This window comes from Pollachius pollachius (genome assembly GCF_949987615.1).
Source record: "Pollachius pollachius genome assembly, chromosome: 3".
Lineage (NCBI taxonomy): Eukaryota > Metazoa > Chordata > Actinopteri > Gadiformes > Gadidae > Pollachius > Pollachius pollachius.
This window is the reverse complement of record NC_136936.1, coordinates 47295199-47366283: the sequence shown is the minus strand read 5'-3', so window position 1 is coordinate 47366283 and position 71085 is coordinate 47295199. Positions and strand designations below refer to the sequence as shown.

General features: G+C 45.1%; 4 protein-coding genes across 10 annotated transcripts in view; 1 reads left to right on the top strand and 3 right to left on the bottom strand.

The window, feature by feature from the left end:
- LOC307072408 (granzyme B-like) overlaps positions 1 to 2867 on the bottom strand; it is a 3879-nt gene extending 1012 nt beyond the window's left edge. The window contains exons 1-4 of one of the 2 annotated variants that reach the window (XM_079731696.1): positions 2720 to 2867; positions 691 to 838; positions 446 to 593; positions 1 to 68 (exon numbers count right to left, since the gene is read on the bottom strand). The exon at positions 1 to 68 is cut by the window's left edge and continues 193 nt beyond it. In XM_079731696.1, the coding sequence (XP_079587822.1) occupies positions 1 to 68; positions 446 to 593; positions 691 to 838; positions 2720 to 2765 (410 nt within the window). In that variant the 5' untranslated portion in view covers positions 2766 to 2867. The remainder of the gene's footprint in view (positions 69 to 445; positions 594 to 690; positions 839 to 2719) is intronic. The other variant, XM_079731697.1, reaches the window with a different exon arrangement.
- Positions 2868 to 11292: 8425 nt separating this feature from the next.
- Positions 11293 to 13597, bottom strand: LOC307072496 (granzyme B-like). 3 transcript variants are annotated; one of them, XM_079731804.1, is made up of 5 exons: positions 13457 to 13597; positions 13058 to 13205; positions 12813 to 12960; positions 12050 to 12310; positions 11293 to 11885 (listed from the first exon to the last, which is right to left on the bottom strand). In XM_079731804.1, exons 1-5 carry the CDS (start codon positions 13590 to 13592, stop codon positions 11727 to 11729), a joined length of 852 nt encoding a protein of 283 aa, XP_079587930.1. In that variant the 5' UTR covers positions 13593 to 13597; the 3' UTR covers positions 11293 to 11726. The 3 variants fall into 3 exon arrangements, with proteins under 3 accessions (XP_079587930.1, XP_079587932.1, XP_079587931.1); XM_079731806.1 differs by having other exon boundaries at positions 12050 to 12226; XM_079731805.1 differs by having other exon boundaries at positions 12813 to 12954.
- A 3443-nt stretch (positions 13598 to 17040) lies between these two features.
- nxph2a (neurexophilin 2a) lies at positions 17041 to 29658 on the top strand. Its single transcript, XM_079733696.1, has 3 exons — positions 17041 to 17365; positions 17513 to 17647; positions 28861 to 29658. The coding sequence occupies exons 2-3, from the start codon at positions 17603 to 17605 to the stop codon at positions 29605 to 29607; spliced, it is 792 nt and encodes a 263-aa protein (XP_079589822.1). The 5' UTR covers positions 17041 to 17365; positions 17513 to 17602; the 3' UTR covers positions 29608 to 29658.
- A 4290-nt stretch (positions 29659 to 33948) lies between these two features.
- Positions 33949 to 47385, bottom strand: spopla (speckle type BTB/POZ protein like a). Of its 4 annotated transcripts, none has more exons than XM_079733970.1 (12): positions 47233 to 47363; positions 45945 to 46026; positions 44626 to 44771; positions 42117 to 42238; positions 41757 to 41908; positions 41497 to 41624; positions 39163 to 39340; positions 37729 to 37784; positions 37376 to 37498; positions 36695 to 36837; positions 36474 to 36527; positions 33949 to 35607 (listed from the first exon to the last, which is right to left on the bottom strand). In XM_079733970.1, the coding sequence occupies exons 3-12, from the start codon at positions 44701 to 44703 to the stop codon at positions 35463 to 35465; spliced, it is 1179 nt and encodes a 392-aa protein (XP_079590096.1). In that variant the 5' UTR covers positions 44704 to 44771; positions 45945 to 46026; positions 47233 to 47363; the 3' UTR covers positions 33949 to 35462. The 4 variants fall into 4 exon arrangements, with proteins under 4 accessions (XP_079590096.1, XP_079590095.1, XP_079590097.1 ...); XM_079733969.1 differs by having other exon boundaries at positions 44626 to 44753; XM_079733971.1 differs by lacking the exon at positions 47233 to 47363 and adding an exon at positions 46978 to 47079 and having other exon boundaries at positions 44626 to 44753.
- Between the last annotated feature and the right edge of the window lie 23700 nt (positions 47386 to 71085).

The following is a 71085-nucleotide window of genomic DNA, read 5'->3' as shown; positions in this document are numbered from 1 at the left end:
ATTTTTTTATCTTTTTTGGGTAGTCCGATTGGTTTAACATACTTGTCAAGTATGCCGTTCGTCTTTAACTGTAGAAATAGAGAGGCTGCATAAGCACTTTGGTCCAAAGTGCGAAGTCATAGTCTTTTTGGTTGAAGATATGTGCTTAATATAGCTGCATGTCATGATTTATGAGGGAAAACAACAATTATTCTCGGTAAAAAACAATGTTTTGAATGGGAAATGAAAAGCTCAAACTTGAATGGCCAAATTCAGGTTGGAAATATTCACTGTATAAACAACTTAGTCTGCATGCATGTATGTACAGGATGTGCGTAAATATATTTAAAAAATGCATGATCAAGCATCCATCATGGCACAAAGGCCACCTCAGAAGTGACCTCCAACCCCATATGCATATCAGGCCTAAAAGTTTAAAAACCCTGTTCGATATAACACAAGATACCTTGAGAAGCATGACGTCGAAGTCATGAAATCCATCCTTGTAATTTGGATGCACATGGTACTTATCCACTTGGATCCTTTGTTGACTTTTCTCCTCCTTTTTAATGTCGTGGGCTCCGAGCACAGCAGTCAGACCCAATCTGCTGTTGCTTCATAGGGAACGTAGTTAGTGCTTACTTATTTGAGGAAAACATTCACAACATTTAGTATGTTTTATAATATATTGACTCAATATATTATGCTCACTAGCAATGTGCTGAGGTGAGCACAAAGTCCTTCCGGACAAGTGCTCCCCCACAGTGATGTTGTCCTTCCTGCTGCTGCAACGATACCATGTATGGTCTGGAGTGCGGCTTGGACTCAGTACCTTCCACTATGCCACTGTCAGAAGCACCTTTTACAACAAAGACATTACGGTTATTAGGAGAGTACTGGTAGCATCAGATAGCATCAATGACCCTAAGGGAGAAGCCGGTATTAATAAAAGAGGTTGGCTGTACAAGAAAGAGATAATCGTGTTTCAATATCTTGCCTTTGTCCTTGAAATGTGTTTCAAGTACGATAAATCAGAGGCTGAAGCACATAGAAGAAAATATTTGGTTATATTATATGCCACACAAGACTTTATGGGGCCCTAAGCAGAATTTTTATTCGGGGCCCCCGTCCGCTGATTTACCGATGAATATTCCAAGTGTTACAGTACCTAGTGGCCTATATATATTAGGGGTGTAACAGTACACTGAAGTCACGGTTCGGTACAACGAAGGGAAAAGAAAAACAAAAATGCAGAAGGCAATTCTTTTTGATTGTGCATGTCTTAGGTTGTACCACCTAGTGTCATACAGTCTCTCCCCTGAGTTAGCTGCAACAGCCTGAACTGTGTAATCTAAGATGTAAACAGTAAACAATAAGTACCCACATCATCTCCAGACTCCATCCGTAACTTGTAAACAAATTAAGACAATCAGTTATAAAGCTGAAAATGCAGCATGTCTTATTTATGGATGTGCTAAGTAGCGCATTTCCACCGGAGGGTGCGGGTCGACCGCCGACACTACCCTTCGCCGTCTACCCACTGCACTGTCTGTCAACTGATGGCGGAAGGTGTGGCTGACGGATGGGGGAGTAGTCTTTGCAGAGGCATACGTCAGCCAAGCCCAAGCATACGCTATCTGACTGGATGACGGATCCGTCGCTGCCTGAAAAGTTGAACATTTCTCAACTTTCTTGACGGAGCCGACGGATCCAACGGAACGGATGGATCCACAATGCATTGCGTCTCCGCCCCATTCAAAGTCAATGGGATCCTTCCGTCCGTTGACGGATCTCATTGACTTTGCATGGGGCGATCCCGAAATGCATTGTGGGTCTGTCCGTTCCATCGGCTCCGTCTCTTGCGTTCAGAAGTTGAGAAAATTGTAACTTTTCAGGCTGCAATGGATCCGTCAGTCCATCAGATCTTGGCTCCGTCGGCAAATACCACTCCCCCATCCATCTCATGTCCACCGAAGACTTACAAAAACTTGTACATGGCTTTATCACTAGTAAGCTTGATTACTGCAATGGTCTCCTTACAGGTCTCCAAAACTCTAAGGAAACTTCAGCTTGTTCAGAATGCTGCTGCTAGAGTTCTAACAAAGACCAACAAATTTGAACATATTACACCAATTCTTAAATCGCTACATTGGCTTCCTGTAGGTCAGAGAATTGATTTTATAATCATGTTGCTAACCTATAAATCCCTAAAAACTATTTAACTGATATGATTCAACTACATAAGCCTTCTAGACCACTAAGATCTTCAGAGACCAATCTGTTAATTATCCCCAGAGTAAACACGAAACATGGAAAAGCAGGATTTAGTTACTATGCAACAAATAGCTGGAATAAACTCCCTGAGGATTTAAGACTCGCCCCAACTCTGACGACTTTTAAAACAAGACTGAAGACTTTTATGTTTCACTTAGCTTTCTGCTAAATCTTAAATACATTGCACCTTCTAAAAAATGCTTTAAAATGCCTTTTTAACTTTGCCTTTATTTTCTATTTTTCTTTCTAAAATGCTTTTTTAGCTTTGCCTTTATTTTCTATTTTACTCATTTTTTGCACATGTTTTCTTTTCTATTATTTAATTTTATTGTATGACAATGTTTATATGTGAAGCACTTTGAGTCTGCCTTGTGTATGAAAAGTGTTATATAAATAAAGTTGCCTTGCCTTGCCTATAATCGATTACACACAAAATAGAGAAGTTAACAAAAAGCTGAAATCCTACCTGAGAGGCAGCCCAAGCAAAGTAGTAGCAGAATTCTGAACACCATGGCAGTGATGTAGTATAACACTTAATTTGTGTGTGTGTGTGTGTGTGTTCTTCTATTCTTTGAGTCTGCCGATCAACGCTCGTCCTCAAGATGAAAACACATCATGCATATCACTCTGGAAACCTTTGAGGGCGCATTGTCTCAGCTTGACCAATATCACACCTCACGCCTATGCTGCAGCATGTTCGTTTGGAGACTCATACGAGAAAGAATATCACACCTTAACTTGCAACTTCGTTCAAGCAGTGCCGGCACAAGACTTTATGGGGTCCTAAGCAGAATTAGTATTGGGGGCTCCCCACCGCTGATTTACAGAAGAATATTACAAGTGGTACAGTACCTAGTGGCCTAGTGAATGTGGTGTACTGAAGAGTAATCCAAAAACAAACCAGCAGACAATGCATTTAATGTTAACAAGTTAACAATTTGCCACATGCAATGTAAAATACTTAGAGACACAAAACCAATGACCAGTGGTGGGCCGTCAGGGCCAGCAGGGCCTGCTCTGCTGGCCCTGTCAAAATCTAAATAATATATATATATATTTTTTTTTTAAATTACATTAATTTGTGTCTGAACGCATCTTAATTCCATATTTTTTTTCAGTACTTGCAACATAAGTCCAGAAGGAAAACCGTTTTTTTTTGTAACGCATCACAGCTAGGTTACATGGATCGGCGGGGCCAGTACTATAGGTATTGCTACCCTTTCACTGAAGCTGCCACCTCCCATTGGATAATAAATTTGGCTGACGTGTGTAATCAGCCAATCAAATGTTGATGTGTAGTAATAGAACGACCCCAGGGCCCAGCAATATGCTGGCGCTGGCCCCCGGTGATGTCATCAGCGAATTTTGAATCGTTGGCGGTACAGAGTTGATATTGAACTACTATGGCCACCGCCTTCACAGCACCTAGCGATCCTGTTTCTGATCTCCTTCGTTTGCCTTTTTCAAGGCGATCGTTTGGACAGATCGACAGACAGATTTAATTTCAAGAGGAAGACCAACACCGAAGCCTGATGGACTGACCCAGGCCGGTAAAGGTTTTGTGCGGCACTATACAGAGTGCAACTACAGCCGCTATGAATGGCTAACGGCTAGCACCGTTCAGAACAACCTATTCTACTCACCGTGTTTGCTGTTCAACATCAGTGAGGGGACATGGAACAGCGCCGGATTTAGCACTATTGACAGCTTCACCAAGGCAGCTTTAAAATATCAGGCCATGGGTGATGGGTGAGTTTTTCTTTGCACTGTGTAGGAGCGATAATGTTTTTGTGGTACTTTAGTTCATAACGCATTTTTTTTAATGGTTTGAAACACAAATATATTGCTGGAATTTGGGCAGTAGGCTTAATGGTATTGCACTGTGTGGATGCCGCTTAATAAGCATATTAAATTAACCCATTCACTACTACTCCTGTGGGCTTAATATTCTGGCTGGAATAGCTGTTGTAAAATATGTGGCATAAAGGCCTACTTGTATGTTTCATTTTTGTTAATGAACTGGTTGCTGTTGCTGTTGCTGAAGATCAACTGTCTTGTTGTGGATGTTATGCAGTAGCGCATATTGAGGCTGTGTTGGCTGTATTGGCACCTAATATGAAATTTGTGCGCATGTCTGAGTGTTTTGGGGTTGGCCGTTGGTGGAGTTCGTTACTGAAGGCCCTGACTTAAACCCCACGGTACGCTACTGCCAATGACAATACCAAACGGTTATGTTTCACGATATTGAATCATTCCAATATGTTATCCTTCCGGGCGGCAGGACGAACGTCAAGACAGAATTTGCAGATGAATCCCTTGAATCAGGAGTAGCGCTACGTCAATCAGTTGGTATAACAATTTAGTGATGTCACTTTCACAGCCTCTTCCTTTTCCCGGTTCACTTCTTTAGGTTATTCATTCGACCTACTTGCTAGCAATTTCTCCTTTTGGAGAAGATATAAGTATATTGCGTGTTGGATTACTGGATTTCAAGTGAGTATTCGAGCATAAGCGAGTATTGTCGCTTGAACTCGCTGATTATCATAACTGCTGATAGGAAATTCAAGTAGGAGGATCTGGAAACAGATTAGTTTGTAAAGACATGTAATAAATTAAAATAGGAGAATACCTACGCTTCTGAGCAGGTTGATCATTTTTAACAATACACGCAAAAACTGGAACTGGAACTAGTTGCAGTCATTAATAATTAGTTATTGAGCAGTTAATTACTTTAAGCCAGAATTGGCCAATGGCAGTTACATGTTCCAATAGCCCACGAACAAACAAGGCTTAAACAACCAAACCAGCCCCTGAATCAATAGCAATATTTAGGGTTAAGTGGTGGATTACTTAGGTTTATATCATTAACGCACACAATAAAATAATACCCCATACCTGTAAAATAGAGTATTGTCGCTCTAACTCTGCTTCCACTGAAACCCTTCTGCTGATTACGGGCAAGCTGATTGGCTCCTTGCTGGCCGGCCTTAATTTAAGTTTAGTTTGTTTTCCAAAAAGGTCTTGGATCCTGTAGGGTTTTTCATTCTGAAATATTATAATGTCAACACGTTTGAAACACTTTACACGCTTAAGAAATGAGCTGTGCAAACTAATGTCGCATTTCTACAACTGCAGTTCATATTGTTGAACACATGACGACGTCATCACTGAAGTAATATGTTTTCTGCCACGGCTTCGTCCACAATAGATATTAATACTGTGGTGCAGCACAATGCTTGGCCTTTAAAGCAGCCCATGGTTGAAAACTGTAAATTGGGGCTGTGCTGTACGATAGATTGCATGGAATACGTATACTTTACAATATTTTAATAGTCTGGTTGATCATAATTAATATCCTATTGTCAACTTTGGAATTGAGGGTCAATTATGATAATAATGTGGGCAACCAACAATTTCTTTGGATTTGGATTCTGCATTGAATGTCATAATTTTAATACGTTGTTTTAGTTTTACTTTTAGAATGTTATAAAGTTAACATAACCCAGTCGTAACCCCTGACATTAGAAGCTATGGCCACAACAATAAAACAGCTTATATTGACTCTGCTTTGTATCACTACTGTGTTGTAGTCTTATTGAAGTTATGGAATATTAATATTATACTGACTACCTAATTTCATTAATGCACCATGGCACTTCTGGTTGGATGCTAAACTGCCCTTTTCTAGTTGACCTACCTGTGCAATGACAATACAGTTAAAACTGTTCTAATATAGAACATGAATTGTTGGCTCTCTGTGTTTGAAATTAAGTGATATTGTTTAAATAAAACAGCTTAATGTTCCATGTAGTGCAAATTGTGCATTATCCTCGACTTCCATACAGTACAAGTGAAGTCAATTAAATGTGTCAAGAATTATGACACATTATCATAATGAAACATTTGAAGGGTTAAAGTCTGTTGATGCCCTTCTTAAACAAACTTCAAAGCCCCGACACCATGACGCTGAGGGGGGTCTGGGGGAAGTCGATTCTGAATGGGAGAAGTTTTGGCGCGCAGACGTTGGCGTGTCCAAAGGCGCAGAAGCAGATAAATGCGCATTCAAGAAAATCCCAGTGTCGAACTGGAGCGCCGGGGAGCAGCGCTTTAGCCTCGTCGCTGGGATTTCGAGGCATTTGTGCGCAGCATCGAGCAGCCTACTATGAAATCAGTGCAAAGTCATCTTTGTTGTGTGGCATTCCCCCGGATTGAATAAAAAGAGAAAACACGGCAGATATCATTTTAATCTTGCAAGACAACGACTAACGCCATTGAGCAAGGGGCAATTTGTGTAGGGAAGTCAATTTTTCTTCCTCAGGGGAAACTATCTAAAATTAAGGATTGAAAAGCGGATCCTTCCACAAAAGTGAATGGAAAGGGACGAGATCAACGCCTGGGCTTGAGTGAGCTGTACCACATGAGAGAGTAAGATAAAGTTATTGGCCAGAAATGCCTGCTTCCCTTTTTAAAATAACATCACATTTTTTGTGCTCCTCCTTAAGTAAAGTTTCAGTTTCTGATGAATGTGTACGTGAAAATTGTAGTCCATTTTGGAGGGAAGTAATTCTGCCTTATGCCTGTCGAGTTCTTTTTTTTAAATTGTCCAAGTTCACAGCTGGTTTGTCATACAAGGATAGTTCATTCAGCTGGAGTGTTCAGAAGTTTTGCAAGTTGATAACCTTCCAATACAATCATCCCTGTCCCAAAACAATCAGCCATCAGGTCCCTCAATGACTATCGGCCAGTGGCACCGGTGGTGATGAAATGCTTCGAATGTCTGGTACTGGGACACTTGAAGAACAGCATCCCCCCCTTCTTAGACAACCACCAATTTGCCAATGGGGCAGACAGGTTGACGGAGGACGCAGTGTCACTAGCCCTTCACTCCACCCTGACACACCTTGACCAGCGTGACAGTTATGTGCGGATGCTATTCATAGCTTCGCCTTCAATACCATCCCTCCCCATAAACTTGCCACCAAGCTGGACCACCTGGGCCTCAGCAAACACCTGAGCAGCTGGGTCCTGGACTTCCCAACCGGCCGACCACAGACTGTGCGAATGGGGGGACAGGTCTCCTCCAGCATCACCCTGAACATCGGTGCACCACAGGGTTGTGTGTTGAGCCCCTTCCTCTTCTCCCTCTACACTCACGACTGCAAACCCACCCACGAGGCCAACACCACATTAAAGTTTGAAGACGACACTATGGTGGTAGGCAGGACCTCGACCAACAACAAGGCTGCCTACAGGACAGAGGTAGAGAACCTGGTGAGCTGGAGCCAAGAGAACAACCTGATCCTCAACGAGGCAAAAACAAGGGAGATGATCCTGGACTTCAGGAGGAAGACGAAGCCCTTCGTCCATCACCCCATCACCATCGACGGCGAGACAGTTGAGGTTGTGCAGAACATCAGGTACCTCGGGGTCAACTCTGGGTTTACTTGGACCGTCAACATCACCGCGACGACCAAGAAAGGATTTCAAAGACTTCACTTCCTGAGTTGCTTGAAGAGGGCACGTCTCCCACAAAAGCTGCTGGTGAGCTTCTACAGGTCAGCCATCGAGTCAGTTCCCACATACTGCATCACCGTATGGTACTCTGGCTGCAGCGCAGACAACAGGAAAGCTCTCCAGCGCATCATTAAGACTGCTGAGAGGATCACCGGCACCCAGCTCCCCAGACTGGAGGACATCTACCAGACCCGCTGTCCTCGGAGGGTCAAGGGCATCCTTAGAGACAGCACAAACCCTGGACACTGCCTCTTCACCCTCCTGCCCTCGGGAAGACGTTACAGGACACTGAGCGCCCGCACAACAAGACTGCAAAACAGCTTCTATCATAGAGCTGTGACACTACTGAACACACTCTACTGCCACACTGATACTCTCCATATCATACACACATGATTACACTATTGCACTTCGACACTTCTGGACTTTTGAAAACATTTTATTTATATATATATTTTTATTTATATATATATATATATATATTGCCGTTCTCGTTCATATTGTTGATATTGTTGTTTTTTATATTTTCTCATATTTATATTTATATAACTGTGCAACTGGAGGACTGCTCCAACAAAATTTCATTGTCTTGTGCAATGACAATAAAGTTTATTCTATTCTATTCTACAAAACATAAAAAGAAAAAGAGAAAACAAACATGCAGTGTTAGTATTAGCCTACTGCCTTAATGATCAACAATTTCATTTCATTTCAGGTTTTGTTGCCAGATTTTGTTCCTAACTGAACAAAATTAAACAAAAAACACTAAACCTGGGGTACCTTATGCCGTATGTCTCCAAGTCTCTCCAAGACCTATGGATGCCATCATCTAATGGTCAGTGTACAACTTCAGCAGTCCATCAACTCAGTAACGTACCGCATATGCATGTTTGGCCTTGGAAGTACCCCCCAATGACGATGGGGAACGTTTGAGGTACGGTCAAACTAGTAAGTCAAAAGATATGTGAGAATCCTTCCTCAAGTGTGAGTCCTTAACCATTGGCTGATTATTAATGATTCTTTTGAAATCCATAGAGAAGCCATTTTGAGTTATCAAGTCATGCTACAAATGAATTGATTTAGTATTATGGATTTAATATGTTAAGTATTACTTTCCATCCCATAGTTAGTATCGTACCATACCATGGTTTCCATACCATAATTGCCACCTAATCCACATAAATTCTCAGCAGTATTTTTGTGATCCTCCAAATTGCCCTCAGTAAATACCAAATATATTTTACTTACATTTCTACTAGTGCTGTCAGTTTAACGCGTTATTAACGGTGTTAACGCAAACCAATTTTAACGGCGTTAAGTTTTTTATCGCGCAATTAACGCTCACCTGCTGACTAGCAACAACAAGTCACGTTAGAAAAACTACAACACCATACCAGATCTAACTACACCGGAAACAAAACAATGAGCACGCCGCACAAACTTGTTGGGGTAAGCAAGGATACGGAGTGGAAGAAAAACCCATCGCAGTTCAAGGTCCAGTTAGGCTGTACCACTTCGGGAGGGGCCGCTCAGTTACTCCCCTCTAGACAAAATCGACTTGGTTGCGACGTTGACAGTTTGTGAGTGTTGCGTCTGTTGTGTTGAGTGATTGAGAGGTTGCGGGCGCACAGCTCAGGCTGCCGGACGGCGCTGCAAGGAACCTTAAATAGGAAAATAAATGCAATATTGTTATCCCGCAGTAATCAGCCTGACAGCCCCGAAACGTTAACGGCCCACCGGGAATTCTCCCGACTCTCCCGATTACCACTCCGCCACCATGTGTGTGTGTGTGTGTGTGTGTGTGTGTGTGTTTAGGCGTTATTCGATAGCGTGGTAATGTGTATAGGCCTACGTACGGTAGGAATATTCATACTGGTTTAAATAACAAATGTTATAGTATTTCCCATCTTTGCTGAGCAAGAGTTTTGTTCAAAAGTTCAGTGATTGAAACAAACAAAAGCCCGGGCTATTGAAGTTTTACGGTAGGCCTACCACTGTCATACTCCTACCCGATTTCAACCCGGTCAAGTGGACCGGGTTGAATTCACTGTGGGTCTCTCTCCTTACTGTCCTTCTCAACACTCTCTGATCTCACTAAAAGGATAGCAGCACAAAATCAAGGGATATTTAGAATAGAAAAAAATCTGCGATTAATTAGTTTACTATGACATTAATGCGATTAATCGTGATTAAATATTTTAATCGCTTGACAGCACTAATTTCTACCAATAGAAATGGAATAGAATTGATCACGGAATCACGATACTTAATTCAGTCCTATATTTACACACTTGAAGCTTTCTCTACAAATGAGTGGCAACTCTATGGAATAGTTTAGAAGAATGAAAGAAGAAACAGGCCCCCAACCCCTGTGGGTCCACCCTCCAAGTGTATGTATAACGAGTGGATTTCAAAAGCAGATTGTGGTTTTGGAGTGACTTTCAAAAGCCGAATGTGAAAGAAAGGTGTCGAGGTCACAGTGGAAAAACAAGAAGAAAGCTAAAAATGTTTTCTATACTCTCCTTCCATCAATGTGTTTGGGTATGGGGTGCGGGTGGAGGGAACAGAGAAGGAAGTTGGAAAGGAAAACGAGTCATCATCTACTCTCATTACATGAACATTATAAGAGGTTTTTCATCAGTAAACAGAAAAAGCTGGATTCAATTACATTAATGTATGTTCCTAACTAGGACGGTTGCTAACTACATAGGCATCATCCATCCCTTTTGTGAGGAAGTATACACAAAAGTCTCTGTAGGGTCTGAATGTTTCCCCCAAAACTCAATTCACATCCAACTCTTGCTGGTTTGTCTTTTTTTGTGCTTTAAAAAACGGAAGTATGACACAAAATCTTTGACAATGTTTAAAGAGGTTTTGCGTGAGTTCATGTGAGGGTGTACTCTTTCTTCTGACAACTTGCCAGGTCCTGCTTTAGCACAAAGACACACACACACACACACATCCCCACACACACACACACCCACACACACACACAGACACACACACAATGACAATACAGTTTAATCTATTCTAATATAGAAAATGAATTATAGGCTGTGTTTGAAATTAAGTGTTACTGTTACGTAAAACAGCTTAATGTTCTAGGTGGTGTAAATTGTGCACTCTCCTTAATTTGTATACAGTACGAGTGAGGTCAATTAAATGTGTCAAGACTTATGACTATTTGTGTAGAGAAGTTGATTTCCTCTTGACATCCTTCTACACATCATATTACATCAAATGATACATTATGGACTTATCTCCTTTATATTAAGATGATTAAACTCTCTCCTTGTTTTATTGGCAGATGGCGGGTTTTACTCACCAGAAACCGTAAAAGCTTGCACTATGACTGACACGGTTTCGTTTAGCAGTGAAAGTTGAAAAGTTTAGGTTGTAGTCCACCACAACACTGGTTTCCAAACTCCATTTCTTGTAAATATGAAACTGCAACTATCACCATGGTGTGCAGAGGCAATCATTATTTCCAGTTGTTGCAGTGGGTTAAATGAATTAATGAGTCAATGAGTGATAAAAAAAGATTGTCTTATTTGATTATGTTTTTATGACAATTGTAGAATGACTCAATTTGTATTGTTTTTATTTGGCCTCATATACTATAATCTATGCACCTTCTGAAAGAGTTTCCACACAGAGATCACAAAAGCCTCAGAGACCCCATGAAGTAGCCAGGTGAGGCCATACATAGTCACAGTAGCTTGTTACCCATGTAGGCCAATCAGTAGCCTTGTGGCCATTTTAGAATGACAAGTTCGACTTCGGGTATAAAGTAGCTGTTACTCATACAAACATGGATACTTGGGGTCGTCAAATCCACACAATTCAGTAAAAGTGGTCAAATTAAAAGCAAGTCAATGAACAATTCAATGTATACACTATAATAATTACAGAAAAAAAAGAAACGTTGGGATATTTCTCAAAAGGTTTAGGTGGGTGACCTAGTCCCTTTTTTTCATCACCTCCTTAATCCACTGCACAAAGGATGGGATCTTCATGAAGACATGTGGACGCTTGGGGTTGTCACACTTATCCTTTTCAGTGTAAGCAGCTATGCCCTGAGCATCTCTGCCGCATATCAATGGACCCCCGGAATCACCCTGGGTGGAAATGTCCATGTCAATATCTTCACCTCACATCATCACAGAAATTACAACCTGCTGGTCATCCTTCCCAATAAGTGTTTCTTGAACTAAATAAAAGTATATTAATTTTTTTTATCCATATACAGTTTAACATTGAGGATTATTGTGGTCGATATTACCTGACAGATTCCCCCCTTCTTGCCTGAAGAATGGGTGCATATCATTTGGCTGGTGTTGAAGGAATGACGCCAAATATTCTTGCACTCATCGGCGAATTGCGTCTTCACTGCGGACTCCCTCAGGACATCCGAGGCAGCTGTACTGGGGAAACGCATGCCCCAGCCAGCTACTGAGCACTTGATGTTGAAAAGTATTTTTTTATCTTTTTTGGGTAGTCCAATGGGTTTAACATACTTGTTAAGTATTCCGTTCGTCTTTAACTGTAGAAATAGAGAGGCTGCATAAGCACTTTGGTCCATAATTCAGGGTCCCCTCACCTGGTGCACACTGTCACTACCATTTCATGTGTTACCTCCTCCTTATTTGTCTAACTGAAATGGTTTGATTGCTGCCATCGGTATCTCTACTGAATACTGCAGAATAATGCAACAGAAAGTTGTACTTTTTGGTTGAAGATATGTGCTTAATATAGCTGCATGTCATGATTTATGAGGGAAAACAACAATTATTCTCGGTAAAAAACAATGTTTTGAATGGGAAATGAAAAGCTCAAACTTGAATGGCCAATTCAGGTCGGAAATATTCACTGTATAAACAACCTAGTCTGCATGCTTGTATGTACAGGATGTGCGTAAATATATTTAAAAAATGCATGATCAAGCATGCATCATGGCACATAGGCCACCTCAGAAGTGACCTCCAACCCCATATGCATATCAGGCCTAAAAGTTTAAAAACCCTGTTCGATATAACACAAGATACCTTGAGAAGCATGACGTCGAAGTCTTGAAATCCATCCTTGTAATTTGGATGCACGTGGTACTTATCCACTTGGATCCTTTGTTGACTTTTCTCCTCCTTTTTAATGTCGTGGGCTCCGAGCACAGCAGTCAGACCCAATCTGCTGTTGCTTCATAGGGAACGTAGTTAGTGCTTACTTATTTGAGTAAAACATTCACAACATTTAGTATATTTTATAATATATTGACTCAATATATTATGCTCACTAGCAATGTGCTGAGGTGAGCACAAAGTCCTTCCGGACAAGTGCTCCCCCACAGTGATGTTGTCCTTCCAGCTGCTGCAACGATACCATGTATGGTCTGGAGTGCGGCTTGGACTCAGTACCTTCCACTATGCCACTGTCAGAAGCACCTTTTACAACAAAGACATTAAGGTTATTAGGAGAGTGCTGGTAGCATCAGATAGCATCAATGACCCTAAGAGAGCAGCCAGTATTAATAAAAGAGGTTGGCTGTACAAGAGAGAGATAATCGTGTTTCAATATCCTGTCTTTGTCCTTGAAATGTGTTTCAAGTGCAACTTGAAACACAATGTAATATAATGTATAAACTATAATCGATTACACACAAAATAGGAAAGGTAACAAAAAGCTGAAATCCTACCTGAGAGGCAGCCCAGGCAAAGTAGTAGCAGATTTTTGATCAGCATGGCAGTTTTGTAGCATAACTCTTCTTGTTCTTCTATTCTTTGACTCTGCCAACCAACGCTCAGCCTCAAAATGAAACCACACCATGCCATGCATATCACTCTGGAAACATTTGAGGGCACATTTTTTCATTTTGCCCAATATCAAACCTCACACCTAAGCTGTAGCATGTTTTTTTGGAGACTTTCACGAGAACGGATATCACACCTTCACTTGCAACTTCTTTCAAGCAGTGCCGGCACAAGACTTTATGGGCCCCTAAGAAGAATTTGCATTGGGGGCCCCCCACCGCTGATTTACAGATGAATATTGCAAGTGGTACAGTACCTAGTGACCTAGTGAATGTGGTGTACTGAAGAGTAATCCAAAAACAAACCAGCAAAGAATGCATTTAATGTTAATAAGTTAACAATTTGCATCATGCAATGTAAAATGCTCCGAGACACAAAACCAATGACAATACCAAGGGCTGCACGGTATCAGACCTCTGTAGGCCTACTTTTTTGGTAACCAAATGGTTATGTTTCACAATATTTAATTATTAGGTGAGTGCTGCATGCAGCACTCAACTATTGTTCTTCATAAGTTTTATTCTTTGTTTCTTTCTTTCTTTCTTTCGTTCTTTCTTTCGTTCTTTCTTTCTTATCTTTTTTTTTAACATGGGAGTCAATGGGAGGACGGCAGAGCCGTCCTCTGGTACTTCAACTGTTTAAGACGTAACTAAATCAATTTTCAACCGTTTATCTTCGTTCAAACCATTTAACAAATCTAGAGACTTGTATCTTCAATAATATCTAAACTGAATTTCAATATCATTTAAACTATCTTCAGAATCACAGTTTTAGTTTCAAACCATCATATTCTACAGTTGGTCCCATTGAAGCTGTCTGCCCATTCTGACACTTAAATTACTTAAGACATCGTAACTCAGTCAAATTTCAACCGTTTACCTTCGTTCAAACCATTTAACAAATCTACACACTTATATCTTCAATAATGTCCAAACGGAATTTCGATATCATTTAAACTTTATTCAGAATCACAGTTTTAGTTTCACATCGGCCTCGTTTTCAGTTGGTCTCATTGATTTACGTTGACGCTGGAGCGTGATGACGTTCAGCAGTGTTGCCAGATTGGGCGGTTCCCCCCCCCAGGTTGGGCTACTTTTGAAGGATGTTCAGGCAGTGTTGCCAGATTGGGCAATTTTTCCAACTCTATTGAGCTAGTTTTAATCACGCACCGGCTCGCTATTCTCTTAAAGACACACACGCACACACGCACACGCACACACACGCACACACACAAAGTGCAGGGCAATACATTTGACGTTTCAGATGATTCAGTTCAAATCATTTTACATTTCTACATTTTTAGCAATGCTTTGCGCTTTTCATTCAGCTGTCACTTAATTTGTTTCCAACCATTGACTTTTTCTTAAATGGTGTGCATGTTTACATTGTTTACTCCATTTAGACTTTTGAACTTTTGTTCAAATCCCTTCACTTGATTTAAGCCATTTAACGGTTCTTTATGGCTTAATCTATGTGGCTTTATTAAAATTATTTTCAACCTCACTTTGTACTACAGCACTCGCCGCATTTTCTGCAGGAAATGCATTTTCTAGTTCCAATATGTTATCCTTCCGGGCGGCAGGACGAACTTCAAGACAGAATTTGCAAATGAATCCCTTGAATCAGGAGTAGCGCTACGTTCCTTTTCCCGGTTCACTTCGCTAGGTCATTCATTTGACCTACTTGCTAGCAATTTCTCCTTTTGGAGAAGATATGAGTATATTACGTGTTGGATTACTGGATTATAAGTGAGTATTCGAGCATAAGCAAGTATTGTCGCTTGAACTCGCTGATTATCATAACTGCTGATAGGAAATTCAATTAGGAGGATCTGGAAACAGGTTAGTTGGTAAAGACGTGTAATAAATTAAAATAGGAGAATACCTACGCTTATGAGCAGGTTGATACATTTTTAATAATACACTCAAAAACTGAAACTGGAACTAGTTGCAGTCATTACTAATTACTTATTGAGCAGTTAATTACTTAAAGCCAGAATTGGCCATTGGCAGTTACATGTTCCAATAGCCTACGGACAAACAAACAAGGCTTAAACGACCAAACCAGCCCCTGAATCAATAGCAATATTTAGGGTTAAGTGGTGGATTACTTAGGTTTATATTATTAACGCACACAATAAAATAATGCCCCATACGTGTAAAAGAGAGTATTGTCGCTTTAACTCGGCTTCCACTGAAACCCTTCCGCTGAATACGGGCAAGCTGGCTCCATGCTGGCCAATACGGAAACTAACGATTAACGTGAAACATAATAATAACACACACGTAGGTAGCATTGAGATCGCAGGGGACTTAATATAAATTTAGTTTAAGGTATTTTAATCGCCACAAGTTCCTGTAGGGTTTTTAATTTTGAAATATTATAATGTCAACACGTTTGAACACTTAACACGTTTAAGAAATGTGCTGTGCAAACTATTGTCGCATTTCTACAACTGCAGTTCATATTGTTGAACACATGATGACGCCATCGCTGAAGTAATATGTTTTCCGCCACGGCTTCGTCCACAATAGATATTAATAGTGTGGTGCAGCACAATGCTTGACCTTTGAAGCAGCCCATGGTTGAATACTGTAAATTGGGGCTGTGCTTTACGATAGATTGCATGAAATACGTATACTTTACAATATTTAATTAGTCTGGTTGATCATAATTAATATCCCATTGTCAACTTTGGAATTAAGGGTAAATTATGATAATTATGTGGGCAACCAACAATTTCTTTGGATTTGGATTCTGCATTGAATTTTCTCATAATTTTAAAACGTTGTTTTAGTTTTACTTTTAGAATGTTATAAAGTTAACATAACCCAGCCCTAACCCCTGACATTAGAAGCTATGGCCACAACAATAAAACAGCTTATATTGACTCTGCTTTGTATCATTACTGTGTTGTAGTCTTATTGAAGTTATGGTACAGTATAATATTAATATTATACTGACTACCTAATTTCATTAATGCACCATGGCACTTCTGGTTGGATGCTAAATTGCCTTTTCTAGTTGACCTACCTGTGCAATGACAATACAGTTAAAACTGTTCTAATATAGAACATGAATTATTGGCTGTGTTTGAAATTAAGTGATATTGTTTGAATAAAACAGCTTAATGTTCCATGTGGTGCAAATTGTGCATTATCCTCGACGTACATACAATACAAATGAAGTCAATTAAATGTGTCAAGAATTATGACACATTATCATAATGAAACATTTGAAGGGTTAAAGTCTGTTGACGCCCTTCTTAAACAAACTTCAAATCCCCGACACCATGACGCTGAGGGGGGTCTGGGGGAAGTTGATTCTGAAAGGGAGAAGTTTTGGCGCGCAGACGTTGGCGTGTCCAAAGGCGCAGAAGCAGATAAATGCGCATTCAAGAAAATCCCAGTGTCGAACTGGAGCGCCGGGGAGCAGCGCTTTAGCCTCGTCGCTGGGATTTCGAGGCATTTGTGAGCAGCATCGAGCAGCCTACTATGAAATCAGTGCAAAGTCATCTTTGTTGTGTGGCATTCCTCCGGATTGAATAAAAAGAGAGAACACGGCAGATATCATTTTAATCCACTTCGGATTGAGTCTGGCGCGTAACTAAGGAGCCCTGACAAGACAACGACTAACGCCATTGAGCAAGGGGCAATTTGTGTAGAGAAGTCGATTTTTCTTCCTCAGGGGAAACTATCTAAATTTAAGGATTGAAAAGCGGATCCTTCCGCGAAAGTGAATGGAAAGGGACGAGAACAACGCCTGGGCTTGAGTAAGCTGTACCACATGAGAGGGTAAGATAAAGTTATTGGCCAGAAATGCCTGCTTCCCCTTTTAAAATAACATCACATTTTTTGTGCTCCTCCTTAAGTAAAGTTTCAGTTTCAGTTTGGGATGAATGTGTACATGAATTGATTTTACCTTTCCCGTGATGATCACAGCGATGCTTCAGCACGTGGGTCTGGTTTCCCCCAAAGCTTGCAGTGGATTTAAGCGCCGCTCATCTTGAACCGGTCAAGAAGTTATCGAGGATGAGAGTACTGCAAACCATCTTCTTTCTTTGTCTCCTGCACCAGGTGAGGCGTCGCGTCATTTGTAACAAATGTTTAAATGGCTAAGGGCAAAACAGTGCAATAACAACAACAACAGAGGGTTTATCAATGACATTCTTTTGCCTCCGGGAACTCTTAATACCACTATTTGTCCTGCAAAACGGTCAGCATTACATTTTGCTCTGGCATGTGTCAGGCAGGTAGTCCAAATGTCAGGAGAAAAAAAGAAGAAATAAATGAAAGTACAAGAATCAATTGGATGGGCAGGGTAACAAAATACCATGGTTTAATGCTTTGCCGTCTGCGTAACGACCAATAGTGTTACTAAAGACTTGATAAAATGCAGAAATTGTTATGAACTTTCATAATTCATGATTGAAGGATTTGAAAAATATTTTGTTAATTTTGGCATCTGAAATTTTATTGTTATCTAGTAAATCTAGTTGACTTAGTTATTTTGAAAGGGTTTTCCACCGGAGCATCTTAGTGGGAGGTGCATTATATCACTCTAGTTCTAGTTAATTATATTTATATCACAGTAAATATATTTATTATTACCCACTTTCCATACAATTCCTTACTGTGATGTTATTTTATGCCTTATAATCTCTAAATGTGTTAAATTACATTAAATTTCATCCCATACATAATTTTGATATTTGCTATTTGATATTTCTAGTAAAGCTTCCTGCGTTCTCTCAAGTGATTTTTAATAACGGATATCGATGCAGACAGAATAATGTGTAAGAGCAGCATTTATATTTTCTGTCCTTATGGACTGTGCACCCTTCCCATTTAAGAAATCAGACAAATTGCATTGTTTCATCCCCTTGATTCTAAACCCATACAACGTTTTCTACTGTCATTGCTGTTTTACCATGTCTTCATTATAATATTTTAGTTCTCAAATGTCAACTGTAAATAAAGAATTGGAGCTTGAATCTGAAGAACTTGTTGCCACAGATTGCTGGGACACCTTTCTCCACGGCCCTACGGCCCGTTGCAATACGGCTGAATGATCAGTCTGTGTTAATCCTTGGAAAATCATTTTGTATTTACAGGGGATTGTTATTCCTCAACAATCTCCTCCACAACCTCATAAGACATAAGCCTTCCCTGTCCTAATGCTGTTTTGATCGCATAAATATGGCTCCAAAGATCACGGTATTGAGGGTTTAAGGGGGGAAACGGACCGAATGGTTCTGCATGTCACATTATCGTACTCTTCCTTGATTAGAGGCGGTCTAGCCTCTAAGAGGAGTTCTTCAACCGGCCCGCGATTGAGGAAGTTGAGTCACATCTGTAGCGTTTTTTCCAAAGATTCCCCTCATTTCAAAGTTGTATCTCGAACTGAACAGATGTGGTGGAATGCCGTCTGGGCCTCCGGAAGCTTCCGTAATGGGCCCTCTGCCCGGGGGAGCTAGACCAGAGGGAGAGGCAGCACATGGGAGAGGGAGAGAGGGGAGAGACAGGGAGAGAGGGGAGAGAGAGGGAGAGAGGGAGGGAGGGAGAGAGGAGAGAGAGAGAGAGGGAGGGAGGGAGGGGAGAGAGAGACTTTCTCTCCTGGCACCCTCTCGCCCCAGTAGTCCCCCTCCCAGCAGGGCTCAGTGCTGTCTGACTGGGGACACATTGGGACCCTTGTCAATATTCTGCCTATCTCTTACACACCGTGGTAGACTCCAATGCCTGAAAACATTGTTTTCATCAACTATAGTTGATGAAAATACTTGAATTTTTCGGTCTTTTGAGCGAACCTTCCTGGGGTCGGAGTTCTGAGGTCATGCGTGGTCACGACCGTTTGAGCGGGGACTCGTTTGAAGCTGGCGTCGTCGAGCCACGCTGATTGATTCGGGGACGCTCACACATAAAACACACATTAGACGGGAGGCCCATCGCCCCGGCCCGCGTGCCTGCATGCTCGCGCCACGCGTGAATCAAACGAGCTAAAGTGTTGCCCAGCCGTCTACAGTGCCCCCAAGGGACCGCTAAGAGGGTCAGGGGGGGCCCACAGAGGATCCATTCTCCCCCCCATGGCATCTGCCGCAGCCATCGTGTGTGGAGTGACAGGAGTGATCACTCTGTCTCTCTCTCTCTCTCTCTCTCTCTCATGTCGGTCCCCTGGCGTTCTCATCACTCAGCGGGACGCCTGGAACATGGGGGGGGCTTCAAATGAACGTTATTGACGAGAGCGAGAGGCGGGACTTCCGAACATGCTTCGGAAGTTTCCGTTACATGGGTTTGGACGGTGAGAGGGAGAGAGACTTCCAGGGGGGGGGGGGGGGGGGGTATACGTTTCACTGACACGTTTCGGATGTCGCTTTGCTTTGTCAAATTGGGTGTCGCTTAGACAAAGTTTCATTCGTCCAAAATATCCATGTTTCTCCCCCTTGTTGTGGTTCATCCCATTCGTGTTCCTACTCTTCCCGGCCCGGGGACCTCTGTGCTAACTGCCGTACACGGCTCATAGGAAGCCGGAGGAACAATTGAGTTGCGGTAGAGGAGGAGGAAGCTCCATCCACGACCCCCTCTCAACGCCACACAACAACACACAACCCCTCATGTGGCCTGGGGTTTATCTCAGAGAACAGGATTCAGCATGTGATGCGCCTCTACCTACCTACCTCCTACCTCTGAGTCATGGTTAGCATCCCACCAGGAGAGGGGGGACGTGGGTATTGGGGGAGGGTTCAGGCGGCAGAGTTCAAAGCCTTTTCCGCCGTAGCCGTTATACTGGGCGTGACGCATCGAAGTGACAACGTAGCGGCCCCGGCTAAGCCTAACTCTTCCTGTCTGCGAGCGTCTCCCATGGCACACTGCGCCCGCTGAAGTTCATCCCCGCAACGCAGACGCGAGCACTGATTTAGGGGATTACAAGTCATTGCTCGAGAAAGGATTTAGCCGTTCATTTCTACGTTAATCAAACCGCCTGCATATTTATTTATTTATTTATCGAGGTGGTCCATGGGGGAATCAGCATATTCAAAGTTTTGAGGGTTTAAAGTTATTTGGTGTATATGCAGTATTATATATCAAATGTATGTCCAAATCAGGATTTTCCGCCCTGTTTGGTTTTGGCATGTAGAAGAACAGCTTGGGCAAAGACAACAGCTTCCTCCCAACACTCCCCCCACAGTGAAACATCAATTCTGCATGAAATCCTTCTCTAAGGGCCCGTTAACCTTCTCCCCCATCCCCCCCCCCCCCCTTCACCCCCATGCTCAATTAGTTTGGATTTCATTATTTATTTACGTATTTAGTGTATGTGTTTTAAGAAAGCAAACTATACCGGCGGAGAATGTAATAAAATGTACAGTGGCGGATTAGGCCCTGCTCTTTAATCTCACACTCCTGATAATACCGCACGGGCTGATTGATTAGTTTTTCAGGAAGCTTATGTCTGAAAAACCTAATCCGTCTTGGGATTGTGCCAGCCTTGTAAGGTTTTCTGCTCCGCCACTTTATCACGGCGGCGAATTATGGAGCTGCTGGGCTGTGATAAGAACCTGGTCTCTTACGGAGCCCTCACCCTCTCTCCGCGCGCACACACACACACGCACACACACACACACACACACACACACACACACACACACACACACACACACACACACACACACACAGGGAGACACAGACACACACACACACACAGTACGGGGACACACACACACACACACACACACACACAGGGAGACACAGACACACACACACACACAGTACGGGGACACACACACACACACACACACACACGAAGGGGACACAGACAAACACACACACACACTGCCTGTCCCCATGCACTCAGTCGCCCCCCCGCTTCCCCTCCCCCCCTGCACCCCCTCTTTTTCTTCTTCTCGACTCCAGACCAAAACGAGTGACAAAAATACACAAACTGTTTATATTCAGGCTACACGCCGTAGCCTGCTCTTCAAATTAACCTCCCCTCGGATTTGCCTTGTAAAGAAACAGGTACAAAACACCCCCACAAAAAAATACATTCAAAAGGGGGTTCGCTCGAGAGTTTAAGTGGAGAGCAGAAATTGTAAGAAAAAAATGCCTTGAATACCAGTCCCAGCCGACCTACGAGAAGTGACTTGCTGGAGCAAACAGGTCTACGGACCTGTGAATGGACGAGCAACGCTCGGGAATGATTTGGTCGGCGCTTACATACGTTCTTCATATTAGGGTCACAGTCCCCCCCAGCACCCGAGGCTTGACTGGGGCTAATCCCTCTCAAACAATACCGTCCGTGACATTTGCAGTCCTTCGCTGGAACACCTGCCTCGCCCAACCAAAGGTCGCCGTTTCCCCGGGAGAAGCCCCCTTGAACGCGGCTTTGAGGGCCTCGTTCGCCCCACTCCTCATTATTGATGAGTTATCGCCGCCAGCCATACACAGTGTCAATCATCAATCATAATGTGGTTGGTGTGTGTGTGTGTGTGTGTGTGTGTGTGTGTGTGTGTCTTTGATTGTGTGTTTGCAGAACACAGTATCTGAGCTTTGGCATTAAATCCATCGATACTCAGTGGTAGAAATGAAGAGAAAAGAGGCCTCCGATGGATGAATGGGTATTTAGCTACGGGCAGCGACGACAGGAACCCCCGTCGCCTGTACAACGGATGGTCTGTCGATACCCCGTTCAGGGCCCCGTTCAGGGTACAACCTTGCAATCGCCGGGCGTGTCTGCCACGCCGGCTGCGGGTAACATTAAGTCGGTTCAATAGGGTTTTAAATCCAACCGCCCGCCCGATATCCACAGCTATGAATTTTTATGGACTACACAGAGCCTGAGGCGGGCTCGTCGGATCCACGGTGGTGGTGGTGGTGGGGGGCTATACCTTACAGCCTTGTCATTACGGGGTGAAGCAGGATCGGATACGCTCTGCGTGCGCTGCCTCTGAGCTGCATGGGCCGTTTTTAGCAGCTCTTTTATTGCCTGCTTTCTGCTTTCTGTGGCCCCGGCATCAACCTCACCCACCAGTCTGCAGAAAAGAGCGAAAGGAGAATCTTTGTTCTGTTTTTTGTTTTTTCTCGAGACGTATTGTAACGGCCGAGTAACACCGTCTTTAGAGAGTTTCTTTGATGTTGCAGCTTCTCCCTGTGTCATCTGTTAGGAGAATCACTAACAGCCAGTGGCACCTCACTGCTGCTGTGTTAACATCGTTTCATTCGTCTGTTCGTTTCTGAGCAGCCATCCATTATGATAGCCCTCCGCCGTAAAACTGAAAGGTTTGCGCGTGTGCACGTACGTACACACATGCAATATTATTGATAGTACTGCGTCTGAAGCCATTGCACATAATTAAGGTACTTAATGGCGCGTTGAACAAGTTCATATTTTCCTGCACACCGTGATATAATTACCACGTGTTCTAGAAAACACAAAAAAAGTCCATCATTGCGCAGGCGGTGTAGGGCTTCATAGAAGGACTGACCTTTTTTTTTAATGAACCAGCGTAGCTTTCATGTATACGGCGAGATGGGACAGCTGAAGAATGCACATGGCAATCACCTTTATGACGCTTCCTGGTGTTGCAGTCTTTTTGTTTCTCAAGCCTGGCCTTTGAAGCTCTTCTCTCTCTAAGCCTGTCATTTGCAGCCTGAACGCCATGCTTTCAGCTCTTCTCTGTCCCTGCATAGTTCCTCTGAAGTACCGGCCTTCAGACGCCATAGAACGGGGGCGAAAAGAGAAAGAATATAAAGGAAAAAAGTCCACAATGAATTGTCCTTTGACTTGTTACTTTTTCAAAGACAGCCCTTTCTCTGAAATCATTGCAGGTTCAAATCTGCAAAGAGGCGACGTTTGCGGCGGCTCATTCAGCGGAACTATTTAGCCGAGAGACGCAGGGTTTTGTCAAACAAGCGACAGGTGCTTGGCGATGAAGGCTTTCATTTTTATTTAGTTTATTTAATGCCCTGTGTTAGGAAGACTCATGTTAGTTTGAAAGCGACGTTAAAGCTGGTGGCCCATGGGATCCAAGTGTTAACTGCAGCCACGGAAACAACTTGTGGATGGGTCCAAGACATGCCCATAGGGTATCCCTGAAGCCCGAATCCTGCTTTGTGTGCACACACACTTAGTAAAGTATGGCATTGTGCAGTAGGCAGCAGACATGGCATGCACAATTAATTGCATGTGCACGTGCATATTACAGAAGTCTTAACCTAATTTTGATACTGTATTATCAAGTTCATCTTGGGATTAAAACGGCTTACTTCCATTCCATTACAAGCATAGAGATGTGACTGCGCGGGAGACTTGTCTTATGTCTGACTCTGGTCCAGTAGAAACCCGATATACACAAAGTCCAGAGCTTCTCATCGATTTTCAATCCAGGATGTGTGTGTGTGTGTGTGTGTGTGTGTGTGTGTGTGTGTGTGTGTGTGTGTGTGTGTGTGTGTGTGTGTGTGTGTGTGTGTGTGTGTGTGTGTGTGTGTCAATAGGGCCGGGATCGTAAGGGGATTATGAAAGTGATGATGTGTTGAAAGCCCACACCTGCCCTCCCCCCAAAAAAAGTGAAGTGTTCGAGGGGGCTTTGCTGCTGTCAAACGTGACAGGTGCTGCGATAACACAAGTATCCCAGATTACCTGAAGACTCACCGCCACAGCTTCCAGGCCCCCCTCCTTCCCCTGGGGGGGGGGGGGGGGCTGAGGTGTGTTGGGGATGGAGGGCGGTGCCAAGGTGCGATTACGTTGAGCTGCTGGTTGTGTAGGGACCTCACTGCTGTTGTCGATTTTTACACGTGGGCTTCGATATTTAAGTTTCAAATAAATATATAAAAAGGGGTTATGGTGCTTGGATATATTTTGTTATGGTACTTGTATTCCATTAGCACCAGGGACGTGCATTAGTGTCTACAATACATGTTATAAGGACGGCCTTATGTCGTCAAACACGTGTTCTTTTAAAAATAAATATAGCCCCCCTAGAGTGGTAGACTACCGCATAGTTGCCATCATCACTTAGCCCCCCCCATGCTCATCCAGCGTGCTGCAAACAACTGTCTGTGGGCCCCTCATGGCCTCTTATTAGGAGTGATGGCCTCGGAACGTGGGCGGTTGCTACGGCGGTCAGAGTAGCAATCCGTTTCCCCGAGAACGGACGGGACTGGGACTCACCCTCACTCCAGACACCACGTCTTTGTCAATCATTACAAATTATACTGGGTCCAATAAGTGTGTGCCTGCGTGTGCGTGTGAGAGAGTGTGTGTGTGTTAGAGTGTGTAAGAGTGTGTGTGTGTGTGTGTGTGTGTGTGTTGGAGTGTGTGTGTGTGTTAGAGTGTGTAAGAGTTTGTGTGTTAGTGTGTAAGAATGTGTGTGTGAGAGTGTGTGTGTGTGTGTGTGTGTGTGTGTGTGTGTGTGTGTGTGTGTGTGTGTGTGTGTGTGTGTGTGTGTGTGTGTGTGTGGTTTTGATGCTTCTAAAACAAGACTGAGCCACAGACTGGACTATTGTGTGCTATTAAATAACCAAAAAAGTACACAATCCAATTATAGCAATGTTACGACCGAGAATTAGTTAATGGTCAATGATTAAATCAGTCAGTGGTCATGCAGTCTGTGTGTACACACACACACACATACACACACACACACAAACAGCAGGTCATCAAGATCTTTTACTACAGATTTAAGCATCAAGTTAATGAGGCTTTGGACGCAGAAAATTAGGGGAGAAATAAATGGTGGTCCCACAGTGAGGTCCATTCCCACAGAGACATCTATAGGGAGAGGCAGGGTGCCGGGAGCAGCTCCTCATGCACTGCTGAGCCACTTAATTGTCCGTGTTGTGTATTGAGAGGAAGATGTCTCAAACCGGTCGTCTAAACGCTCCACAGCCCCACCTTAAGTGCCGGACAGTGTACAAACATACACACACAAACAAAACGCTTTGATGTCGACCTCAACAAAAGCCTCGCCTTTAATGTACAAAAGAGAAAGGCCAGGGGGCGAAGAAACCCAAATAAAACTGTGGAGGGCAGAGATTTGGTGCCGGAGACGGCTGCAAGTTTAGAAGAAGCAGGGAGACAGTCCATTTAATCCCGGGTTTGGCGGTTCTGCCCGCAGGGCCGGAACGCATCACAGACGGGCTCGGTGTCGCCCGGGCGGTCATCGCAAATGGTGGTTCTCTTTCATTTTTGGTGTGTATGTGTTTGCCTCCTTCATCGGCCGCATCTCTGCAAGATGATCCAGCCGCCAGATGTCACAGAGGCTGCTTAATAACTTTCTAGAGGCTAGTCCTGGTCAACTGTGGCAATTACCTTTTACGTCAGACCTCTAAAAGATATGTCTACCCACGGGGCTAGCAGCCAGTCAGCTCTATAATGCTCATTACCGATAACGGGCCGGCCCGGTCTGTGCCCAATCAGATCAACTGTCAGGAGAGAGAGAGCGAGAGCGAGAGAGAGAGAGCGTGCGAGAGTACCGCTATCAACCGCTAACTGATGGACGGGCTATTGGATCTGCCTTGTGGAGGAGGCACCTGGGCTACAAACCATAGCAACGACTTGTTAGCCTCACGCCACGAGATTTCAGAGTTTGTTGTTTGGCGATTAATATCCGTCTGGCCTTGGCTTGGCAGCAATTGATTTCCAAATATGAATCCGGCCTAACGACGCTGGAAGAATCCAAGCCAATAAGATTAAGTAACTTTCAAGTGACTCTTTATCTCTTCGGTGCAGATCGAGGTAAAGCCAAAACATTCTTCTCTGTGAAGGGCTTTTTGCCCTTAATGATCATCGGTTGACATACTTATTCAGTCCATTTTGGATAAAATAGATTTTGAAGTAGATTGCTGCACTTTCCTTGGGTGCCGCGATTGTTTTTGTTCAGACTGTAGTGCTCCTTGTTCCTGCTGTACTGAAACTCCCGCCCACAATCTCTGATTGGACCAACCGTTTTTTGAAAAATAAACAAAATGTGAACTTGAGAGATCAAGACGGTCTCACGAGGCCGCTGCCCTGCCGCAGAGCATTGTGCAGCGCTATAGTACGGGCACCGTGGCGGGACCTGTAACAACATCTTATATAGACGAGAGGTTATCGTGTTCCCTCGACCACAGATCCACTACGCCCGTTTCTATTGCTGCAGACAAACGGAGAACGCATCCTATGGAAAGGAGACGTCCCTCCCTGACCTGCTCCAGCTCCATCCCCATCTAAGTAGGTTTGGGATTGTTCCCTCCTGTGGCTTTGCCAAATACAGTTTCAAGGCTGCTTCGCCAGGGCGTTGCCCTCACCCAGCCGCAAGGAGTGTTCAGACCTCGCAAAAATGGCCGCCACTGAACGCATCCTATAGCGTGAAGTTCCCTTGTTGTGTTTGCTGAGTTTTGCCGGCGTTGCTTGCTACCGCAGAGAAAAACATTGAGTTCCATAAGACGCAGGTTATTATTCTCCTAATGCCTCGTTTCAAGTTTCCCTGGAACGCCTCTAGCCTGGAAGCTCTGATTAGGAAATCTTAATGAAGCTTCTGTGGCGTCTCCTTCAGCAGACCTTGCCTGCGTTCACTGACACACACTTGCATGCAGACAGACACGCACACGCACAGACACAAGCTGAAACCAATAGACAATGTTATGTGTATGTGGAGAGAGAAAGTAAACTACTGGTTTAGACTTAGAAGACTGCGACTGTGTCTCTGTCTGTCTGTGTCTGTGTAAAAGCATTTGAGTTCCCGATCATCACTCTCAGGAGTATTTAAGGACGTAGCAATACCACTGGGAATCCTCTGCTGTTGTCACAGCAATCTCCGAAGTTTCACATCATAGGTCCCCCTCCTCCCCAACACTCATTCATCATTATATGACTCAAACCACACATCGTTTACATGCAGATACAAACATGCCACCCCTCTCTGAATTCATGCCGCATTGTGGCATGAATTCAGAGAGAGTGAGTGAGTGAGCGAGTGAGAGTGTGTGTCCATCTAAACTATCTCCATCCCCTCTCCCCACGTGTTCTTAAGTGCCCCGTTATTTGAAACGGCTAGAGCATCCCGTCGAACTAACGTCCGGCCTCAGGCGGGACACGGCGGCCTCAGCGGCGGCGGGTCCGAGGGGGGGAAGGGCAGCGCTGGAGCTGGTTGAGTAAACGCCAGACGATTTGACGAGCTTAAGGAGCGGCGCGTTGTTAGCGCGCTCCCTCGCTTAGCGGCGAGACCTCGTCTTAATTAAGAGTCGTCAGCTGCTGATAGATGGACTCGGCTCGCAGCCCGTGGGGAAAGAAGCATTGATATTTACATTACGTGTTCCGGGGCCCTCAGGGATCCACAGCCATTAGATAGAGTTTACCAAGATGTTGCTGCTAGTGTCTGGGCCGTTGGTGCGTAGTAGCGCGCCGCCGACTGCAGCAAAACCCAATCCGTTCCGACGGATCGAGCACAGACTCATGTGTTGCATGAATCATCCCGTCCTCAAACAGGGGAGGGTATTGCTCTCACTCGGCCCAAGAATAAAAGCAGAGTTTACAAAACACAGGAGGTGATGCAACGGGGCCGCCGAGCAAATGGTGCTCGACAGACCTAGTTTGTTAGCTCTGCGCATATGGGCACCGAGTGAGGCTCACAGCGAAATTCTAATTAGTGTGGAAGAAGTGTGCAGCAGCTCTGCGAGATTTCCAACAGCCGCAGCTCAGCGCACTCACATCTGCTTCTTGCAGTGATCCCTTAAACTAGGCCCGGGGGGAAGCCAGCACAACTAATTACTAATGAAACTCGCTAAGCCCATTGCCATGAATTATTGAAGCTTTATCTGAAGTGGACCAGGAATTACTCCTTAAGCTAAAACGAGCTTTGAGGTGCATGGAGGGATGGCGGTTCATTGGCATGTCTGGATTAGCCCTGGCAGTAGTGCACAACTCAACCACTTTGGGAGCCATGGTCTTTTTGTCGTCGTCCCCTCGGAAGCCAGAGTTCAGAGGAGTACAGTAGTGTGAAGAATAGGCCTTCCCTTCAGAGACCGGTTGGGGCCGGGGAGTCACGAGGATTTATAACCACCCGTTTGACCCGACGAGTCGCGGCAAATGCGTGTAATAATTATAATCATAAAGCATTAGAGGATGTACCCTGAATCCATCAGGACATTCCAAATAATGATATGGATTTGCATAAATTCTGCTCATGATGGTTGTTAAGTGTGTGTAACATTACAGCAATGATATAAGGGATATGGTTAAACAGCAAATGTTCACCTCAGAACATGTCCCATGTCCTAACTTGACTTTATGTTTGTGTGTTTGATGTGCAAAGGCTGCGTGCGAGAAAGCGAGCGGGGCGGCGACCGAGCTCATCGAATGGGACGAGAGCGACCACGGACAGAAGTTCTCTCCCAGCGGGGCCAGCCCCCGGATCCTGAACCCCCTGCGGCTCTTTGCCAGGGGGTCCCCGGGGCTCCGCAGCAACACCCGGGAGGTGACGTACCTGGAGAACGTGGAGGACTTCTGGGACTGGTTATCTAACCAGACAGATGTGGCGGGGGCGCAGGCCAGAACTAAGCGCAGACCCATGGTGAAAACGGGCAAGTTCAAGAAGATGTTCGGCTGGGGCGACTTCCACTCCAACATCAAGACGGTGAAGCTCAACCTGCTCATCACCGGCAAGATCGTGGACCACGGCAACGGCACCTTCAGCGTGTACTTCCGCCACAACTCCACGGGCCTGGGCAACGTCTCCGTCAGCCTGGTGCCGCCCTCCAAGGTGGTGGAGTTCGAGGTGGCCCGGCAGTCTACCACCGAGGGCAAGGACGCCAAGTCCTTCAACTGCCGCATCGAGTACGAGAAGACGGACCGCAACAAGAAGACGGCGCTGTGCGGCTTCGACCCGTCCAAGGTGTGCTACCAGGAGCACACACAGAGCCACGTGTCCTGGCTCTGCTCCAAGCCCTTCAAGGTCATCTGCATCTACATCGCCTTCTACAGCGTCGACTACAAACTGGTGCAGAAGGTGTGCCCCGACTACAACTACCACAGTGACATGCCCTACTCCTCCACCGGGTGACCCGCCCGAAAAAGAGAAGATGTAAATGTCGATAGCTGTTCATCCTCCTCCTCCTCCCCCCCCCCCGTCAAGCTGTGATCTCCCACCCGCCGTGGACACTGAGGAGACCCTCAGAGGGGACACACTCCTCCTCGCTTTACCTGTAGAGAATTTAACGTGTTTCATTTAAATCTAAAGAAATGTATATATTGTTTACCCGAGTGTAGAAGTCGGCTGTGGTTGTGGTTGGTCTGGGATTCTGTGAGAGCCACTCGACCACGCTATGACCCACTTATTCTGAATCCGCTTTTCATCACTAGCACACATATGCGTTTTCTGTATATTAAAAAAAGGCTACTGGTAATGAGTATACCGTCCAGATGTTTACGACCGGGGAAGGCCGTAGGCAAGCAGGGCCCCGATTCAGAGAACGGAGCCCGACTCCTGGACATTAGCGCCACTTTTACTTTGGAAGAGTAAAAAATAAACAAATGCATCTCATGCCCTTTAACTCATCAGAGCACATTTTCTCCCTCGTACAGCTTAACTTCAAATTTCTATTTCTCACTGGGTTCCAGTGCTAATAAAAAAAAACAAAAGTAAAACCAAAAGTATTCCGAGAACTGGGTAATTAAAAACGACATAAGACACATTATTGCCTATTAGAATACATCATCTAGAACACTGCATTGTTTTTTTGACTAATTGGATTGGCTTGCTACTAAAGTCGTCCAAAGATTACGCGTACTCTAAAACTAATCGTACATTGCAGCGTTGGCATTTGAGGGATGCAGTGTTGAGGCACGTGCATCTCCTTTTGGAAAGCCAACAGAGGATTAATGTGTCGGGAGAGGTGTATGAAAGCGATAATTGCAGGACAGGTGGATTTAGTGAGACTGGCAGATAATTAACAGCACTTTGTCATGGTCCTTCTACCAGCCCTGACATCACTTGTCTTTAATAGGTTTTAATTAGAGCGCACATTCTCATTTACTCAATGCCAAAAGCGAGCAAAGGCGAAAGCAGGAAAAAAATAATGCATTCAGAAAGTAGAATCAGAATGATTTATGGACCTTGCATAAATAGGACAGGTAATCGCTTCAGTACCGGCCAATACTTGTGAACGAAAGGTAAAAATATGTGAACTGATTATATTGGGTTTCGAATGTTTCCTTCTGTATCCATGGGTTGCAATCAATCACGTCAATAATTGATGTAAAGAAATGTACCTTTTAGCCCTATAAATTGTATGTTTTTACATCTGTAAATGCAGATTATACACATAAAGCTGTATGATGAAATACCTGAATCTCTGTTTATCTATGTTGGTGTTTTAATTCTATCCCCTTTTTGTGAAAATGCAGTATGTTACCTTGACGTATGCAATCTTGATCCCTCTAAACCCTAAGCGTGTTGACAAATGGCATTAGAGTTAAAAGATGTTCGTTTTATTTGTACCAGAGAAAATAATATCGATCTGTAAAACTGTTTACTTTAATTCTGGTGTTTGTTAAGCGATAGTTTAAGTCGTCCATTGATATTTTTAGTGAGTGCTTTATTGAGTTTTTATGTAAACCTTGGGGACTACACAGTTTCTTTGCGGATTTATCCACTTGTGATTTGTTGAAAGTTATTTCCCTTCTGTAAAAAACGCGTAACCCACTGCTGTGTGTATAGTGTAAGTAAAAATGGTCACTTTGGAATATTTAATAGGGCATTTCTTTTGGTAAAAAATCGAAGTTGTTTGTAAAAGATCAGTTTAGGTTTTTAAAGGCATTAAAAACCTTATTTAAACTTTCAACGGCACCGTGTCATGTCTGGTATACACCCTCTCCACACCACAGGATAAGCACGCCGCTGGAGCCACATATCAGTGGAGCTTTTTAATGGGCTATAAATCTGTGTCTTCAGACAAGCATGATGCGGAAGCTGCACCTCGGGGAGCACATCAATTTCCCCGTGACCATCAGGGACAGGGGTCTTTCAGTCCCTTCCATTACTCTTATCTGATCAGGGGCGAAGCATCCACTCTGAAGGGGCAGGTCGCCTCAGAGACACACACACAGACACACACACGCACACACACACACACACACACACACACACACACACACACACACACACACACACACACACACACACACACACACACAGAGGGGAGTGGGGACATATGGATACACGTATAGGTGGACAAGCTCTAATGTGCATGGTCAATTTGTCCAGTTTTTTTAAGTGGATTGAGATAAAATATTTTTCATTTTTTAAAATGAAAGAATTATGAAAATAAGGTGTATGGTAATAAAGTAATTTGTAGATCAAAACCAAGCAGAAAAGATTTTGGATTCTGATGCTCTGGCGGAGGAAAAAACTAAATTGATAGTCTTGTTGGATCTCCTCAAACAAGAACCAATGAAAGACCAACTCAAAACAAACAATTTCCTCCAATAGTTTAAACGTGTACTGCAGAAAGAAGAAGCTAGGGTTTAATCGATTTGCGTTTCCTTGTTAACCAGCCTCCTACAGTCAGTCCGTCCAGAAAAATGTGGCGTTTTTTCGTGATTGTTGCGGCCAAAAATCCTTGATTATGCGGCACGTTTTCTTAAAAAATGTGATGAAATATGCGGCATATTTATGTCATTTTATGCGATGAAATTGCGGGAACTTGCGAAAAAATGCGTGAACTTGCGAAAAATGCAGCTTTTCGATGACGTTCACGTCGCGTAATTACGTCACTTCATAACGTTCCCATTGCAACAGGGGGAAATGGCTGCTCTTGTGTGTAGTAAACGCAACATTTTTCACCTTTCTGCTAAGATATATGTGACTTTTTTGCAATGAAAATGCGGGGATTATGAAATCATGCAAGCCCCGCATATTTTGCGCGGAAATTGGCAATTTATGCGGTGAAAGTGCGGCATATTTGAAAAAATGCGGCCACCGCATGAATATGGGGACTTTGGCTGATTATGCGTTGTATTATGCGAGCGCATAATCGCGTTTTTCTGGAGGGGCTGTACAGTGGATGGCCTTTGGGGGATGGAGGTGGGTCTACCGGTCGGAGATCCACAGACGCACCCCTATCAGCCTCACTCTGGTCTCCAGCTATGGAGACCAGAGTGAGGCTGATAGGAGTGCGTCTGTGGAGCTCTGACCAGTAGAACCACCTCCTAACTCTGGGCTATGGAGACCACAGTGAGGCTGATAGGAGTGCGTCTGTGGAGCTCTGACCGGTAGAGCCTCTCCATAGCTGGATACCGGAGGGCTCGTGTGTAGGTAGCATGGAGAGGGAGCGGGGGCGGGGCAGAGATAAATGGTGCCGTCAGGGAGGGGGTGTGCTTAAGTGCAGATCATATCTGGGCGTTACTCCGTGGGTCTGTGGAGCGAGAGCGCGAGATGGGCGTCTCCCAACAGCTCCTGCAGAAGACGTCTCTGTTCTGAGCAGAGCGCCATGGTCGTTCTCTGATTAGTCTATTCATGTATTACAAACCTCACTGTGTGCGTTTTTTAATAGTTCTGCTAATACCCCAATTAGCGGTAATGCCGTTTAAAACCTCTGTCTGTTTAGAGGCGTGAGTAAACACTATCACATTTTACTTAAGTAGATTTCATTTTTTATGCATTTTTTGAAAGGTTGGTATGTTCAGCTACATTTAAAACACAATCGCAGTTAATCATGCACTTGTAATAAAAAACACATGCATAAATGTCCTTTATTATGCAATGTGAATGAACTGTCATGAATCTTAACCTAGTTTAGTTAGAAATGGGCGTATTCTTGCTTTCTTACCGGGACCTACAGCGCAAAAAATTAAAAGGGGGTCATAATTAAATCCTCATTGTGACATTTGTGAACGACTACAGTGCAGACACGGCGGTCCCTGAAAGGCTAAATAAAGACTGACGCCATCATCTCTGAACATGACGCAACTGGATTTGAAAACCATTGTGCCGGATATCCATTTAAAAAGAAACGGGCCAATCCATACTGCTGGAAAAAAAGTTTTAATGGGTTAATGCAGGCATTCTTGCAGACAACTTCACGTTTTTTTCCTCTTCCAAAAAAAAAAAAAAAAAAGTTCCAACAACATCGTGACACTGGACCGTGAGTAACGCCATTCATAAACGGATGCTACTCTGTTAATTTACAACATCTTCCAAAGCGCCGTTCATACCATACTTTGTAAGGAAACAAGGTGGATTAACAGGTAACCAGATAAAGATCCCCATCCCCCCTCCCACCCTCCCACCCCCGTCCACACACATAAGTACAAGGCTCCAAGAGTAGTGATGCTCAGCATCCTATACAAACCCAAGCAGGTTGGAGTCAACGGTTCCCCCCCAACCCCGTCCCCTCCCCACACAGTATCCATTCTCCTCTTCGTTCTGCACAAGTTATTCTGATCATTGCAGAGAAATGTTGGCTTTAAAAAAAACGAAACAAAAACAATAAATCGGTACGAGAACACCTTTTTTTTTCAACAGCACATGACCATGCATTAGACTCTCCATTTTTTTTTGTTAACCACAATATATCGAGTATATAATATTCGCAAGTTGGTAATACTATGGAAAGCTAAATTCTCTGGAAAATTTTATCTATAGCAGTTCACAGACCTATGTTTCTGGATTATATGTCAAATAGAACGGGTAAATAGTCCCCATATTCGTCCAATGGTTTTAAAGAGAACACCGGAAACCAAACCTCAGACCAACAGGTGAAAACCCGCTTGCTCCTGCTGCTCACTGCAAGCAAAAGCATTGCTCTGATTGGCTGAAACTGCCGCCGGGGGGGGGGGGATGTCCCTTAAGTCAATTGACACCACACGGCACCACTTTGAGCCAATCAGAATCCACCGTTGCACTAGCTTCGTTGCGAGTCCTGGGGTTTGATTTGAGTGTTGACTCTTTAAATAAAATGAAAAAACAAAAATTAGACCAGGGGCCAGAGTATTGACATCACTGCCATACGTAGAAATTAAACGTCAACACAGGGTCTTTAGGACACTGGGTTGTTATTGTGGTCGCTTCCCCCCCCCCCACCCCAAAAAATACACATCTGAACATACTGTCTTTTACACTGGTCTTCTGAAGATGGTTCAAATTGTCATTTACATAGAAATGGTGCCATCAATATGGGGCATACTCATCTTTTTAAAAAGTGTAAAGAGTTGACCTTGCACTGAAAAGCGTTCGCTCACGACGTTTCATTTGTTGTTGTTTTTTTTTGTTTGTGGATAATGTCTAGTCTCAAAACGGGCTAAACATTAGAAATATATAATATCTTCCCATTTTCATCAAACCCTTTGATGCGTATAGAACTTCATATGAAAAAAGGACTATATCCATGGGAACTAGTGCAATCTGGAGGAGGCCTGGTCACGGGGACAAGGCAGGCACAGAGAAAAATAGACAAAGGGTCTCTAGACGCGCTCCAGAGCAATGGCAGATATATATTAAGGCCATTTTGAAAGTAAGTGGAAATCCAAAAAAAAAAAAAAAAAGGAAAAAAAAAAAAAACAGCAGAAGAACACGCCTCTCTTTCCAGGACCGGAGAGGTTCCCGCCGGGAACGGCCGGAACGAGACAACGGAACGCCGCCGCGGATCGAATCCCATCCCTCTCTCGCCCCCACCTCCGTGTCACGTGCGCGTCCGTCCGTCCGTCCGTCCGCACGGCCGAACCCGTACTTCACTCGTACTGTACTCTTGTTGCCGGGGTGCCCCACTTTGGTGGTGTGTGGTGGAAGAGAGCTCTGACCTCAAGTCCGTCCCCGGCCACGTCCTCCGTGCGTCACTCCTCCAGTAAAAAAAGTCCTACAGGGCCACAGGTTGGGGCTGGGTGTGGGGAGGGGGGATTTGGTGCTGCTGCCGGGGTCGGTCACGACTGTTTTAGGCGCTTCCGGGGCAGACCGAAGGGGGGGCATTGTGCGGACGCCAGGGCGCGGAAGGCCTCTGCCACGAGGTGCGGGTGGGACTGGATCATGGACTTCCAGCCCGCCGTCTCCATGATGTCCGTGGCGTGGCTGCAGGGGACAGACGGCAGGACGTCAGCAAGGAGAACAGAGCTGAGGGCCGGGGCCAGGCTGAGGCCCGGTTCCTCGCCGGGGGCCCCAGTTCTCGTCGGGCACCCCCCGGCGAGGAACCGGGGCCCCCCCGGCGAGGAACCGGGCACCCCCCGGCGAGGAACCGGGGCCCCCCGACGAGGAACCGGGCCCCCGGCAAGGAACCGGGCACCCCCCGTTGAGGAACCTGTCCCCCCGGCGAAGAACCGGGCCCCCGGCGAGGAACCGGGCACCCACCCGCGAGGAACCGGGCCCCCAACCGCGAGGAACCGGGCCCCCACCCGCGAGGAACCGGGCCCCCAACAGCGAGGAACCGGGCCCCCCGACAAAGAACCAGGCCCCCCGACAAAGAACCAGGCCCCCCGACAAGGAACCGGAGCCCGACGAAAACCGGGCCCCCGACACTCAATGACCACAGGGCCATTGGAATCAGATGAAACTAAAAGCTCACTGGTGTCGGTCGCATGAGGAACCACATCCCACTAAGCTCACACAAAGAGGGCCTCCTCAAGGTGTCCTACAGCCACAACATGCTAAGTCAAACTTTCATTTAAAACAGCGCGTTCCTGGCAGAATAGCTCTCAAAAAAATTCCCCGTTTAACCCCTCCCTCCGCCCCCTCCCCCAGGTATGAGTCTATTAATAAAGCGACGATCTAGGAGATAGGGTGGACGGCTCGCGGAACGAGCCGAGCCGCGCGGCACGGTAGAGTGTGCCGGAGCTCGCAGGGAAAAAAGGGGGAGAGAATTCTAATGCATTCGGGTTGGGGGAACCGAGATAAGAGGCCCGTTATTAATCTTGTGTCACTTCTATCAGCTAATTACATACTTGCTATTCCAGTTCTTCCCATCTTTACAGCCCAGCTGTCTCAGGACACTGCACCTATGGCGGCGAGATAAAAAGGTAAGCATTCAAGACTGGTAAACAGAAATGGCAGCAGAAATTTATCACAGGGAGTTTTTTTTGGCCCCCTCCTTTTTTTTTTGGGGGGGGGGGGGAGAGAGGGGGTTGGGAGGAGGGGGAAGGGGAGCAGAGGAGGAGACACTTGCCTGTTGATAAAATCTATGGCTTGTGCTTTGAGCTGCTCAGCGCTGTGCAGGTCTGCCAGTATGAGGGTGTCGGCCACGTTCTCCACCGAGAGGCTGTTGCACAGGGCCTCCTCGCACATGACCTTTAAACGCTCCAGAGCGTACTGGGAAGAGGAGTGGGGGGGGGTGGGGGTGGGGGGGGGTGGGAGAGAGAGAGGGGGACATTTCTGAGGTCAGGGCTGGGCCAGAGAGCCGGAGTGCCGTACAGTTTGACATTTTAAGCCCACACTGCGGCGACAGAGTTTCCTTTTAAGAAGTAAAAAAAGAACAAAGTCAAGGCAAACAACTCCACTTGGGGGAAGCGAGTGTCGCAGCGTTTGAAGTCTGCTATTCTGTTTCATATTAGGCAATGTTTATTTTGGTGGTGGTGTTGTAGTGTACGGAAGCAAAGGCCTGAGAAGCAACACCTTTGGCTAAGCGTCTGTGAACAGAAATGAGTCCAAGTCATGCGCAAGCAAAATCAAGTGTTATTTGACGGCAAAACATTAGCCGGGATGACGAGGTACCCAGAGAAGCCCCCGTCTGAATATAAAACAATGAAAACTGCCCGGGAAATAATAGAAAAACAAGCAGCATCTACGTCCGATAAACTACGTGCACGATCAAGGTCTGGGCCGCAACACGCCTGGAAGCCATGCTTACTTTATCGGCCGCCGCGAGCAGGTTGTCGGCCATTTTCTCGAGGTTGGGCGCCTTGCCGGTGTAGATGAAGCCCATCATCTCTTTGAAGACGTCAGGGTCCACGTCGCTGATGTCAACACGGTTCTGGGGAGAAGCAGTCGATACTAGATTAGAAGAAAAAACTCAAAGAAATGTTCCAATCCAAAAGAAGGTAGGGGGGAGAGGGGGGAAAGGCACAAGCTCAGAGTGTACTAATCGATAAGATTCCAGCACAATAAATTCAGCCTCAGCCGAGCGCAGGGCGGTTATAGTGAATTGCAATAAATCGAGGAAAGTAACACGAGAGAAATATAAAATAGTTAATGTGACCTCACCTTTTTACTCTCTTCCATTTCATGTTCAAACATTGCATTAAAAACGGGGGATCGCGCTGTAAGGAAAACACGAATAACAGTAAGTACATTTCCATTAATAATCAAAAGGAATTTGGACATTAATCAATCGATCAATACCGAAGATCAATGAATGAGGAATTGATCATGCCTGAAACAGCGTGTGCTATGCAAAGACCAATCAGGGCATCGCCAACGACAACCCACGTTAGTGACATCAAATGTCATCATGTCAAACACCAAGAAATAGGACAAATTCTAATTAAACGCTCCTTAAATCCTCCAAATCTGTCCCTAATTTGTCTTTTAATCTGCCATCCGCCTTGGGTCCTGCTGGCCCGAACAGCTGCCACCGTGTCTAACGCTGAGAGCCCCTGATGGAGGGGACTCTAGCCGGGCTCTGGCCCCTGAGGAGGGCCAGGGAGCTGGGATTAAAGCCTGCGGCAGAGGCCTCTGCTGTTGCCGCTCACCCAGGGGCAGGGAGGCTCCTGGCGGGGGCTTATCAGGGGGCGAACACGCTCCGACAGAGAGGAGGGACGCTGCCACAGGAGGAAACCACGGGCCGCGCAGGGGCGACTCGCATTACGCAGAATCATGCAACCGTTTGTGTTCACACACCCTTTATCACCCTCTCTACGTAAACACTAAGGGTCTGAGTTTTAAGTGTCTGGTTAGACTTTAAATCATACAATCCGATGAAGGAGATGTTATTTTTTTGCCGGATATTGTTTTCGTCTTCTATTTAAGGCCTTTGGAATAGCAAGTTTTCTCAAAGAGCCGGAGAACTCACTGTTTCAGCTTGGATTCGAACACTATTCGATTTTTGTATCTGGAATGCGCCGCTCAGCGTGGCATTATACTGAGAAGCTTAACCCCCACCCGGGCGCAGGCATCAAAATAAACCGCACCTCCAAACACATGCCGTAGCTTTATGCTACAATTATCGGAGAGGCTTCAGCCTCTCGGTCAACCCGTGCCCAGGGCTTGACCACCCTCCCACAAACACCTCGCTCCTTCGTCGTGACGAAGGGTATACTTCAGGAAGCTCGGTGTCCGATCTCCGTCCGATCAAACTGGAACGGTCCCGTAGCGTTTTGGGCTCAATGGCTCTTTAACTCAATCAGCACAGCACTTCAGTAATCGCTGCACCACATATTTAAACTTCAACGACAAACAAAGGAAGCCGCCTTGATTACTATTCTGTCTGCAAACACAAAATCAACAGTATGTGTGAAAAAAAGATAAACATAAACTGGTGTCAGCAGATCTGACATCAGGTTTCCGTGGAACACCTGCACTTTGCCTGCTCGCTATGAGGGCTGGCGACGGAGGTGGGGCCGTGATGAGGAGGAGGAGGAGTGTGAGACGGAGGTGGAGGTGGTGTGTGAGGAGGAGCAGAATTGATGAGGGTCTTGCCTGCCAGGATGGATTTGTGGGCCTTGAACTCCTGCCCCCCCACGTAGAGGCTGCAGTCGGTGAAGCGCGAGCACTCCCACAGGTTCCCCAAGTCGTCAGACAGCTGGCACTCGGGTACCTTCAGCATGTTCATGTTGGACTGGCCCGAGATGTTGACCGAGTCCTGGACCACGCTCACCTGGGGGGAGGGAGGGCAACACACACACCTCAAACTATTGTCTAAATATAAGGTGAGGAAATTGTGTTAGAAAGGTCATTTCAAACAGTCGGTTTTTATCCCACTGGGAGCGTAGAGTACTAGATAGTCCAAATTTTCAATTTTACGAGACGGCAATCGGTTAGGTGTGAAAACTAGGATGTAACAGATCTTAATTGTGAAAACCAATTGTTACCCAGATTAATTCATTTTAGCTGAAATACTCAATTAACATTGAGGAGACAATCGAACTCCAATTTCAACCTAATTGGTTTATGAAATTGCCTATTTCTCCGGAAATGAGGAACCTGCAATAGCCGTGTTCAGGTTGGCTGCCAGTAAGTCCTGGCATTACGGGGCCAATGTCATTTCAATCTTAATGAGGGGGGCACCTCCTTTATCCTGCTCTTGAAAAGATGCATTTCTGCAAACATTTATTCTTCTTGACACATTGAATCCAATTATTTGTTTATATAAGTGCTATTAGTGACAAGGTAAATGATGTCAAGGGGGGGGGGGGGGGGGGGGCTGGCCATGAACTTTGCTCAGCAAAAGATTTCCACTGAAGCAAACAGCAACAACACAATGATATTTAAAAGGCCTTCCGTCTCAAAATCGAATCCTGCCGACACTGGAAATGTAATGCCAATGTGTTTTCAGACAACAAGTCGGGCTAAATAACAGAATGTAACCTCTATCTAAACAGAAACATGTTATGCCTAGAGCACTTTCCAATTAAAACAGAAGAAACATTCAGTAAATGGTGTCACATTGCTGATATTAAACGAGTATATATATATATATCCAACGCAACTCAACCCAGATCAAATGGTCCTCTAAACCGTAGTCTGCTTAAGAGACAGAACAAACAAGGCTGGTGTCTAGACTGACAACACAAAAGACACAATCTATTCGATTGCTCTCTCAAGCAGAGCCTTCACCACTCATAGAAATGTCAGGCTCCTAATAATGCTGAGCATATTTTTCCTTGGCTTTTTAGTCCTTTGCACAAGTGGTAAGGTCAACATGCCATCTGACACACCGCGGTGTGGGTCAGACGCGGGGAGTCTGTGGAAATGTTTTGTCATAATAGAGAAGAGTTGGCAAGCAGAGCCACACTGGAGGAGTTTGAATAACAAAAATCGCTCTGAGTGCTTTGCATGTGGCAACGTCTCACAGGGAAAGTTCTGATGACCGTTGGACAAATGTAAAACTTGAAACAAATCAAAAAAGACTAGGATAAATAATCTATTCATATACAGCCAGCCACGTTTCAGACTGATACGCTTCCTGTTAATGAAAAGACAATTAACGTCTGGACGCTTAGCGCAGTCACATTTTCAGTTTGTCATCCACGCAGCCGAGGAATTCGTAGCTTTCCCTTTCTTGTTATGTACTCACAGACTACCGGCGTTCGATCTCTCTAAACATCACATGGTGTGGAAGGAGAGCTTCCAAGTATCTGATCAACAAGCTACAAATGGACCGGTGCTGCCAAGACGCGTGGAGGTTGTGCACTCCCAGGGAGAGCGCAGTGCTGCGGACGCCTTGGAGCCGACACGGTGAGGAAGGTCGGCGCGGCAAGAACACTGATCTTCCCGTTTGTGCAACTTCAGAGTAAAAGAAAGAATTTAAGATATCCTCAGCATATTGGTTCTCTGCCCTGAAGCGAGCGACTGCAGCGTTTCTTAGTGGATTCTTTTTTGATGACTTACAAAACAGCAACAGCTGTCTGTCTGTGTCTATGATTGAATGTGGCCATAACATTGACACTTCATTTGAGAATGAATAAGATGAGTTTGCCTTTCCAACAAAAAAGGTTGTTGCAGGAGTACTCGCACGATTTCAGTGCTAAAAATGCACCAGACCAAAACAGACAAACATCACACAGCCAAGCAGCATTACATAGTGCATGACAAATTACACATGAAACGCGACCAAAGCCTTAACAGCCATGTTCTACCTCACAGTCATCAATTGGGGGGGGGGGGGGGGGGATTTTAAAAAAATCAAATTTTTTAAAATGAGTACAGCCAACAAGAAATGGCTGCAACAATTATCAAGCGGAGATAGGCTCCATTATTCTCATTCAGCTCGGGCCGAATAAAGGAAATCCTACGTAGAAACCCGACAATTACCTCGCAGAACAATGTGAGCTTGTCATCCGGCAGGAGTCCGTTGGCCTCGTCTAGCAGGAAGTCCCTCCTAATGAACTTCTTGAAGCCCCAGTCCTTGCCCTGGACAAAGCGGTACGCTCTTTGGCTTTCTGTGGTGGCGACAAAGGGAAAAACACCGATCACACACACGCCGAGGGCAGGCGCAATGCCCCGCGAGTCAAACGCGGAAAAACAAAACCCAAAAGGGGGGGAAAACAATGGAACCGTGCGGCGCTGCTCACCCATCGCCTTCGTCTCCTCCCGCTTGGCGTTGAGCAGGGAGAACTTGAACTTGGCCCTGACTTCGCTTTTTGGACAGCTCACGAGTAGTAAATACAACGACAGGTAATCCTTGCTTTCGTCGTCCAGTCCCTTGGGATTGACTCGCAAACACCTGCCGAAGAGAAGAGATAAAAGTATTTGTTAGGGTTACGGACCAAACAAACAACAAAGAGGAATAAATGCTTCAAATCACAGGTACGATAAGCCTGCTTGGGGTGAGAGCCTGTGCTGCGGCGGAGCCTTGAGGGACTTAAGTCTGAATCATTATTGAGGTGATAACCGAATGGATTCCAGAGAGCTGCCTTAGCCGGGATACCAACCATTTCATCTTGTCGTTAGGGCCGGAGGAGAACGTGGAGCTCTTCAACACCTCGCCCATCTCTTCTCGGCAAAAGCTGAAGTTGTTGATGGTCCACATGTACGAAAACTTCACTACTTTTACCTGGGGAGGACAGAAGGGGAATCACTGAGAACCAGGTTAAATGAACAGAGGGCTACACCTGACAGCTAGCTGAGCAGAGGGCTACACCTGAGAGCTAGCTGAGCAGAGGGCTAAACATGAGAGCTAGCTGAGCAGAGGGCTACACCTGAGAGCTAGCTGAGCAGAGGGCTAAACATGAGAGCTAGCTGAGCAGAGGGCTACACCTGAGAGCTAGCTGAGCAGAGGGCTACACCTAAGAGCTAGCTGAGCAGAGGGCTACACCTGAGATCTAGCTGAGCAGAGGGCTACACCTGAGAGCTAGCTGAGCAGAGGGCTAAACCTGAGAGCTAGCTGAGCAGAGGGCTACACCTGAGAGCTAGCTGAGCAGAGGGCTACACCTGAGAGCTAGCTGAGCAGAGGGCTACACCTGAGAGCTAGCTGAGCAGAGGGCTACACCTGAGAGCTAGCTGAGCAGAGGGCTACACCTGAGAGCTAGCTGAGCAGAGTGCTTAACTTGAGAGCCAACCCAGCAGAGGGCTAACCATGACAGCAAGAGGAGCAGAGGGCCAACCATGAGAGCTAACTGAGAAGAGGGCTAAACATGAAAGCAAACAGAGCAGAAGGCTAAACCTGAGCTTACCGAGCAGAGCCAACACATAAAGTATAATGCCGCAGAGGGCTAACCATGACAGCTAACTGAACAAAATTAAACATTAGAGATAACTGAGGAGGGGGCTAAATAATAGGGCTAACTGAGCCAGGGGCTAAACTTAAGAGCTAACTTAAACAGAGGGCTATAAGACCAAACCGAGCAGACAGCTAAAACAAGACCTAACTGAGCAGGCAGCTGAACAGGGCCAAATGAAGTCCTCATCACATTGTGATAAACCGTTTTGAGAAAAGCAATCAACAAGCTAGGCACTAAAATGTAAACACAGTACAAGCTTTGTCCACATCTGTTTGTCTTTTGTACAGCAGAGACCTAACTGCAGTGCGTTTTAATGGAAATAATATGCAGGTTTGGCCAGGCAACCGACTTTAAAAAGTGATTAAACACAAGTCTAGACTACGTTTGTGCTGATGATCCAGTAACCCTGCATTCTTCATTCAGACGAACCTCAGGCTCTGCTGTTACAAACTGCATGGATAACCTGCTCTGCCAGATGTGATTTTATTGATACTTGTGACTTTGGGGAGACGCTCAGACAACTAAGGTGTGGTCATGGAAAAGTGGTGAATTTTGTGTTGAGAAACAAATACTTTTGGTTAGGGTGAGCAGGGTGTGACCGGGGCTGAGAACGACTACTACGGTGGGTTTGTGCACTTGGCGAGCTCTGTGGGGGGAAACGCTCTGGCCCAACAGATGTTTACAGCGTGGTCTCATATGGTAACACGTAAACAGAGTGATCACTCAAACAGTCTTTGATAGGTCTACAGAGGATTCAGTTTGAACCACGCCAAGTCTTCTGTGTGTCACGCTAGGAGACCATGAATAGAAGACTAGCTTAACCGCAAAAATAAGTTTGAACCAAAAGTGATTCTTCCAAATCAATGCAACCTAACATTTAAACCTACAACACACAGCTTGGCAGCAGGTTTAGTAACTTTTGCATGATCAAATTGAATCCTGCAGCACCAAATAAGATTCCTCATGTATTGTCCCGGTTAAAGCCTAAAGTAAATATATGTCGTTTCACAGAGATGAGATAAGCTGTGAATTCTGAGTAGTAAACTACTGTTTACTCAGTACCCAGGGTTGGTTTGATCGAGTCTTGTATTTTGAATTCTCTTGCGACAGTCCACTCACTGTGCTGGAAACAATTGAAAAAGAATTGGAGAGAAATCTTAAATTACCATCACCTACCGCTTTAAATAACTACTCCCTGATTCAAACCTGAAGGTTGAATCCCACTTCCTGTTTATGTATAATTACAAATACACTTGTGCATAAGCCCTTTGCATTAGCATCAACAATCTTCACAACAGTTGAAAGCTTGATGCTTCCTGTGAAAACGCCTACACAAGAAGCACCATCGCAAGTAAAAGTGAAAGAAGTAAAGTGAATATATATTACAACAAATGTTCTTTAAAAAATTGTATAAGAAACAAGAATAAAAATAGAACGATCATCAAATTCAATTTGTTTGAAAACAAAACAAAGCCAAGACAATAGACATTGATCCCCATGAAGAAGAATCACGACAGCTGCGTAACAATGACAGGAAACATTTCCTCGGCCAACTAAACACCATCACCCATTCTCCCTCAGCCCTTTATAGTCTTCAGCTTCTCTAGTCGTATCGCAATCTCGTTTCAAAGGCTTGAAGAGAGTTCAAGGACCAGGCGCGGGCCTTGCGTAGGGGGCGTGTGATGAGGTTTTGGGAGCCCGGTGGAGGACTGTTGCTTACCTGGGTGTAGCACCAGCTCTCCGCCACTGGGCCACTGGACATCTCCCCGGGCGGAGGGGGGGTGGGAACCCGTGACATCACCAGCTTAGAGGAGGCTGCTGACGTCCTTAAGACCTGTGCCACGTTACCTGGCAGGGAGAGACACCCTGGACATTATTGATTCACACAAACAAACGCACACATACAAAGTAAGTTAACACGTACAGGCCGTCTCAACAACAGTGGTTTACTCTCAAACCAAAACCAGAGCTCCAAAGGCACACTTTGCTCCCAGAGGCACATTACGACAACAGGATGTAATTCATTTGACTGAAAAGTATTTTGATGCTGTCCACATGAACACACTTTGTCGATTGTTAACTGTTAAAGAGGTCCTTTGACACGCAGTGAACAGTCCCCGACAGCTAGTCAAAACACTAAAGAGATGCATCTGTTATCAGCAGAATGGAGTCACCCACACCATTGATCTTTGAATGGTTTCAAACGAATCACGATGTACTCTATATGGTAACTCTTCTGAATATGACACTGTTCTTGAGTTAATAGGATTATCACAATGAGCTATGCCCACAGAGCTAAACTGATTCACAAGCAATGCCTATATAACTTGTGTATAACTGTATTGTCAGATACTGAAATGTGACATCTACTGCAGTGACATGCACTGCAGTCTACAGAACACAATCAGTAGTACACTGTTTTTATCAGGACAATATTAACCTATTGTACATGTTCAAGGTAATACCATAAGCTAGGAGCAATGACCAAAAGGCTCATCTAGTTATAAACATGAATTGCCTATAAACTCACCAAAAGACACCAACCAATCCCTTCTTCAATCACTAGAGCAGAGTAAAGTAAAATTGTGCCTTTCACTGTTTGAAACCGTAAAATTAGCAAACGTGACAAACTATTGGGGACACGTTTGAATGTGTTGACCCAGAAAATGTGTGAAGACAGAGATGAACCAAACGAATATAGTTTGGCCTTTTACAAAAGAGAGGAAGTGCATAACCGGGCCTTGTGTTCACTATACAAGACTTCCAAATCTACACTGTCATGGAGAAAAGAAATGAGCTCTGTTGATGGAATCAACGGCCAGTGCCCGCCAAGTCATTTCAAAAGAAGCACCGTCCAAGAATAGAGAAGAACAATTGGCAAAAAGTAAACAGATCCCAAGACATTTAACATTTGCAGTATGTAGTCAGATTAGTCAGAGTCGCGTTAAAGGTGGCCCCTAGATTCTACAAAAAAAATATTTGCCTTTTATGAAAACTTCCATTTACTTTTGGTACATTCAAATACATTTGGAAACATACCTCTGAGTGTTTGAAATGTACAAAGATTGGATTTAACTAAGGTATCGCTGGATGCTTCATGGTCTTGTCTCCAGATCCCACTCTATAATAAAAAATACATATTTAATAAACCTTTTAACGTTATATAAACATTTTAACATAGTTCCAAACCACACATGTGATGATGTCCGTCATAAATAGTGTCAACATCTTATGGAAATGCCATGTTGTGTATGGACTACTTGTTTACAGTAGTATACTTTTAAACGTAGCAACTACAATACGGCTGTGACATTCGTAAATTGTGGTTTACAATGCTGTTACCTCAGATGACCAGAATGCAACATTAATGAACGCTTACCAAATGTCCATTTGAAAAAAAACGTATGAAAACCGAATGAAATGGTGTGGGTTAGCATCTCTCCCTGCCACGTTCACAAGCAAGTGCTACTATCATCACCATAGCAGACACTTGCGTTCCAAAACATTACAAAACAAATCCGATTGCAGGTTGAGTCCCATGTCAAACATATGGCCATCCTAATCCCACGTTATTATGCTATGCATGTTAATATCGACATTAGCTTTAGATATGTCTTGGGAGATGCAGTCGTGGGTATGCTATAAGACAGCTATGATATGACCGTTGAACGACCAAATAAAGAAAACTAACAAATGATCAATACAGCCTAGGCTTGTAATTGGCTTCATAGGCTCATGTTTGGTCCATGTAGTGACACCCTGACAGGCCTGAACGAAGACATGTAATGAAAAGTCAAAGTTGACTAGCTGACGTTAGCTAGCATGCTAGCGCTAGTAGCCAGGTGCGGACAAGTTTTGCTTTAAATCGTTTGATCAAAAAGTAGGCCATTTCAAAGACAAGTACAGACGACAAACGTCTACATTCAACAACTCTATTAAATGAAAAGAACGTTGCCAGCTGGTAAGCAGCTAACGTTTGCACTAGCTAGATGCTAGCCCCATCAACGCAGATCATCTGAACGTTAAAGCCTTCAAAAATCCCAGCCCTCAAATACAAATACACAAAATACACCTTAATGGATCCTGGTGTTCACGTCGAAACGAGACTGTAGGCGAACAAGAAGAAACCCCCGATCGAGAAGAAATGGGGGGCTCTCCATCCCGAGCTGGTATGGGCAGCTAGCTTACATTAGCACTCAGAGAGGAGCGAAACGCCACCGCTTACAGGTGGAAAAACAAGGCTAGCGGCGGCTAACTAGCGGCTAGCTGGAGCTAATGTATCCAAAGCAATTGCGAAAAGTTTAAAAAAGACGTTTTAACAACACACCTTTTATTATCATGCATCCTTATGTGTGAGCTAAAGCGTGTGGCTTCACATCACAGCGGCTTGTGTCATCGTCCGTTGTTTTGAACTGTTTCCACTCAGTCTCGCCTCAAGCCTTCTTTGTCTTAATAAAGGGGCTAAGTCTAGCTAGCTGGCTGCTGGAGATCTCACACACACACAAAAAAAAATGCCCTTACACTCAGCGCATGCGCGCTAACATAAACTTCCTGCTTTGTTATCAACCGATCAGCTGATTCTGCCAAACATAATAATATGTCGCTACTTTTTTTTTTACCGCGAATATTTATTTATTTCATTATTTTTTTAACCTATGTAGATTCTTCATTCAGTTTAGACCAGTTCGCAATAAAAAATGAATAACGGAACCACAACGTGATCAACGAAATATTCCGATGGTTCACACCTTGCATGTATTGGAAATTGTATATCTGTCTCTGAGATTATTCTCAGCCTCAATGTATTCTACGTTTGCAGGTGTCTAGAGCGATCTTACTATGTCCAGTTACAATTCATGAACATCTGAGCAACTAAATATAACCCCACATATATGAACATTAAATCTACGCCAGATACCTCTCATGTTTCTGATGTGGAATCTCCAAGGACTCTTTTTGTAAACCATTCTCTTAACCCTTCTGTTGCGTTCGTTTGCAGTATCTCTGTGATCGGAACATACAGGGGCATGTTCAGATCACTGGCCTTACACTAATCGCTGGCCTTGCACTTATTAAGGCCAGCAGTTTTTTTATTTTGAAGAAGATATTTTAAATACTTTTCCTAGATTTTCAAACTTTAAAATGCGCAATTTGACCAGCAACATAACAGGAGGCTTGAAAACAATACTCAATAATGAAACACTGTAGATCTTTGATAACATATAATTACTGTCTAAGATGGATGGTCACTTGTCCACAGTTTGAGCAATACATGCAGCAATCAGTCTACATTCACTTAAAGTCCTGTGTTTTTTTTTTGTATTTTTAGCTCTTTTGATAACAGTTTTTATCTTGGTCTGCCACATTAACAGGTAGGCTACAAGAAGACACAAAATGAACAAGCTCAAACCATGGTCAATCATACAAAACAAAAAAAATAAACATCACCCAAGAATAGTCAATTAATTGCATTTATCTGCTATTCTTCTCAGTGGTCTAAAACTCGTTGACGCAGTAGCGCATGTACAATGACATCCTCACTGCACCAATCAGCGCCGAGACGCACAGCGCTCACAGTTCAATTTCACATGATTATAATCACTGCTATTAATTTGGAGCCCCCTTGTTCAGTTTCACCAAGAGTGGCACCCTACGTACCCTAATGAGAATAGATGCTTTTATGCTTAATACCAGCTTCTTTATAATATATGGCATACCATTGTCTATCTGCATGAATATCAAGTAAAAACAATGGCTGTGACAGCCTTTCTTTGTCTGCTGCTGCTTTATACTGGTATAGAAGTTCTCAGAAGACAGAAGTGACAGAGTGGGGTATGATGCCAGACTTTTATCCAACACGAAGCATAATGAAGAGTGATGAAGAACGATGGAGACATACCCCATGACTGGAGGGAATAAGGCATGCTGTTGCTGGCTGATCCCCCTCTGACCTTATCAGACTGTAATCATACAGATGTCAATGTGGAAACTCTGCAAAAAACCCTGTCACACACTATATTTACTTTTTTTCTTCCCAATGTGCTCAACTGCTCACTGTCTTGGTGGGTAAGAATTCATAAAATGGAACAAAGGATGTCTTTAAAGTGGCTACAATTGCAATTGTATCTAATTTGATTAGAACTAATGAAATATATGGTAATAGAGCGACTCTTCGCAAGAAGTAAGAGACCCATTTGTTAGTTGAATAATCAATACTTCTGGTGAATACCCTGTCAAAGCCTCACTTTAATAAAAGATAAGTAGTCTGCAAATCTCATAACAGGGCCTATTGTGCATTCAGGATTATTCCACCTCATATATTGCCAGCAGGAATCCAATGAGGCAAACCTAAGGTTCCTGAACATCTCTTTAAGGTTCCATGCTAAACAGTCCCTTCCATTAACTCTGTATGCATCCTTGAGTCTTCTTATCAACGTATTCCTTGTGGTCGACCAGAATCCCCTCAATCATTGCTCTGCGTCCTCCATCATCATTCTTAACGGACGGAGGTCGTGGGAGGAGACAAATCAGCAGACGAGGGGACATATTAAATCACGGAGTCATGAATTAAAATGCAAAATTGAAAATTTGTTTCTCTTCTCTCTGAGAACAGGGTTTCAATCTGTGTGCAGTCCCATGTGTCCCTTACCTCGATTCAATCTGCCTCAGAGCTCCCCCAGACAGGAGTGGTTTCTAACTATCCCTGTGTGTCGACCAAGTTTTTATCAATAACAATTCCAACGCTTTTCAACCAACCAAATGTGTATTTCTGACCCACTTTATTGTTAGGTATGAGTCTTTCTCAAAAACAATTTTCTTCAAATAACCCATACATACTAGCTCAAACGACAGTGGCCTCAGGACAGACTACCTCGAGTCAACTAGCAGTACAGCAATGAGGCAGTAGGTTCTGTACCGGGAAGATAGGGCTGTGTATCAGTAGGGGTACACCAACCTCGACAGAACGTTGCACACAGGAGCTGCCAGACTTGAGGCGACATGCACGTAATCCACTGACAGGGTTTTGAAGCGGCGCTGCATGTATAATGAGCGCCATCCAACTGAACCCATTATTTCCCATCAACCATGCAAACCACCCTCTGAATCGTTTCAACCTTTATGTTGACTGTACGGTAGAAATGTCATCCGAAAACCCATTGTTGAATCATGTGGTAGAGTCGTTTTTCCATTCGCGTGCCATGATAACCAAATGGTTAAAATGGGCACGAGCAAACATATCTAAATAGAATGTAGGCCTATAGGTTATGTATTATTGAAAAGGGCATCGTTTAGTTGTCAAAGCATCATCTTGTTATTTGAATTAAGCCTCAGAGTATCATTTGGATACCAGAGTGCCAAGTTATTAATAATAAAATCTAGTTTCAGTAATAGAAAAACAGGCGGTAGTGGAAACATATTCATATTATAGAATGTTGAGATGAGTCTGCTATGCTGGAAAAGTTGTCATCAAACACGTAGCAAATACATCAGCTGTGGAGGAAGTTGCATTGATTCGATTTGGATGTAAAATCATTCTGGCCCACTCTGTTGAAAAGGTGAGTTATATGGCTGTGGAAATGAGCTAAGACGGCCGAGAATGTTTCTTTTCACAGGGTCTTCAGCCAAATCCTAGCCCAGCCATCCAGTCCTGGAATCCACCAAAAACGTGCAAAAAACCTGAAAAGGTGCAAAAGTACTCATCTATAGATGACAAATAAAAAAATAAAATAAAAAATACTGTGCTGCACTACGGTCATATTACTGCCTTGATTATTGACAAGTTGTGTTGCAGGACCAAATTCATTTTTAAAAAACGTTATCATTCAGATAAACAAGTATATTGTTTTCATACATATTTCTACATGTGATGAATATACTGCTGCACCTTTTTCCTGCTTCAGCATGGCAGCACATTTTCTCATCACACTAAAATACATAACAGCTATTGACGAGACAGCAGGGAACCCTGTGGAATTCATATGCAAACAAGAGCGAATCACCCTTTGTTTATATCATTCTAATGAAGTGCTTCCATTCTCACCATCCCAACAATCTCAGAGCCCTTTCAGGAGAATGACAAGACTGATTACTTAGCATGGAGAATCTGAGCAGATGCTCCATTAGCTGTGTTCAGTAGACTATTCCAACAATTCTCCGAAGCTCATTTCCCATAAAGTAAGGAGAGAATTCGAACAGTCATTTTTTTTAATAGAGCCGCATTCTCTGGAAATACAGAAAAAAAAAAAAACGTTTCATGACACAACTGTCAAATGAACTCTGGCTTTCTTGACAGATTGCTTTTCAGTTCACAAGATCTGGTAGATTTCCACCAGATTATGCCCCATCAGTCACTCAGATATTGGATTGATTGAGTAAAGAGGCACTTGATCACTCTGTATCCTTTTGATCATGATGATAGACTGAGGAATGATCATATCATAAAATCACATCATATAATCTCTTTCAACACTTCAATAGTGCGTCGCGTGTGTCTGTCGCGATTGTCTGTTTAGTCACAACAACAAAGGAACGCTGCCGCCAGAAAGATCGAGAGGAGCCGCTGACACTCAAGCCATATTCCAACCAATTACAATAACAGTCCCCCCCCCCCCCCCCCTTATATAGACATACGACTACCCAGTCAAAAGTAAGCCGTGAATATTCCCTCTGTCATGTCAGAACGGGGAATGATTAGCTACAGTGGGAAGGAAGAAGATGGGGGAGGGGGGAAGGAGAGGTGCAGGTGTGCATCCTAAACCCTCACATGAGTGGGAGGATGGAGATAACCCGTCCATCTTCGGGGGCTTTTTTGACGCTCCACCCCACTGCACACCTGCACAGAGACTACCAGAACAACCGCACTCACTCTCTCACTCCCTCTCTCTCCCTGACAGTGTCTCCCTCCCCCCAGCCCTTTCTTCTCTAGGCACGACAAAAAGGGGAGATTTGGAAGTCTTTTCAACGGCGCCTCGAGCCACACTTTCTTTCCCCCTCACTACCAGAGATGCGGGGGGATTCCAATTAAGCCACACAGTTGCACTTCAAGACAGTGCTTTGAGTGTAGCACGATTCCCGCACCATCGCGCCGGTGCTGATCCTGCAGTGAACTCAACTGTCATAATTGGCGACACCGCTGTATGAGTCGCCTGAAACACACACACACGAAAAAAATAAATAAAAAAAACCTGAAACATAACCTATTTGTGTAATGAATGGAAATACCGGAGTTGCAGGTTTGGAGAAATCTGGAAAAAAAATAATAATAACACCACGGAAAAAAACACAACTATCTATGGTGAATAGCGGCCCAAACAAACCTACTCCGAGCCCAATCTCTGCACACATCGAAGCCCCCTGCATCGCGTATTCAGCCCGTGTCCATTGTATCTGGAGAGCAGGCGCGCTGGAGAGGCGCCTGGTGTGGATGCATTACTGAACAGACTGGTCAGTGAGCAATTGCTGATCCTGGGAAGTGATAAAGAGAGTGTGCGGCTGTCTGAAATGTGGAGAGAGAGAAGTGGGTTGGGGAGTTGGGGAGTTGGGGAGTTGGGGGGGGTGGGACTATGGAGAGCAAAGCAGCCCATAGAGCACCAGCAAGGTCATAGGCTGCCAAAGCAGCGGCAGACACATTCTGGAGAATGTCCTCTTCTCTCCTTGCTCTTTATTTACCTGACACTAAGGACACTGGAAGGGGGGTTTAGGGGGTGGGAGATAGGGTGGTGTGGGGGGATGGGGTGGGGTTTGGGGGGGGATTGAGGAGTTCAGGAAGAAGGATGAGGTGGGGAAAGGAACAGAGAAAACCAGACTGTTTTGCACATGAAGAGTTGCAAAGTGCCTTACCTTCTTTTCTTTTTCTCTCTCATAATGTATATACATTTTATGCCTCACAAGCAAACACGTTTACACACACACACACACACACACACACTCTCTCATGTGCATTGGACACGTGTACATACATGCATTGCAAAACCGATTAGGAAGGATAACCGTTGTTCGCCCGTGCATGTGAATGAACAAGTGGATTGATTTTCAGATATGCAAACATGATAATCCCGTGGACATCTTCACTATCTCACAACTTTGCATATGGTCATTTAAAGGACAAGCTTATCTCGCGTCCCGCCGTCCGTATCGATTTATTCTCCCCCTCAAACCCGCTGTAAAACATGCGCATTCTTCTGAGCAATGTTCTTTTGAAATCCACAAGTGTAATGAATACATTGTGATTTCCCCATCAATGTGGATTCAAGGTTGTTTGATGAGCCCATTTAAATCCAACAACAACACTCCAAACAAGACCATTTGTAAGACGGGTTCAGCCACCTCCACCACCACCTCATCCTCCACGGTGTATTCTTTTCAGAAAGGCGTCTCATCGTTCATTACTCTTAGCGTTTGCGAGCCTTCGCCATCCCACTTCTTCTCGTGGTCTGACAGACAATCAGATCTGATTGCCGATCGCGTCTCGTTCCGGCGGTGCGATTTTCAGGAATAGTCAGTCACTTATTTATCTCCCACCAGCAGCCCCATCTCCCCGCCCCACCTGCCCCAAGAGCCCGCCCCCATCGCAGCCCTAAAGCAGGTGCACGGCTACCCTCCACAAATTACATCCAGGATAATTTCATATTGATTAATGCAGATGCGTTCCTCTTGGCTCTCCAGCCCTACCTAGAGTCTATTTGGTATAAATTACCGAGGCCATTTTGCAGCACAAAGCCAGCCCTGTCCAATAAGGTGCTGGCTCCTGGGTCGACTGGGGGCCCCCAAACTACCCCTCAGCCTGCAGGAACCACTAAAGCTTTTAATTGCCGTCTGTGCAAATGGTCCTTACGCACTTGATGAAGTATCTCCAAAGTCAGGCATGGGCTGGTCCAGGCTCAGGGGCGAGCCTGCGTGCTTGTCAGTGGTGTGTGTGTGCTTGTGTGCTTTGCTGTGTATGGGTGTTTGTGTGTGTGTGTGTGTGTGTGTGCGTGTTTGTGTATGTGTGTGTGTGTGTGTATGTATATGTATTTGTATATGTGTGTAAGTGTGTGAATGTGTGTGTGTGCGTGTGTATGTGTGTGTCTGTGTGTGTTTTATGTCTGTGTGTGTTTACATGTGTGTTTATGTGTGTGTCCGTGTTTACTATATGTGTGTGCATTTGTGTACGCGTTAATGCGTGTGCATGCAATGTGTGCGTGTGTGCGCGAGCGCCTGTCGAGCATGTCCATTTGGCTCGCATGCATGTGTGAGCGTATAACACCAAATGCCACACGCAGCGGAGTGCGCAGCACGCAGGTGGTCTGTGAACAGCCCCAGCGAGTGTTGCCATCGCCACCCGGTGTCCCCCCCGATACAGCGAGCAACAGCCCCCACTCAGTGAAGACACCACAATGAGGTCAAAGTGGACCATACCCCCATCCATGCTGTTCCCCTACATCCCCTACAGTAGGAGCCACTTGGGTTGGCCCAGATCCCGGATGTGGCGATAAACAAACAAAGTGTTGCTTCGGTGGAAAAAAGGACCATAAAACGATTGCATTCTTTGTCCAAGCTGCCAGCGGGACGGCAGGGAGGGAAGGGAAGACGGGATTGGTCATTCTGACTGGAGAGACTGCACTGACACCGCTGCTTTCTGAAAAGTAATTGCAGATTCCGATCTGGTGAGAGGGGGTCTGACTGGGAGTAAATGCCACCTATTTAATTACAGGGTCTCCTCTCCCGCACGTCTCCCCTATTGAGCCGTGGAGATGTCTATCGCTCCACAGCATCCTGGGGAAATGACTCTAATGGGAAATGACCAGTTTCTGGGACGCCGGCGCAGATTGGAAGCGACGTCTGTTAATTGACGGCTAAGGAAATCCCCAGACGGATGACGGGGAAAAGTCACTTTGGAGCGCATGTAATTGGAGTGATCAGGGGTCTAAGGAGAATCAGAGGATAATGTCTCCTGATGGTAAACTCATCCAACTCTCCTACCACCATCACCACCTCCACCTCCACCTCCAACACCACCACCACCTCCTCCTCCACCTCCACCTTTGAAGAGGGGTCTTTTCTCGGGCTGCAACACAGAGGATTTGCAGTAAACCACAGGAGACCGAGAGAATGCTGATATCGATATTGAAAAAAAAATAAAAATACAGCGAGGTTGTGATGACACCCCCTATTAAACCAGCGGTCTGGTCTGTGTCAAGGTGGTACACAGTGGCTTTCCTGTCTCCCAGGGCACAGGATAAATAGTCCAAAGGTGGCGGTAATGTCATTGCCTCCACGGTGTACATGCTGTTTCAAGGGCACACACACCTTCAAAAAACACAGAGCAAATAACTTGTGAAATAGGGGTATACATACACACAGTATATGTGGTCAAATATGGATCACAAAGATAATACGTAGGAATGTATGTGTTCATACCCTTAGATAATTAGCTTTTGGCTTCCTGATTATCAATTGGTTTAGTAAACAAATTAGATGGTGTCTTTCATTTTTGTTCTCTCATTACTTTAATGCTACCACAACAAAGCCACTGACTCAAAGACAAAGGCACCACAAGGTGTTTACAACTGTAAGCTACATCGGTGCACCTCTAAGAGGGTCTATCTGCCGTTTGCTGGGAATCCATCATGGCCACATGTCAGCGGCGGTAACAAATCTGCTGCTGGTCTTCTCTGAACGCTCCAGCGGCCATTAGTTGCCAGTCTGGTGAGGGGGGCAAAGGGATCTTTGAGGTTGCCCAACTAGTGTGAGAGTCTGCGAGAATGTTGAAATGACCGAATAACAACAGCATCTGTCTTGTGTCTGGACGTATTGACACAACATTACAGGTAGCAAATTGTTTGTGTGGTGCGCTCCTTGTGTGTGTGAGAGTGTGTGATTGTACTCAAGGGTTCCTTGACCTCACAACGGTGTTGAAGATCCAAGAGAAGGTTCAACTGATTGAAGTTGTCGGTCAACGCCGAGACGAATGACTGATGGCTGGTCGGGGATAGATATACAAGGTTCATCCTGGAAATGACATCTTCTGTTCTGGGTTATGAGAAGTAGAAGATATGTCACTGTGTGCAGTTTGTTTGTTTGGTGAATGTGTCTGGACATGCAATTTATGTTGTAAGGGTTCCTTTGTGTGCATGTTCATGCGTGGGTGCAAAGTTGTGTATGTTGTTGTGTGAGAAAGAGTAATTCTGAGAGTGTGTGTGTGGTTCCCTTTAATTTTAGGTATCTTTACTTTTGTCGCTGGTAGAAAAAATATAATGTGATTGTATGTATGTTTGCAAATCATGTGTGTCTATGCCTTCATGTTTGGATGTTTATTTTCCGTAGTCCGAAGCGCAGTGTGCAGTAGTTCTTTCATTCCATTTTCCGGTATAAAAATCGTTCTTGCCAGGAAATATTGTTAATCACTGTCTGGCACCCCCACTGTTCAAAGCGCCTCACTCCATTCCGACGGACTGAAATAACACGATCCCCGCCCGCTCCAGAAACACATCTTCTGGAATGATATTAATATCTAACCTGCTCTCAAAAGGTCAACACATACCCTTTATTCAATAAGTATTTACTGACCTTGTCACCTACTTTGTAAAGTCTGTGGACTGAATGAATTAAGATTCAAGGGGCCCAGTAATGGAAAAGTGTTTTAATTTCGCCCTGACATTAAGACGTTGTGCCTCTTAGGCATTCGGTGGCACATTGTACGACGGAGGCTCCGTGGCAGCTCTGCCTTCCCCCCCCCCCCCCCCCCCCCTCCTCCCGTGTTCCACTAAAACACTTCAATCACGGCAAAAGATCAAAGGAGCTGTTAAACTAATCAAGTGGAGACAAAGGAGATGAAACTCCCTATGTATTCAGCGCTTTTCCTATTAGCGCATTTTTCCCTTTTTCCTCGTTCCCTCTCTCGCCCTGCCCTCCGCCGCCTCACTCCTGCTCTCTCTCTCCTCCCTCAGCCCATTAGCGGGAAGCTGTACATTCCAGGGGAAGGGGTTGGCAGCGCACTCAATCGCCTGCGACGTCTACCGGAATAAACAATGATCCTAAACAAATGGGCGTGTACCGTTTATGAGCCGAGTTATTCAACAAGACGCACTGAGAAGTTCCCTTTGTAAAAGACTCCGACCTGAAAAGCCTTCCCTAAAAGAAGGTGTAGTTTGATATTGAAGGAAGTAAAAAAGTCCATGTTAAATTTAACTATACAATTATAAATTATATAATTAAAAAAAATTATGTTATGGAAATATTGATAATGTGCAGATCTCATTTCCATTTTCAGGTAATATATTTCGATATTACGACATGTTAGGGTTGACCTATTGGTGACATCCTGTAGTATGCACATAGTCTATGCAAATCACCAAGTCCTATCTCAAGCAATTTCTGAAACAATCACCTTGCTTGACGACGGTTTACCTCCAGGGACAACGGTCATTATTTCCGGGGGTTTTCGGGAGCTGGAGAACAGGTATCGGGTCCAAGGCGTCCTCTTCCTTGTGGCGGTTATGGTTTACCGATGAGCTGCTTGAGACGCAACAATGGATTTGGAGTTGATCTATGACGTCTAATACCTGATTGTTTCCCAAGTAGCCAGTTTACACAGTTTTAAATGCAATTATTTTGTATGTCCAGGCAACATCTTGGCTAATCTCTAATAATAGCTATCAAAAGCTAAGAAAAAGTTAAAATGTTGTTAGATAATAATAGATAGGTTTGGAGGTTATTGCTCTCTAATCCAAACAATCCAAAGCCCACTCAAACGAATGCCCGAATGCTTCCGATGCCAAAATCTTGCCTCATTGCCAACAAATTATGCATCGTTGTGTAGATATCTGTGTATATTTAAAGTACATAGAAGCTGCCACGTTATTCAGCAAAGGCAATGAAGGAATAAATGGAAGCAGTGTTCTCACATGCTTCCAAGAGCAAGAGTTAAGATTAAAAACAATATCTTTTGTTTAAGAATCTTTGAAGAGGTGGAAGAGGCTCAAATTAGATTCAGTGTCTCTGCCTATTTACCTTGGATTTTAGTTTGATGAAGTTACTCACAAAATGTATTGAAATGACTCATGCTTCAGTGACATAATTGTTGCAAGAGTGGTCTCAAAGTGTGCCAATCTTGTTTGACTTGACGGCCAAAGGACAGACAACAGTGCTTCTCAAACCTCCCTGCTGTGACTTAATAATGCTGCAATTTAGAACCTCCTTCTCCTTTCTCTGTATCTAAAAAAGGATGCCATATTGGATAATAAGTTGTTACCTGGCAACCACATGGAGGTAGATTTGGGAGAAAAGGTCACGGGGTGAGCTGCCTTTCATTTTCTCCCAGAAGAAAAACAATCCAACACATCTCATTGGCTATTACGGAAAGGTTTGATGGAGTTTGTTGTTTTTTGTTTTTCTCAGCATGAAGCAGTACCTTTTAAAGACAGCGTTAAAATAGGGCTTTACGGCTGGAACACTTGGATAAACGTATTTCTGGGATGATTCGTGCTAGGGAACATGGGCGGTGCTACGGCACACCAGAGGTATCAATAGATACCGATGTGCATGGTGTCACGATACATCCAACATAATGCTGGTCAGTGCCTTCGTGGACTTCACAAGCGTCAGCTATAACAAACGGCTTGCTGATCATGCTAATGTCCGAATTTATTTATGTTTAATTAAGGAATGTAATGCACCAGAAAAGGTTTCATTTAGCGGGTCTGCACCGCAAATTGATTGTGTTCCTTGCTGAGGTAAATAAAGCAAGACATCAGCACACACGCCACTGCAGAACATAACACTGCTATCATAACGGAATTGAAGCAATGAATGGTGAAAGTCATTAGTTTAATGGGAAATTACTAAATAGAATTGTGCTTTAGGTGAATTTTTTGTTCAACGAACAAAACCCCCCCAACTTGCTAAATCCTTCTCAACAGAAGCAATTATTTCCCTGACTTAGTGTTTTTTGAAACTGTAGATGCATCACTGATAAAGGCCACACAAAGTCCCTTCTATAATCACAATAACAACAGTTAGACCCATGAATAGTGTGCCACTCCCATTTAACTCACAGAGCAGTTGAGAAACAATTGTGATAGCGAAGTGTTCCATTGTCGCGCTTTTCAAAGAGGACGCAGATGAAACTTAAAAAACTAATAATCTGATAGCTGAATTCCATCCGGTGTGAGAGGACAAAATGCAACGCAACAATTAAAGGAAAATAAAAAGCCAAATGGGAGAAGTTTCAATCAGATTATGAAGAGGAGGAAGAGGAGGAGGAGAGCTGGAGGTATATAGCTACTGACAGTGCACATAAAACTCCTCGGATACCTGCTTTGACTCTCCTTCCTGCCAGTCCTTTTCACAAAGAAGTTAATGATCCTGGCAACAAGATGAATCACCTCAGACAGTGCGCCGAGCAGCTCTGACAACTGAGCAGCGGCAGGCCTGACACCTGCAAGTACCAAAAGAAAGACTAATAGTCATGTCAGCTGCTACCTGTAGGAGTTGAGCTATGTCTGTCCGTGTGCGCGCGAGCGAGAGAGCTGGAGAGCGAGAGATAGGGCGCGAGAGAGAGACAGAGCGAGAGAGAGAGAGAGAGAGAGAGAGAGAGAGAGAGAGAGAGAGAGAGTGTGTGAGAGAGAGAGCGTGCGAGAGAGAGAGAGAGAGAGAGAGAGAGAGAGAGAGAGAGAGAGAGAGAGAGACTCCTGGCTGAAAGAAGAAGTGGAAAACAAACTCAGAGATGAGGCTTACTTGGACAACACTTTCTTTGTATTTCTTTGTATTCAGTTTTTTTGCAGGATGCACTCTTTGAAGCGGAAACGGGTATGGCTGTGTTTGGTCTGCATTAATGGACTGCGTCCAAAAAGGTATACACGAAAAAGGTATTATAACAATATTGAGGGGCACACGACCTAATGTTATATATAATCAATAGTATAAAAGAACAAAACAGCATCCAGAACATTAGCTTGACCCTTATTACCCAAGCCAGTCTGTAAAGCTTCTGATCAGCTTGATGCTTAAAGACACCGAGAGTGTCCCGTCACTGCTTCTTTCACAACGCCGTCCAGGCTGCATGTTAACAAGCCAATAACCCCTATGAAACATCTCCCAGAGCGTGAACATGGCGGGCTGTGGGCGTTATTCTCACGCTCTAAACACATGCGACAGCCCAGGGAGAGTCCTCTTCCCCACCCGGACCCCCATAAAACTGCCGCACGGACGGCGTGATAAACGATTCAAGGCCAGCTTTAGCCCCGAGGATGCTCTACTGAACCGTGCCCTGATCTATCATCCGGCCTTCCGATATTAATGATGAGGTCACAATGTTGAGGGTCACGGTATGGCTGATAAAAAGTGCAAAGCTCGCTATTTATTACGAGCCCCGACTTGACTGATCGTAACTCTCTGGGCCCCGTCGTTCATGACGTAGCGGCGGGGCGATATGGACAAGCCAAGGGGACGTTATTTTCATCCATATTCCCCTTGTCAAGACTGGGAGACACGCCGGTGTTTCTTCGTAAAGTGATGCCATGCGGGGATAATGTGGAACGAGTAAAAGGAGAGGAGGCTAAATGTGGGGCCGTCGCTCCGAGCCAACGCTTCGTTGGCTGCAGGCTGTCGTCGTCCAGCTATTAAAATGAAAAGAGGAAAAAAAAAAAAAAATGCTGTGATGGTGCAGCGATTTTTGGAATTTCCCCATTTAAAAAAGATTTGAGAATTGGAATGTTTCGTAATGTGAGTACACTTGGGAATAGAGCTATATGATATGTTATGGGTCAAAGCTAGCATTGTGTTGCCTTTTTCCCCTCTGTCGACACCCCTCGGTGAAACAAACAAAAACAATAACTTACTTACATCGTCGCACCCTCCTCTTGCTTTGGTCTGCAAGTTCCATCAGGACCATTGATTTGCGTAAGCATGGTTAAAGGTTTAGGTATTAGGTCAGACATGGATAGGTTTAGCTCAGTTTGCTGTCGATAAGCCTAGCATGAGGATATGATGAGAGCTACCGGCCCAAGATACATAGGGCGCATTTAGAGTGAAAACATCAAGGCTATAGGACAATATATTATCATCATGTATCGAGGTGACCCCGAGTTTCAGTTTCCTTCCCTTGTAAATCACCAGAACAAGGCGTTTACTAAAGGGCGTTACTTAGCTGCTAATGAAGGAGGTAGCGCATGGCAATCTCACAAGTCCGCTCTCATTTGTCTATCCGTGAATGTGAGTGGGTTCAACACATTAGGTTCATGACCAAACAGCCACCCTAGAAAGGCACGCCTTTTAAATAAACTGATATGCAGACCGGCTGTTGACCAGATATTGGTTAATGTATTGTTACATTGGTGCCAAAGCCCTCAAACACGATGTGGTCATTATGAGGCCTATGGTGAAAAATGAGTTATCGTAGGAAGGAGATTGTTACTCTTTGGAAGAAGATAACATCCCCATGACGGTATTAGATTTCTCCCTGTAACCCTAGGACTGTTTTTTTCTCGAATCTTTGCATTCTTTGAGGTTCTCCACACCCACACACACACATACACACACAAACACCTACGCACTAATAAGCCGTTTCCACCGAGTCCGTCATAAACGGTGGGATCCTCACCTAATCTCTATCCGCGGGCTTTACGAGCTCCACTAAATGACTCTCAAACATCACAGCAATCATTGTCCGTCTGGCCCGACCGGCGTTCCATCCCGCGCTCATCCCCTGGTCATGAGGGGGTAGCCGCCACGTTCACGCTTCATTTGACGCCACGACCAGCGGGAGAGGCGGACGGCGAGCGGGAGCCTCCTCCTTCTCCTCCGCCCGTTCCGTCGGACTTCCTGCGCTCCTTTGTATTCATTAGTAACCCAGTCACAGCGGCTCCGCGGACCGGAACCGGGCCCGGCGCCCCCCCCCCCCCCCCGGGGACCGTCACCAGTGAGCGCCCGTGCAGGTGGAGCGGGCGGGGAGACCTGCCACAGATCATTAACATGTCGGCCGGCAGGGGGGCGCGGCGCCGCCGTTTGTTCCCCCGCTCGGCGTCCCATCGTCTTGCCAATTAGCCCCGTCTGAATGGCTGATTATGGTTCCACGTCGACGCAACGCAAGGGGGTTTTGCGGACCCATTACGTCCTTGCGGACCGTCCTTGCGGACCGTCCTTGCGTCCACCGCAAGGGCCTGACGTGCGCCTCCCAAATATTGTAAAGGGCTGATTATGGTCCCACGTTCACGCTACGCAAGGAGGTTACGGACCCCTTACGTCCTTGCGGACCCTCCTACCCTCCGCAAGCGCCTGACGTGCTGCGCCTCCCACATTTTTTTAACTTCCGTCGAGGTGACGCAGCTGCAAGGGCTGTATTTGGTCCGCTTACTAAAACCCCATGCAGAACCATAAAGGTTCACGACTGCGTTGAATTGCTGCGTGGTCATGCGTTGCTTGAACATGGAACCCTAAACAGCCCTTAACCTTGCGTCGAGGCGACGCAGCAGCAAGGGCTGTGATTGGTCCGCTCACTAAAACCCGACGCAGAACCGAAACAGGTTCACGACTGCGTCGAAGCGTCTGCGTGGTCCTTGGGTTGCGTCGACATGGAAGCATAGTCAGGCCGGCGCGCTGCTCAGTGCGTCACCGTCGGAGTCACAGCGCTGGTGGGTCTCACTCCCATTGGAAGCTGTAGGTCATATCGCTGCACCTACGGCAACATGTTGTTCGGCGGGCCTGTCTGGAGTGCAGTGTTGTTATGGCAACCGTCTTCTATACAACGATAATAATGGGACATTTCCAGGGGCATGACAGAGGCCATGCCGAGCTGGCAAATAGCAGAAAGCTTTTTTGTTTTGAGTAAAAAAAGAAAAATCAGATTTTTCCTTCCTAATTACAAAGCCATAAAAGAAATCTCATGTTGCCATGTTCAATTTCATCTTAGATTCATTTTATTTTTTTACGAGCGCTGCTGAAACAAGGGGTGGGAACAACAGGAGACATTGCAGCACAGGACGATGGTGGGATACTACCTGGTGGACATTCAGTGTCAACCTTCATATTTACCAACAAATGTGGGCCCCCGGGCAACAGGCTCTACTGCAAATAAATCCAAAATGGCTATCCCGAGCAGAAGATTTCCTCCAGCCTAGAGAGGTTCATGCTTTTAGATTAAAAACGTGTGCTTCCAGAGCCATCTGGCTGGAGATGGGGTTGTGAGCGTGGCATGGAAGCCGGCCCCAATGCCACATCTTGGAACGGGCTATTGCTTTCCAAATGGCCCTAGGCTGAGCGTCCCTCCATGTATTTGTGCAATAGCATTAGCTTGTTTTTTTCCCCGCTCCCAACCCCCACACTTCAAAAACGCCCCTCCCTTTTGCCAAAGTTTAAAAAGTAATCTTTAACTGGGAGCATGGCATGTTTTTGATAAGGAGCGGTAACTAGGTCAAGGACTCCGGTAAAGTCATTGAGCGCTAATTAAAGTACTCAGCGATCTTGGTTTCAGACGGCCGCAGCTTCACCACACAAGCCTTGAGATATAAATCCGTTTCAGGATTTGGAGAGCCCATTGTTTCTCTTTCCTCATGAGTAAAATCATTTTCCTGCCATTCATTTTTTTTATTTTTCCGCAATTGGAAGCCAGGTCTGTAATTAAGGCAGCCTGGTTATTATCGAGCCACTTGAGGGAGCAGGGAGGAACTGCCAGTTCACCTATTACACAGTGTAAATTGTCAACTAATTTGAACCAAAGACAGCAGCTGAATGAAGAGGCCATTATAGCAGCCACTGGGAAGTATGCATTTGCGGAGTCCGTCATAATTACATAACAATAAAAGGTTTTATATTCATTTTATTTTTTTATACAAAGTGCTGCATGATCAAGAAAACAATTAGGGCTGTAGGAGTCAGAAAGACAAGGCTGAATAACTGAAGTCATTCTGCCTGGAAAAGATTTATGTTTAAATCCGGGCGTTACGCAATCATATTTGAAAGAATTAAGCAAAAAATAAGCAGAATATAAAAATGATCATGATAACAATTGTCATTGTGCTATAAAATTGTCATTGTGCTATGAAATATGACATTACATTTTAAATGAATGGATAGGTTGAGTCTTGGAGCTTTGCTTTTGTGTGTCACTTAGGTCATGGCTTAACATGAATACATAACATAATACATAATTAAGCCATGAATTCCCCTGGGACAAAACCGCAGAAGCAATTATGTTTCTCTGACGCATGTCATGTGCTCAACCCAACAATCGTTATGCTGCATGCCGAGAAAACACAGCATTCTGACTCAATAAGTCATTCAAATGAGTGAGTGACCGTGTTGTCCCATGGGACTAATGTTGCTTTCTTCAACGCATAATCTTTCGCCTTCCTCCGCCACCTTCAAGTGATGCAACTTTCTGTCCAATGCTCCTTTTGTTTCTGTAGTTCCGATATGAGCCACTAGCGTTGCATTTGTTGGTTTTTAATCTGCCTCTTTTGAGACTGAGGTCACCTTACTCTCTCTGTCGCTTTCTTTGTCTATCACATCCTCTCTCTCCCTTTCACTCCCTTTCCCTCTGTCTCTCTCTCCCCTGATTCATTCTCGCTCCATCCTATTTGGTCTTGGCTTGGTTCTGGGCAACATCGTCATCCGCCACACACACACACACACACACACACACACACACACACACACACACACACACACACACACACACACACACACACACACACACACACACACACACACACACACCCTCCCGACGACTACACACCTGCTGATACAGGAAACATATTCATTCGCTTTGGGAATTGAACATGATAGTATTTCTGAATAGTGTCTCTCGGCTGTGGAGCCTGAGGCGTCGTGAGCGTGCGGGGCTATGACCCTGAGATTAGTCACTTTTAGGAGCCCTGGATGTACGGCCGCCAGCTATTTCTGCCACGAGCTGATTTTCATATTGATGTGCGACGTCGGCCCCCATATTGGCTCATGCATCACCTGGGCGCCGCGGCTGTCAGGCTTCAGTGATAGCAAGTGAGGCGGACAATCCCCATGTTAATAAATAAGCGGTTTGGGAAGCATATGGCAAGCGCTGTGCGCTGCCGGAGCCTCCGGGGGGGGGCGTTCTCCGCGGCGCTTCACGCTTTATCACCATTTCACCCCGTTCTCAACGCACACATGACAGATTACATCGATCCATATCAATAGATCAATTTCTATAGACCTAGATGTATCGATCTATATCTATAGGCTATTTTTAAATAATGCATTTAGATATGCCTTACCCTTTTCGAACGAGTAAAGCAAGTGTTTTCATTTGTGGTTTTCATTGTTTGTCAATATCACTTAATTGTAACCGTCCCTTTGTTTCATCATTTTATTTTTTAGATAGCTTATTTTTTATTTTTCAAACTCTACTCAGTATTTTCAAAATTCTACTCAATCTTGGTTTGGTTGGCAAAGAAATGATCCAAAGACTGTGTATTCAGAGAGCCCATAAAGACTGAACTAAAGATGAACACCATCAGCGTTTAGTTTGACTCAAGGCTTTAAACAAGGTCACGTTCGAACACCCCCCACTACTTTAATTACAGTTACGCACTGTAATTGTTATCCATACTGCTCCATCTCAGCGCTTTGATTCTCTCCCCGGTACGGACCAATAGTCTGACCACAGTGGGGTCTACATCGGGGGTGGGGCGAGGGGGGGGGCAAGACATTATTCCCATTACGGAGTTATCCATGTCAGAGGATGCAGGGGGGAGAGAGAGAGGGAGAGAGAGAGAGGGGGAGAAAGAGACAGAGAATTACACGGTGCTGAGCGTTTACGTGTGTTACACAGAGGAAGACTAAGGAGAGATTATCCAGAGCCAGATGTGTCTCTCTCTCTGGGGGTGGCGGTTTGTGTGCGTGTGTATGTGTGTGTAACGGGGTTGGGGGGTGTCTGTTCGTGTGTGTGTATAGGGAGGGGGGGGGGGGGGGGTGTGTGTGTGTGTGTGTGCTTGTGCGTGTGTTTATAGGAGGGGGGTGTCTGTGTGTGTTTGTGTGCGTGTGTCCGTGTGTTTGTGTGTGTGTGTATGTATGTATGTGTACGGGGGGGCGTCTGTGTGTTCGTGCGTGTGCATGTGTGTGTGTGTACGGGGGGGGGTGTCTGTGTGTGTTTGTGCGTGTTTGTGTGCGTGTTTGTATGCGTGTATGCCGGGGTGTCTGTGTGTGTTTGTGCGTGTGTGTATAGGGAGGGGGGCTTGGTGTCTGTGTGCGGCGCCCTGCTGCTGGGAACAAATCTTTTGACGGGGGAGGCGCCAAGCGGCGACGGGCGCCATTCTGCGCTCCCGTCTGTGAAGTCTCCCCTGGCGCGCGTCCGGCTAAAGATCTGCAGCTTCCGGGAGCCGTCTCCCCCGTCTAATGTCGGCTGACACGTCGTCCGTCATGCTTTGGGCCGGCGTTTAGCGCGCTAATGCAGCATTAGCCTGCCTGTTTGTTCACACCGTCAACTGTCACGTCTGTTTACGCCCTCCTGTAAAGCCACGGCGCGGGGAATGTAAAACAGAGTATTTTTTTTGCAGCAAACCCACTGACACCCCCAACGACTGTTTATTATCACGAACGCGGGGTTTTGGAAAGCAACACAGGCCTTTTGCATGTTGGGGGGGGGGACAGGACGAAAGCACAAAAGACAAGTCACATTGGAGCGGAAACCGATAATATGTCAGTCAAGGCCTCCTGTTTTGTTGGCAATCGTCGCAGCGAAGAGAAGGAAAGGATGTGTGTGGGGGGGGGGGGGGGGGGATGACATTAGTATAATTGGGGGCCATGTGCGGCAGCGCCGTGGTCGCTCGTGCGTGAGCTATGGCTCTGTGTCTCTAAAGCCAAACAGGCCTCTTCTCCACTCGGTCCAGATTGCATTTTATTGAACCGCTACTCGTCAGCATTTTTTGGGGTAGCTGGTAAAATATAATTGTGTCATCCTTTATAAAGCAGTGTTGGGGTGACAGCCTGGCACAGGAGCTTCATTACTCTGCGTTGTATCGGGGGGTGTAGACGCGACCCCCCCACCCCTGATGAATACGCTCTCTGCGGACGAGGGTCAGAGTAAAACACACTCACGATGGGCGACTTGCTCCTTCGGATTGTACATGAATCATTTCAAATGAAAATCCATTCTGCTGACGAATTAGGCCTGGTCGCCATAATGGTTCAAGTCTGACCCTCATCAATACCCATATTGATCCGCGGGCGAGATCGAACGTTGGGAGCACCCAGCTGACAAAATGCTACATGCTAAAATATCTGATCACCAACAGGAGAAACGTTGTACTGAGGACAGAGGAAGTTGTTTATCATTTGTTCCTTTTTTCACGGTCAGGGAAGACCATTGATTTGAATGTTTAATGAAGACAGAGGCTCCGTTAACTGTTGCACAGGGAGGCCGTAACATTCACAGACATTTGGAGTTCTTATTTATATAAGCCGCTCTCTCTGTGTTCCACACACACACACACACACACACACACACACACACACACACACACACACACACACACACACACACACACACACACACAATCGATATCACCATTCTCCATCTCTCTTACAAATTTCACAAATGAGAAAACACAACTACTAAGATTTCTCGAGACGTCTTCCTTTGCAAACTCATTGGGGCAGTAAACAGGTGTCAGCACATTTCATTATGTGTATTTAGGGGCTTCTCCTTGTAGCAGTAAAACAAAAAAAGAACAAGTTGTATTGGACAATTTCGCCTGAGATTTCATTAGAGCGTCCTTAGCCCAGGGGAGGGGGGGGGGATCCTTATCAATGGTCGTTAAGACACAGCCTCCTCTCTGGGGATCCACTCTTCAAATACTGCACCAAAGTTACCCACTTCATTTCCAACGCACAATAAAGAGCGGCGTCCCCACGGGAGTGGTGTGTTTAAGACTCGACAAACGGCCGCGTGCGAGGAAAAAAACACACTTTAATGAAAGCTAAAAGCCCCGATACAAGTTGGTTAATCCACGGAACAATAATAAAAGCAGATTTGGGTGTGCAGTCTTTTTTCTTCCCTTTGGTCGAGCTGCGGATTAGATGCCAACAACAAAAACCCTGCCATTGTAATAACCTTTGGCTGGAATTGCTCTGTCATCATCGCAGCTCTTTTTCGCTGTACTCTGGTGCTACAATGCCTCTCAAAGCAGGCTGTGGCCACCGCGACACAGGAGGGCAGAATCTGACATTTGGGCACTCATCCTCTTAATGAAACGCCTCCAAGTTTGTTGTTGTATTAGTAAAGCTATTTGTGGGGTGATATTTAAAGAGAGACTTTCGACACCATCCTATTTTGATTTATTTGGCGTAAGGCATCCATTTCCGTTTCACCCTTCATTTGCACAAGAGGCGAGGGCTAGTCACATCCTAAAATGGCAAACAGCAACAGCTATAAACATGCAAGAAAACATTTCTGGGAGACAACTGTGGTTGTCCCCGGGCACCAAACATCACTGAGTGCCATTAGGGACGTTCCTACCCTTGGTCCCTTTCTGCTGGCGGACGGCGATGGCTTATGTATGCTAGAAAGAGAAAGGCTAAGGGCTAGCATAAAGGCACTCCTCCACAATATTATCACATTTTTCCATGCACAACTTTCGATCTTCAAAGGACAATTAAAGTAAATATACCCATACAGTAAATATCAAGTTATTTATAAACAATGTTTGAATAACGAAAAATGTGCTTTGCTGTCAGCTGTAGAGAAATCGTTGGAGGGAGGGGCAGGGGGGTATTTAGGTTAAGGACACTTTAGATATGTGAGGAACCACTCACATCAAAAGAGGGGTTGAAGAATTGAATCCCATCCTCCTTCAAAATACTGACCAATTGAAATTACCCAGGTGGAGAATAGAAGCTTGCGGTTCACTTAAGGCAAACTCCATTTAAAAGACAAGGGTCAAAAGCGTCACTTAATTACAGTGGTGGGCCCAAATCCATCCTTTTACTCATTGGAGTCCAATCACCCCAGATTGATTCTAGTCTACGTTTCTAGCCACGATACCTCCTGGACCTGGCCTCCAGCTAAATTCAAGCAGACAGAGATTGGGGGGTTGGGGATAGGGGTGGGGTACAGCTGGAGAGAGCAAGAGGGAGAGAGAGGCAAGAGAGAGCGAGAGCAAGAGATTTAATATACGCCAGAACAAATGACCCGCCCCTGAATCTGGACACAGCAGCGTTCCACCATCTTGTTTTCTTCTATTGCCTTTAATTGACACCGTCAACAAGATGAAGCCGGTGTCAAGCCGGGCCGGGGGCTCTATATAACAGCAGGTGCGGAGCGCTAATTCTCCCGAATAAAACAGGCCGGTCGCAGGCCAGGCATTTACGGCGCGGTTATCAGAGCCGTATTTCATCGCCTTGAGGCCCGCTCTGTCTATTCGAGTGTGCCTTATGTATTTAAAGGGTTGGTTTATGTGCTGCTTGGGTCTTGGCTATAGGTCCATACGTCCTGATGTGATAGGTGCTGCAGACAGGAGCTGTCCCCACTCAGAGGATCTAAGGGTAACAGAAGCCCGGAATGTGAACGCAGGGACTGATTTTGAAGGGAGGAGAGGTCTTCCTGTATCCTGTATATGCTATGGATATATCCACTGGAACTGGGTATTTTAGAAATGAGATAATGTGGATGGATGAGACATGAGATTAACTGTTGTACGTGGTATTTGGTGGTCGTTATGAGTTCTGGAGCGTGAAAGTAGTCCGACCATGATTTTAGAGACGCGATTGCTTAATGATGAATGAATTGTTTGTTCATTTGTTTTGAACATTGTGCAACTCACTTGTAATTAGCTTATGTTATTTTTTATTTTATATATGAAATCGAGGTTCATAACTATTCAGAAAATTAAACAAAAGCTCTTGTACAGTTAATTTTTTGAGTTGTATGCTACTCCGAGAACACTGACCACAGTTGGCCTGAAAAAGCAAACTTAACTGTTAACCAAGAAAGGAAATCCAAAGACCAAGTAGGAAAGTAGGAATAAGTAGAAAAGTGTGAGGTGTAAGGGCTTAATTAAGCAACGTTATGCTCAAAAAGGTCAAATGATTTAACAAACGTTTCGCATATCCTCCCAATTGGACTGCTGGAAACTGGACGTTTGATAGACATTAACCCTTGCCGGTTTGTTAGATCGAAGCAACCCATTTCATTTAATTCTCTACATAAATCAACCTTTCTCCAGGCTTTCAAAAAGAACGTCAGCCTGTATCGTCAGGGTTTAAAAACTCAAGACGACTCCTTCAGTTAATCTCAAGAGCAGGCTGAATATTGTACACATCTTCAGCCACGAGGTAAAGGCCTTCAGACCGAACCAGGAGTTGATCATTCTTGAAGAGCGCATCCCGGCAGCGGACTGCTTCTCGAAACTAAAGTTGATTATCTGGGTGACAAATGCGCCTGTCAGTTGGCGGTGCGAGGCGGAGCGTCTGCAAACACAACTAGTAAATGGAGGCTGAGCACGTGAGCAGGTGGGTGGGGGGTGGGGAGAAGCTGAACAGGGGCGGGGGGGGGACGGGGACGGGGACGGGGGACACTGACAAGAATATGGAGACTTAGCAAGTGAGCACCTGCAACCCCCCCCCCCCCCCCCCCCCCCCAACCGATGCGGGGGGGGGGGGGGGGGACACTGACAAGAATTTCTGATGAATTTCAATTACTGATCTATTAAGGCTAATGAGTTAAATTAGCAGCCGAAATACATTGGCAAGATAGCTTGGGACATGATTTAGTACATGTGCGACCAGAGCACTTTAGCAGCAAACAAGCCGTTTATGCCTGCGTTGTTTGGTGGGCTGCTGCCGGGTGCTCCTTTAGGGCTGTTTATATATTTCCATAGAAAGAAATTGGAGATCGAGAGTAGATTGAGAACGGTTGATGGAAGATTGAGAATATTGATAGAAGATTTAGAGTGGTACAATTGCCTACCGTTTCAGTAGACTACAAAGTTGCAGAACTCATTGCTTGCCTTGCTGCTGTTTTACGCAATGTCTTGCTTTCTTTTGATAAAACCACTGCTCCATCTAAAGGGGAGAGTGGCTTCATTACAGACTGAACACCCTTTCAACTCCCGAGCATTTAGCACCCCCTGCTGACTATAAACGGAGCATACCCTTTTCACAGAGGCCTCGTCATAGGACAGACACAGGTGTCGCCCATAACACTAATTAAGGGCTGCCCATTCTGAGTGCC

Bases quoted from the DNA above. Each gene is read 5' to 3' on its own strand.
- LOC307072496 (XM_079731804.1), bottom strand. From the start codon at position 13,592: ATGGCATGGTGTGGTTTCATTTTGAGGCTGAGCGTTGGTTGGCAGAGT. The intron at 12,311-12,812 runs GTATCTTGTGTT...CTATTTCTACAG, and splicing joins TCGACGTCATGCTTCTCAAG to TTAAAGACGAACGGAATACT. The intron at 11,886-12,049 runs GTAATATCGACC...ATTTCCACCCAG, and splicing joins AGAAGGGGGGAATCTGTCAG to GGTGATTCCGGGGGTCCATT.
- nxph2a (XM_079733696.1), top strand. From the start codon at position 17,603: ATGAGAGTACTGCAAACCATCTTCTTTCTTTGTCTCCTGCACCAG. The intron at 17,648-28,860 runs GTGAGGCGTCGC...TGATGTGCAAAG, and splicing joins TTCTTTGTCTCCTGCACCAG to GCTGCGTGCGAGAAAGCGAG.
- spopla (XM_079733968.1), bottom strand. The intron at 41,909-42,116 runs GTTGGTATCCCG...TCTCTTCGGCAG, and splicing joins CCTAACGACAAGATGAAATG to GTGTTTGCGAGTCAATCCCA. The intron at 37,499-37,728 runs GTGAGGTCACAT...GCTTCTCCCCAG, and splicing joins AAATGGAAGAGAGTAAAAAG to AACCGTGTTGACATCAGCGA.